We start from the raw sequence: 72,089 nt of genomic DNA, 5'->3' as shown, positions 1-72,089 counted from the left end.
TTTATTTAAGAGCAAAGAAAAAAGGGCTCGTATTCGAACCAAAATTTTGCATTGAGAACGGGTTTTTGTTTTGATCTATTTTCTTTTTCATTTAGGCGCCGTTGTAGTTAGATGGTGTGCTTACCCTTTCCCCGAGCACCTGGTGTCTGCCTGGATTTTAGATGTTGCATTAAATTCGCTATTGTTCGTGTTATGACTATCGAATATCTATTTTTCTGTAGATAATAGAGTCTACTGTTCCCTGGCGTTATCAATTGATATTAATATAAAATATGTCAAAGCTCTGTATCTGTTAGTGTTGTAGTACCTTTACCGATAAAAGTAATTCGGTTTTAGAGTTAATGTGTATAGCTTTAAACTAATATTTATCGCTGCTACCAATAACCACGCTTCACGGAACACACTTACATCAAATGAATCTTTTAAATCCAATATGAAAAATTAATATAAATGATACTAAAATTTAAACCGTATTTTAGATAATACCTATATGGATGGTACTTTCTGAAGGCTATAACTTCAATTTGAAGTTGATCAGTTTGGCTAAAAAGATCTAACGTGTAGAAATGCATTATTGAAACCATTAAACACCCGAACGACGAAATATATAAGATTTACCAAGCGTGGTATCACTATGGATGGGGAACTCTACAGCATTAATAAAATCACAGCGTATGTATTATCTATGAACAGAATGATAACATTAGGCATACACCACTGAATTCCTCGGATGTCTTCATATTAAGATATTTTATTCATAAAATAGTGTATATACGAACGTTTTAGAATCATTTCACAGTCTGCAGTTCTGCGAACGACATTTCAACCTTCACTATGATATCTTCAGCATGGCCACTTTATTCTAATCATGTTAAATTTGACTGAACGTCGTGTGATTGAATGGTTTTGAATAAGCGCCTTTCCAATTTGATAACAGTTCTTCGTGTACTATTAATGAATTGTAATGATCTACAACTGATTCCGAAGATCGTTTATCCCCGACGGTGTTGTTCCACTTCGAATTTTAGCGCAGATCATTCACAGTGGCTGCAATATGATCAATTAAACAAAAACAGGTAGAGTAGTTTATACCAAGTGTCACTAAATGCCTAAAAACAAAAGGATAAATGCAACAAAGAAGACATAATTCAATATGTTTTCATTTACTTAAAAACCTTTCCTCAAATACGTCAATACGTCTCAAATCCATCGTTATGCATGCCCTCGACAGTGTACTGGTAAACATGTGATTGTCCTATATTAATTTTGGGAACGAAATACGTATCATTTCCTCACATCTGTGTATTTTATGTTATCAGAGTTTATTACTGCAATGAGATATACTGTTTAGATATAACTGACTTGATCCCATTTGTCATGTGTGAAATTTACAAATGCTTAAATGATTTTTGTTCGGATAGCGACGTCATTCAAACGTACATGCACCACCATCAGCTGGCCTACATCCATTCATCATACCTTTGTTTTATTTAATTTATGTCATAAAATATCACTAAACCATTTCACATAATTGTTGTTTGACATGCATTATAACAACTGGAAAATGTATATGAAACATATTTTAAATTCATTTTACTTTATTTTTAATGTTTTAATTGTTTTTTTTTCTCATATAGATTAAATGGGTTATGTTTGTAAGGTCGTGAAATATATATTTAAAATACGACATCTTTCCTTAACATGCTAAATGCTCGCCTCTAGAAATATCAACAATCGAGACATTTTAAATCGTTGATGATATTATGCCATCTAAAATCATATGTTTGTTTTGATACCTTGCTTTGAACATTTCGTTTTATGCGATTTTGAAAAGGATCTACAATGAAAATGTGGATGGTTTAATTTCAATAAAAATCCGTCCATTGTACTAGTACAAGTGATTGCTGTTGATGTTGAGAGTCGGTAATCATTATGTTGCTTTGCCTGTGTGCTGTGAATACGTAGTCAGTTTTGACACTGCGTACGTGCAACGCCTAACGTATCTAGTACGTACGTGTATGTGATTAATGTGCCTTTATGAAAGCGATTTGTGATCACTGTCATTTGATCCTCTTTTCACTCCACTCATGTATATGTGGATTGGGGCTAATCATGTATATGGGGATTGGGACTAATCATGTATATTATGCTTTGAATGTCTAATCACAGCTAGTAGCGTGTATCATTATATATTTGTACTTACTATTTCAGATGAGGAATCACAAGAACCAAATTCTACTTTCGTAGTGCCTATCGCTGAAATGGGAGCAGTAACGAAGATAATAAATAAATAAATAAATAAATAAATAAATAAATAAATAAATAAATAAATAAATAAATAAATAAATAAATAAATAAATAAATAAATGTTATATGCAAAGACGATAAGTAAATTTATTCGCATGACTTCTGTGGAAGGTATATATATTCAGTGCACGGCTTTACTGCAAGTAATTGTCCGGAATAACAAGTGTCTGGTATTTCCAAGTTGAAAACTAAACCTGTCACACGATAGGCTTTCAATGTATCTTCATCTTAAGCTCAACGGAACATCTTGTGTGAGTTACAGATGCAGAAACGAATGTGGACAGGAACAAATACGTGTTAATTTCAAGATGACTTACCCCTCTAAGTGCTCATTCTGGTATGTGTACAACGCTCTTTGAGTACTCTGTCATCTTGAACTTGATTTCAAAATGACGCACATTTAACAGAAAGTCTTTTTTGTCACTTTACACTCAGTTACATCATAGAGTTCGAACATATTGCAACCAAACCACAACAATGACCTCGCGAATGTAATTGATCATAATTCTCAGGGGACGAAATTGATCAGTCACTCATTTCGCTCGGTGAAATTGATAACTCTACGGACAGTTATTCACATGCTCTCTGGGCTGTGAAATAGACCTTTTTGCTTGCTTCATGTCAGTAATTGTGTCCAGGGTCACGTGGTTATAATCCATCTCACTGAAATCAATATCGTGTCTATTTCACTGTTACTTCGCACGTTTAAATTATTCGCAGTATCTATGACGTGAAATTGACAATTAAGAACATGCAGATGAAAATAAGATGTTTAAGCTTAACAGTACGCAGGGTTATTTGTTTCATACAAGTGCGTATATTAATTAGATTTATTCTAAATGGGAAATTTTAGAAAATGAACAGTTTTAAAATTTGAAAATATGCTAATTTATATGTTTTTAATGCAATCAGAAGTTATAAGCCACATGTATGGACCTTGTTGTTTGTGCAATTTATCAACCGGAACCAATTATATTGGTAATGATTATCGAAATTAATTACCTGATTAAAATATTAATGGTTCTGAAAGAGAAAGAAATAAAGTCAAAACTATGTACCCTGCGGCTTTAGAAAGCTATAAAAACTTTTATTTCAGAAAAATAATGTGCTAGAAAGTGATTCATACTATCCACTGATACAAACCTTTCAGATAGGTGTAGGTCTTTCACAGGCAAAGCGTAATGTGATATTTTAACGTGAAAACGAAGAACAAAAAGTCACGTGTTTGAAAAGTTGAGTCACTGAAATCCTAGGAGGGGTTTTGAGGGGGTCGTCTTTTTCCACGTGTGTTGTTATCACATGACGTTTTAATTCACACCGCTTGGATCATTAAAAAGCAGTAAAAACGGTCAGGTCGTTTACAAAGTATCCTTTATTCTTAAAGAAATACATTTCAGTGAAACCCCTGGGTAGGAAAGTACTGTTAAGGATTAGCATTTATTTCTACGTATAATGAGGTTAATTGTTGCTGTCGTGTCCATTATGTGCAGAGGAAACCCTTTCTTTACAAACGTTATACTTACTATAAAATCGCGTGCGCTAACACACAAGATAAACAATTTGTAGTATAATGATATGTTCAAGTAACTCCAGTCTACTCCGCATCGGTTCTTAATCAACGGTGTTCGGTTAAACGGGGTTCTGTTCTAAATATAAATGAGGTCGCAGGCCCGGAATGCGGGGTGTCTGAGCAAATGGGGTCGAGACCAGAGGTCTGACGCTTTAGATAATATTCCTGACGCTTACAGCACCGATCTCGGGTGTTCTTGGTTACGTAACACCCATTCACAATAAATCATTGTCACACATCATTCTGAGAAATACGTGCCGGGTGCAATAAACAAGGTGGCGTTTAATTCTGTTAGGATACGTTGTATGCAAAGCGGCGACGACTGGGGATTCGCACAGATGTGTGAAATCCAGTTTAATGCTGCGACTTGTTGCCAGGGCTAATCAATACGGATGTTTAATAACACGTGTGAACACACCGCATGGATAATCACACATACTTAATCTTCTTTTCAAAATCAGTACATGTGATACAGAGAAAACGTAACTTAAATGGCGTCTTAAATAAATCAATCATGAAACAATTTGTTTAGATTCAGTGTGATTTTTCAGTGCCAATGTATCAACGCTCAACCCCAAAATCACCGACTTGGACATTACTGATACAGATCTACTTCCCTGGGAATAGAATCACCTTCACCTACACCTACGATACAGGCTCCCAAGGTGATGTTGCTTCTTTGACGGTACTTTATATCGCGATATCATAGGAGTCAAAGAATATTATTCATGGTTCCTTAACGCTTTTGTCTCTTAGGGGCGTGTACTGTCGCTTTGGTACAGATCGAAAGCTATTCCGGACTGGTGTCTCCAGCTCATGTGGGTTGTTGGTTGCCTGTGGGTTAACTGTGGGAAAATCGTGGTCTTTAGAGTATTCTGACTGCTATAAAAAGTATTTTGTTTGGTTCATGTTGACATTGAAAACGACACCATCGTCCTGTCTCTGTAACAAATAAACGCCATTACAACCATTGTCAGTTCTGTCATTATGACAGCCATAAGCTGCACCAGAGACAAGATCATAACCAAAACCATAAACATAACCACTATCTTCATCACTATCTTCATCACTATCTTCATCACAAACCACCAAACCCACAACCAACACTCACACTTACACTCACCTCTAACCCCCTACCCCTACACCCACATGCACACCTACATTCTCACATACTCTACACTCTCATGTACACCTAAACCTTCGTCTACACCTACACCCTCATCTACCCCTACGCCTGATCTACACCTACACCCTCAGCTGCCCTTACACCTTATCTACACCTACACCCTCATCTACACCTACATCCTCATCTACCCCTACATCCTCATTTACCCCAACACCTCATCTACACCTACACTCTCATCTACCCCTACACCCTCCTCTGCACCTATACACTCATCTACCCCAACACCTCATCTACGCCTACACCCTCATCTACGCCTACACCCTCATCTACCCCTACTCCTCATCTACCCCTACTCCTCATCTACCCCTACACCCTCATGTACACCTACATCTACACAAGTATCTATATCTACACCATACTGTACACATACATCCACACTTCACCTTCACCTACACCCTCATATACACCCTAACCTACACCTACAACACCAACAACACCTCCATACGAAAGCCCCATCCCATCCATCACAACTAGACTGATTAGAAGAACAAGTCGAACAGCAAACAAAATCAGCGCAACAGTCACTATCATCGGTATAACCGCAACATGCATTAAAAAGCGTAAAGACACGGAACACAAGGTAACAAACCACATTCACAACGCCCTACCACAATGGCAATAATGATCACTATAACATATACCTCAAACAAAACAGCATATTTGTCACAATCATCGGTACCACCGATGCAGACATGACATAGTGCCAAAACTTCAAAAACACAACCACACAAACAGCACTCCGAGAGCTATCATCACCAGCACTACCACCATCTCAGGCATAACTACCGTAACATTCTAACAAACAACTCGTGAAGATCAAGGGTAGAATTTGTTTCTAACGGGACTCTAACGGTATCGGGTGGCCAGGCTAGGTGACTTGCTTGACACATGTCATCATATCTCGTTACCGTAGAAGCATGCTCATGTTGTTGATCACTGGTCCAGACTCAGTTTTTACGGGCCTTCCCCAGACAGCGAGGATATTACTAAAATAACAAACCAACAGCAAACTACAACAAACAAAACAACACCGCAATTATTGTCACCATCATCACTTTCACCATCACAAGCACAACAGCTATAAAAACTACAACAATCACAAACAGCACAGCGAATGAAAACAGCTACCACCCATCTTAGTCTGACTTAACGTAATACCATCATACCAACCAGCAAAGCAAGTGAAAACCAGTTCCCAACCACAACAGTGCAAACATAGGACCACCCAGCACAACGAGTGAAAACGAGATGCCACCCACTAAAGAGTGACTAAATCTTATGCAACCCAGCAAGGCAAGTGAAAACCAGTTCAAATCCACTATAGACAGACTAAACTATAAAGCATCCAGCACAGTAAGAGGAAACCAGGCGCCACCCACGACAGTGTTAACCTAAAACCACCCAGCACAAGGGGTGAAGACCAGTTACCACACACCACCCACCCACCCATTTCCACAAACTAAACTTAACACCACCTGTACAGAGAGTGAAAACAACTTGCCACCAACCATATACAGACTGACCCTAATGCCTCCCAGCACAAGTGAAAACCAGTTCCCACCCACGACAGCGTAAACCCGATACCATCCAGTCCAGCAAGTGAAAACCAGTTGTTATCCAAACCAGACAGACCAAACCTAATACCGCCCAGCTGAGCGAGTAAAAGCCAGACACCACTCAGCAAAGAGAGACTGAATCTTACACCACCCAGCGCAGCAAGTGAAATCCAGCTACCCCCTATGATTGACAGACTGAGCCTAATACCATCCAGCACAACAAGTAAAACATTGGCAAAAGAAGTCTAAACAAACTACTACCCGTTACCCAATTGGCATCGAGCATGGTAAGCGTGGACCTGTTACCACCTTGCATAACAAGTAATGACCTATTGCCACCGAGCATTGCAAGCAGAAACCTATTGCCACAGAGCATGACAAGGGTACACCCATTGCCATGACAGTTGTAAGCCTGTTGCCAACAAGAATGGCAAGTGTAAGCGTACTGACCATCACAAGGGTAGACGTATTGCCACTGGGAATCACAAGGGTAGACCTATTGTCACCGAGCATCACAAGCATACACCTAATGCCATTGCCATGACAGTTGTAAGCCTATTGCCAGCAGGCATGGCAAACGTAAACATATTGCCAGTGAGTATGACCAGTGTAGACAAATTGCCTCCAAAAATGTTAAGCGTAGACCTATTTTCACTGAGCATCAGAAGGGTAGACGTTTGAGATCAATCGCCACCGAGCATCACGTGCAAAACCTATTGCCACCGAGCATCACAAGCGCAAACTTATTGTCACCTAGCATCACAAGAGCAAACCTATTGCCACCGAGCATCACAAACGTACACCTATTGCCACCGAACATCACATTGGTAGACCTATTGCCACCGAGCATCACATGGGTAGATCTATTGCCACCGAACATTACAACTGTAGACCTATTGCCACCGAGCATCACAAGGGTAGACCTATCGCCATCGAGCATCAGACGCGTAAACCCATTGCCACCAAACATCACAAGTGTAAACCTATTGCCACCGAGCATCACAAGCGTACACCTATTGCCACCGAGCATCACAGGTATAGACCTATTGCCTATTTACCTATTAACCAGTGTAGGTATATTGTCATAGACAGATGCTTAGCAAGTGTAAACCCCATCCCACCATAAATGTAAATCATTGTCGTCAAGCACAACATGTGTAAACTTATTGCCACAACACAAGATACGCATGAGATGAGTGGATGGATGCGTGTATGCGTGCGTGCGTGCGTGAGTGAGTGCGTGCGTGCGTGCGTGTGTATATGTCTAATGCGGTTAGCGGCTTTTCAAAATCAAATTTACTAAATGTTAGTGATTTACCCACCTTTTAGTGATTTACCGACTATTTAGATTGTATTTTCGGTTTCAGATATACATCTATATATAAAGAGATGGCATCGACATTCAAAACCTCAATCAAAACCTCCACTCTCATTCCATTTAGCCGTATTCGGGTAGCCTCGATATATTTTAATTTAGTATCCACCTTAAAACACGTTTGATATGAGATCGACGCTGCTCCTCTTGGTAGCACATCATACGCTGTTACAAGGTTACCACGTTTGTGGTCTCATCAAAGAACTGAATACACGTTCATGGTAGAAATGTGGAGTAAATATCAGTGACAAACTAACATCAGATGTTTATGAATTTTCCCTCTACTTTCCCCTATTTAGCATTGGATTGCCTTTGTGTTTGAGACTGCTGCCATCGAGAGAGATGGAACTAGCACCGCATGGTGAGCACTTGGTAGATTCATAATTTGATGCCATTCAGAAAACATAATTGCAATATGGTCATAATTCCTGAGTCAGCGTTCAAGAAGCGCATTTAATAAAGTGAGTGGAGGGTCAATCCTTCAGAAAAAAGCGTGCGTGTTAAACAAAGTCGTTGGTTGTGTCTTCACGGCAAGACTATTGCGGCATAGACAAGGTTTCATGTCTCAAGAAACACATGTGATAAACTGAGTCAGTGTTCAGGGCAAGAATTAGGAAAATGAATAATCGGTTACAGCCTCAAGAAACGTGTGTGGTAAACAAACATATTGTTCACGTTTTCAGGGCAAACATTAGGTAAAAAAGAATAATTGGTTACTCCTTCAAGAAACATGCGAGGTAAACAAATACAGTTTCCACGTTTTCAGGGCAAGCATGGTGAAATTAACCTTGTTTACGTCCTCAAGGAAAATAGGTGCGATAAACCGAGTTAGTATTCACGTTTAGAGGGCAAGAATTTGGGCAAAATGAATGATATGTTACATCATCAAGAAATGTGTGAAATAAACAAATTCAGTGCTCACACATTCAGGGCGTGAATTACGTGACAAGGACATTGTTTCCCTTTCAAGAACGTATATGATCACATCCTCGAGAAGAACAACCATTTGCACATGCCAGTACATCAAACTTTATCTCAGCTCAAGGGTAAATTAATGCTTCATTCTTATGCTTTTTGATCGTCTATTAAAGGTTAATAGTTTCATCATAATGCGTCAACTGTATTTTAGTTCGCCTTCCTATGTCTTCAAAACCAGATGCTTCGAAAAACACCCTTTACTGAAAAGAAACACTGCTTTGCTTTAAAGGGGGAAATACATTATGAACAGACTTGACCTTTTCATATTCTTGCATGAACCAAAAAACAGTTAGTAATTGTTGCAAAAATCGAAGAAAAAATGTCATGCAGTATCACGCGTAAGGTTCGCTGTGGCATCATGTTCACATCGAATTAGAAGGAATAAGCTCACGCTCATTTTTAAGGTTGCATATCTTTCTTTTTGTATTCGCAACATTAATAGCTGTCAGTAACTTCTAATTACACATTAAGTGATCGTTTAACCGTAAGAATGAATACTAATGCCCATCCAAGTAAGTACACAAGGCGCAATTAAACAACGGACAAAGCCTAAAGCTATCATAACGATCTCCAGTCATACAAGAGGGAAAGATCTAAATCGAGACATAGGGGATCGAATTAACGAGCTTCGACTGCACATGTATTGTATTTCGAGTTACAAACATACCTTCACCTGCTTGCTTATTTGTTTAGATACAATACAAGTGACTTTAGAATTTCATTACATAAACACTGTTAGTATTTTATGTAAGGCCATGTGTTCACATACTACAATATAGAACGAAGTGTCACAATTTGTAATTAACGTTAGTTCTCATGTCAAACTTTATGTGATTACAAACATGATAGCGAATGTCAAGCAAAATTATAGTGTAACTATTATGAAATGTTGTTCTTCATCCAAACCATTTACCAGTCGTTGTGCTTCTCAGATATATCGCCAACTGCATTCCAGTGAATGCACGTGCGAATAGCATTATTATCCTTTTAAACGTTCTATACTTATGGTATACTTTTTCATTTTAAATATTAAGGTCATGCATGCATGTCTCATAGAGGAAACAGGTAAAATGACATCAACCTAAATTAGAATTTATACTTGCTACAAGTCATGTTTCCTTCTTGAGAGCATATGAAAGACACACGACCAATCTAAATCCATATCTCTGGATAAATTCTTCAGTCATTTATCTTTTTCTCTTAATATCGCCAAAACTCTCAACAATTTCATACATATGCATACATAAAACGATATTTTCGGACACCAAATCGTAAAGACTCCAAAAGTGTAAATTCAGCAAATATTAGCCAATAAGCAGCCGAGTTGTTAATCGTCTTGGTCAGGTCGCCACTAAATGATGACAAGTGGACAATGCCATTAATCAGAGTGGCGCCAGACAAAACATTGATGTCCACCAACTGCCTTGGCCGGGCCTTCACCACAATCGTCTACTCTCGCACTTCGGGGTAGAGGCAGGTCTTTCCATGGGCAGGACGTGTGTTCAACGTCAAACGTCGCTTCAGGCAACAGGTGACGGCCGACGTAATATTTTCTTGACAACATTGTCGGTATGAACGAGGTTTGTCCGAGTGAGATCGGCTTGTACAGCGTGTGAGGCGACTTGGACTTGTCTCGTGGTATGATATAAAATAGTGATGTCCATTTCCGCCCCTTTGGACATAACTCAGGCACGCAACAACCTTGTAGTCTCCCAGTAGCTGTTTTCTTGTATATTTCAACATTTGGTTCTTATAAGAAAGAAACCACGTCGATTGCACCGTGTGCAAAGGACAAAATAGAATTTAATTGTGGTGCAATATTGCCTTTTTTAACCCTTTTCTTACTGCAACAAGGCGGATTCAGCAAGGACAGATGAAAATGTATTTACGTACATTTGTTCTAAACGTAGTATTTATCTCCACGGGGACATGTTTCTAATAAATGTTTTGCCCCCGTAAAAATCTGAACATATTTCGCATCTATAATCGATTAGCCATTCAAGAACTATCGGACCAAAGAAATTATTATGTTTGACTGTGTCGACTGCTGAAACCGAAAGGAGTTAATCGATGTTGATTTCATACGGGTATCACTGCTGTGGTTTTGGACCTTGTGATTGCAGTGTTCTAGTGACCGTTTTTCGGACAGGTAACGAATTTTCTAAATATAAAAATATTGTTTTGGTTTTAATTATTTATTTTTTTATTAAAATCCATTTTCAAGTGTATTCTTTCTTTCCCTTGGCAATTCACGTCTTATGATTAAACATTTCCAATCTCGTAACAGCTGTTTCAGTTAATTACTTATTCGTGAACATGCGAATGGAAAGAGTTTTGTGAAACTGTAACAGGAAATATGCATTATATACGTTAGTATCAGAATGTACCTGAAGAGGCTTGTCTTTCCATCGGGCACTCGATATTTCCAAAACTCGTAAATCGCACTCCGTATTGACTCTGAATGTACAAAGGGTGTGCTTTGTGTGCAGACTGTGACAGAAACAGTACTGAAATACTGAAACAGTACTGAAAAAAAATAGACTGAAACTGTGACTGAACTATGAATGTCATATTTCAAATAAGTTTCGACTTCTTCAAATGACGATGGAGTTTGTCTGTGGCCATGTATGAGAGGTTTGTGAGATAATTGTTTTGCAAAAATGACCCCTTAAAGCGATATCAGCACATTCAGGTTTACTGGTATTAAAAATAACAGGATGTTGCAAAATTAGTCATAAAAGTGCAAATTATGTGTCGTAGTTTAATTAATGGTCTGAGGTACCGCAAACCAATTTGCATATGATTGCATTCAATATTAATAGCGCTGAAAGGTACATGCAGTTGTGTACGTGCCTTTACATGTGCATGTCTATTAAATATCAAGCTTACATATTAATACATAACTTGCATATTTGTCTCTACTTAATCTGTATCGATAACAGGTCGAAGGCGTCTCATAAAGAATTGCAAATACGATAAAGGGAACATTTCTTGTCTATATTCTTTAAAAACCCCAATGTTCCTCCTTAAGCTTTAACAATGATTTGCTGAAAATTTTTCCAATACGATTTCATCTTGTTTAATTCTATTTCAATATATTTTTAATTAACGTCCACAATTCCACTGACTGGGTGAGTGGGTGAGTGAGATAGTGAGTTTAGTTTTACGCCTCACTCAATATTCAAGCTATATGGCGGCGGTCTGTAAATAATGGAGTCTGGACCAGACAATCCACTGACTGGGACATGAAAATAACTCAAAGATACAGATGATATTCATGTACAAAGTCACCTTTCACTGTTGTGAACTCATTCTTACTAATTTCGATATGGTTTTAAAACGAAACGTACTACTGATCATTTTGTGAAAGGACAGTATGTATTCTAGCTAATAATAGATACATAAATAAAGAACACGTGTGCATATATTTGATCAGACATTTAATATCAAACAAAAATCTATATCAACATTATTCTCGTTACAATCAGGCTGCAATATAGATCTTTACAATCTTACAGAATAGTTTATATCAATATCTCATAAATGAAAAAAAACACAGTACAGTCATAACAATTATAAGTGACGCTTGAATAACCAGAAAATATGACGATAAAAACTACCATTTTCTAAAAACCTCATAGTTTCGTTAAAACGTTCCTCTTTTACTTCTTCATAATCTATTTTAGCAAATTAATTAGCATTAATGTCACTTAATGCCTATCGGGCATAATACAGATCCAGTGTTTAGTTCTTTGATTTCGTTAAACACAATGTCATTGTGATTTTCGTATAATTACACTATTTATAATTATCACGTGAACACATTTTGCACATTTAACTGTAGTGACACAAAGATACCACGTTTCTGAAAACAGAGCAGATATGTTTTGACAATCGCATGATAAAGGATTAAGTCTGATAATGTATAGACAGGCAGGTGGTATGTTGCCTTTACCGATAAGTCCGTTTTGAACAAAGAGATTTTAATTCAGAACATGCACCGGTGATGATTTTGGGGGCGATAGTAACGACCCGGCTTAATGGATGTATTAAGCCACTGACGTGACAGGAAACCTATACATATATATTACTCATTATACATTAAAAAATTACGAAGCCACATAGGAATAACAAGTTGTATTTTGATTTTCGTAATATGTATAAACTACTTCGGAAAATTACGTTTTGATATATAGCTCTTGCAGAATATTTAACTCACCGTCAGCTGTTCTTTCTGATCGTCTTAATATGATTTGATATGAATGTATCTTTTTCATTTTTTGTTTTACATTAATTTAGAACCTTGCATATGTATGTAGTTTGTGACGTCGACAACATACGATGTACATATGTTTAGTATTTTAATTTATGCAAATTATAAATTGCTAATGGAAAAGATTACATTTCAAAGAAATCACATTTAATATCTACCTGTGAATTATTTGGTTTCATTTCAGAGTAGAATCTAACCTGCATTTTTTTCTCATTCGATCACAATAAGCCTATCAAGCTCTATCATAGGTACCACAATCGTGAATAACACAAGCATATGTTAACACAATATTCAACAATCTACCAGTGATCCTTTCTCGTTGAGACAAGAAACATCTACTCGTATTCCTCGTTATTAAACCTTAATCAGTTTTCTCGCATATACAGGGTATGTTTCCTAACCGCCGGTTAGATCTCATTCAAAGAGTGAAAAATAACGAGAGATCGATAAACGATGAGGATAAGTTATGAATCACTGGGTAACTATAGACTATTCTCGTCATCTCATGTAAGTTTTCGGGCTTGCGTGAAGTTTTCCTTCACACATAAATACCCTATGACCAAAGTCAAGGTCACAAGACCGTGAAGTCTCATGGATTCTCGTTATAGGTGAGCACTCTTGCGAGAGTTCGTGAACATCAATAATCACAATATGACAAAAATACGAAACAAAAATCAGAATAAGCTAACATATGTAAAGAACAAAAATAAAACGTGGTGAAACGTGAGTCCCTGAACACGACCTAATATTCAAGATGGCGTCGACACAAAATGGCGGATTTTCTACAAAGGTGGATGAGACATGAAACAATGAAGCGGCTTTGGCTCTTGAGAAAACACTTTCTTGCCTTACAGATAAGGGTCTTGCCATTTCAAATACAAGTTCATTGTGATGATTGTTTTGCGCAATACACACACATCACGTCCAAAATGACAAGCTTTTCCGCCAAAACTGAAGGCAGCAGACGACAGTTACTACTCGTCTGATGTTGCATTCACTGCGATATTGTAGCAGACGACAATGTTCACGATCACGGTTGTTTTTTTAAGTCGGTGTCGGTCTTCATATCTGTTCTTGCTCCGACCTGATACTTCGCAACGTGGCAACTAGTTCTTTCGTCTTCGGAGCTACGTCTTTCCGTAGGTGCGAACAGCACATGATGTGTCGTCGTAACCGGTTAAACGGAAATGTTATCGATAGTAATGACGATGTCGTAATTTACTCAGGCTATAACGGCGAAGTAGTTGGTGCTGTTGTGGATCATATCATTTTCGTTAAGAAGAGCGTGTTTGAACAGACGACACGTAAACTTGCTTCGTCGTGGACACAACATAACCGCCGAGTGGTTTTGGTTGAGTGGTGTGCTTAGTTCTTGGTTGTCAATTGTTCACGTCAGTTTTAAACATAATGAACAGACGACATTGTTCACAAACATTGTGTCATCCATTAAGGTTTTACCCACAATTCATTAGCGGAGGTAGTGGAGGTATCGCCACTTCCGGCGGCCTCCGATAGTTCAACAAAAACATCGAAGGAGATAAATTATTTCAACTTTCTGAATTTTCGGGCGAATGTGATTGATTCGAATTCTGAGCACATGATGACGATGAGCTTGTAGATTTCGTTGGAACTGGATCCTCTGGTTTTGTCTTATCGTGAACCCTACTTTGTTCATTCAGTTCTTTAATTGCCTGTAACTCTTTCTTTTCTTTCATTCGCCGATTCTGAAACCATATTTTTATCTGCCTTTCTGTTAAACACAACATATGCGACAGCTCTATACGGCGTCTTCGAGTGAGATATCTGTTGAATTTAAATTCTTTCTCAAGCTCTAGGGTTTGGAACCTCGTGTATGTTTGTCGCCCTCGGCGTCTTTGGTTCGAGTTGGGACCTGAAACAATAAATGAAATGTAAATTATACGAGGATCGGACATGTCGAACGAAATATAACCAATCTATTATCATAGATGCAAACATCTGGGACCTTCGAAATAATCCAAAGTTACGTGAACGTAAAGAATATTACATGCATGTTCTATAACTGTTTTGGAAAAACAACACGAATGTCAGTGATATTTGATGCTTTAGCAAAGTGTTTTATCTGTGCAGTGTTCAATTTTGTTTATGTATATATCTAATGATTTCATCAGTTCACATTTTCTACTGATGACTAATTCATATAAAACATAAAAGTATATCATATATTTTTCTGTATCATATTTTATTTAACAGAAAGTAAATCAGTTTCATTTTATTCAACGTTTTAAATAATTCCTGTTTTAAATGTGACTATTGTGCTGATTCATTCCTCAGTCTGACAGCAATCTTCGTTCGTTATTTTCAAAAACCTAATTTATTAATCGCAAATATGTTATCTGTTACCCTATCACATTGCAACATGATATAGATTAGAGTGTTCTTTCATATAACATTTTGAACGAAACAATATACAGATTTATCATCAAATTTGTCTCGATAAACAATACATGGATGAACGTATTCCCCTTCTTTTAACGTATCAACAAATAATTTACCTAAAAAAGTAAATCAATTTTATAAATAAGTAATCCCATATAGTATATCTTCACATTGAGGTGAATTTATGACGCTTTTGAAAATTAATTGACATGATAAAGCGAAGACCGTTGAGTCGCTTATCAAACAAGCCCTGGATTTAAATAATATATCATTTTACAAACACTTTCGGGTGATACTTAATTTTGCTACTATAACTCCGTGTATAATTTCGTTTCGAACGATAAGCTATCGAAAAAAACAATGATCATACAAAATTCAAAATGCCACATTCAACTTGCCAGATATTTATATAAATATTTAATATCTTGAATTTCATACGTATCAGGTTCTATATGATTTCCCTTACCATCGATAAGAATACATGAAGGCTTTATATCAGTTCTAAATTCCAAAAGCCATTGCTTGAATTAATTAGGCGCATGCTTTGTGATTATCTGATGAATGCACATCCATACTTAAATATAAATACGGCTACATGTATATATAATTTAATGAAATTTAGCACCTTTCAAGAACGGTTTGATTCTCGAAATATAAGGAGGTTTCTTTTTGAAAAGCTAGGCTGCGTTCTTATCTTTCGTTTGATAAATGAATCAGACTTGTTGCTATCATCTGTTCGATTTGTTATTCAAAAAACCCCGATATGTATAAATCCCGAATGCATTTATTGTAAAAGGTTCCCACTTATACGTGTGGAACTCTGGATGCCAAACGTTTTTATTTCTCTGTAACTGATCTCCATAAATAAAACTAAATAGGGGTATATTGTTCTTTCTTAGCATGTTAATAGCAAAATGAATGGCCACTGATGTGAAATAAAAATCGTCTTTTCGTTGCAGGTAGGAGACAAAAAATCTATTCCCTTTTCATTGCATATGGCATTGACAGTCTGGCCAGGAGGTTATTTCGCTCCGAATGAATTAAATGAAAAAAAACCCACCATGGTCGTCAATCCGCCCATTACAGTTAAAGTTAAACCTGGTAGTATGCGTTGTTGTTCTCTCACAAAACAGAAATAAATCCGAGAAAATAAACCGGCTTATATGTGCCGTATTCCTATCATGTTCAATTACCGTATACAAATAAAAACTCTCGTGATACAAATCAAAATCTGTCGTGAAACTTGATACGTCGATTCTGGAAACCTATTACTCATCCAAATTGAAAGAGGAATTTTTAAATATAATGTTCCGAGTAATATCGGTGATAATTGTCTCTCTAAGCATTGTAAGTATACAGTATTTAAATATGTTTACTATTCAATCCATGTTCTCTTTGTTAAATCCAACATAGATTCAGCTGTGATTGGATGTCGAGAACATGTCCCGCGGATAATAAGCACGTGCACGCGGTTTGAGTTACTGTGATGACACGTGACAAACAGCAATGATTTCTCGTGCGTCATATTTTCAGCATGTGCGACACTAGACAAATCTGACATCGTGTGCTTGTCCAGTGCAAAAGAAAAGTCAAGTAAATGAATCAATTAATTAAAATCATAAGCCCACAAAATAACAAAAATACATATATGGTCTTGTCGAAGGCAACCATGTGCTTTTCATATGAATATTGTCATTAATAAATCTAAAAACGCGTCTTCCGATTAAAGTTTTGTATGTCTGTATAGTTAGAACTATCTTTATGTTAATACTTAACTCACAATGTGTACTTGTTTTTAATTTTATACACTATTCATTGCTTAAATGTATTTGTTTTAGATGACGTGACGTCCACCCGAACTAGTGAAAACGGAGTTACTGAGACGGCGAGATCGTTCTAAAAATTGTATCGTTACTTCATCGATATGTTCACATTTTGGTCAAAATGTGCACACGGATAACGAACTATTTGTTAAGGCAATAGTATGATGAACCTATAGATTGTGATCCTAACATTACCAATTCTTTATATCAAACCACATGTTACATCCTTTAGAATGTCTTTGTTGTATATAAAGTATGAAGAACTCTTTCAGAAAAGTTGTAATTGTTGCGCGTGTTATTTATGATGAGGATTTTAAATTAACGTTTCAGAGAAAGCTAAATTCCGCCAAAGGAACTTATTAGAATCCCTTAAGTGGAAAGTAATAAATTCTTCTTTGGGTGCTTTTCACATCAGAGACTTTTCATCAATAGAGGATAGTTTCCGCGATTTTAACCCTGATAGAGAAGGGGGAAATAATTTGTGGCTGTTGCATCAAGACTTCCTTCGAAAGATCTGGATTAATGGACGATTCAAATTTATTCCACGAACTCCCAAGTCGAGAAGGAAAGGAAGGTTTATAGTTTTTTGTGTCTCAATCTTCCCAGTATTTGCATTATAAAAGAGAAAGTGATAGCACCGCCGTTCCATTCCCAAACCTGACCAGATTCTAAATCTCTCACAAGCGTAAATCTTATCCGCTAAGCCAAGTTTTCCTATTGGAATCGTCAACAACGGCAATTCAATCAGTCAGAAATACTTGGAAAATCCCCGCTGTATTTTTGTAACTCATTAAGTCTCTAGTCAGGATTTATTCCATTTTAACAACTACGTTTTTCAATTGTTTCATTTCATCCGGGCGTTTTTAAGGATCAGTGCATGGTTTCACATAACACGATAAACAACAAATTCACCCCACCAACCATTGTGAACAGGTTGTCCGATCTGGGTGACTAATTTAATTTTTTGGATCGAATATTCATGCCTTGACGCTACCTTCGCTCACTAATTGATTTAAAATGACAAACGGGAGGCCAGACCTGTAAAAGTGTCAGGTAGTTCAAATATAGTTGCCTAAACTCAATGGGATTCATCACTTGTTTGGAACCAGGGGAGTGAGTATAGACGACGGGGAGATGGGTAGCGTTGGCTAATGGCACCTGAGTATTGTGTTTGTGCCCAAAACGGAAGGACATTCCCGTACTATATGCAACCATGTCTCCAGGATGGACTTTGTTTTGAACAGACTGTGCTTGTCAAAAGACCCAACCAACGGTATCGGTAGTCGCTGACTTGGTTGACCATTGTCATCATATCCCAACTGCAAAGGTCGCTCCTCAGGATATCAATCACTGGATTGCTTGGTTCAGAATCGATTATATACCTACCGCAGTAATCTAGTTGGAATATTCCAGCGTAAAAGAACAAAGAGATATCACCTCACGTAACAGGTGGGACATCCCTCCGATGCAGCATGATTTTGAATGCCAATAAAAGAGGCAGATGTATTAATGTATTCATAGGTGTACTTATGCATTCATAGATTTACGATTGATTACAATCAGGGAAACTTATGCGAATCATTGGAGCCTAATCTGTGCATATTAAATCAAACAATACTGCCAATGGAACTCACAGGCAATAAAAGATTCATCCAGGAACCTGATTTGAACAAAACAGCACAAATGTCAGAAAAACATTAACCCACTCAGGTTAAAAACCAGATACTCGAATGAAATACCCCAATGAAATACATCAGCGAACTATCATTTTTGTCAGTGATTCACCAACGATTGTACTCTTCTTTCAGGAATTTATTTTAGTTGTTAGAATTAGTCTTTAGGAACGAAGACTCACTGACTTGGGACAACGTGTCCCAAATAAGTAGTTCGATGCTCATTATGTCAATCACTGCACGATTCGTTCTAGACTCGACCATTTACATAACCGCCGAGTATTGTATTGTTGATGTATGCGGCGTTAAAAAAGAAACGATACTGAATGTGACAAAGTGTACACGTTTTTACAGCATGACGTCATGCTTACGTAATACGGACGTCGCTAAGGTCTTGCTATAATAGGATACAAATCTTCGTGTGAAATATTTGTATGTGATATTTTAATGAACTACAGACTCCTGATCATCCACATAGTACAGTATTAATGTTGATATCTCTGGCCTTGACAATTAATAGATATGATCTGATCAGATTTCAAAACCAACCCTATATTTGCTACTACACTACACTATTCATAATTCTAAAATCAATTCATTTAAGTTTGGCTAGGTGTAGCTTCAAAAGCGACGTCACGTGATTGTGAGTATTTATCTAACACAAATATCATAACCCTTTCTCTACCGTTCCAAGATAACTAATTTACAAGAATATCTGTGTTTCAGGTAGATGATGGGTTGGTTATTCCATCACTAAACCAACACCCTACTACACATTTAGTGTAAACACGTACCCCTTTACCCGTTCTCGTTTTGTGAAGGATCTAGCACATTTCGTCGCTGTGGGGAGCCATGGATAATTTGGCGAATTCTATTTCAGTTCTAACATATGAAAGACATGTTGTTCCGTCACATCGCCATTTTTATTCGCCAAAATTCGATGGATTTAACCCCTGCTATGTTATTAGTAAAGTCAACAGTTTCAATATTGAATCTAAAGGATGTGAAACAACCTTGACCGCAAATATATCCCTCATGTAATTGTATTCGTAGACGATGTGTGAAATAGCCTTTAACATACGCTATAGTGTTGACCTCGAACACCTCGATAAATCACCTTTCGCCAAACGAAAGCACCAAAACCAAACCCTGGGCTCCCCATTCTTTGTACTACCCAGTTTGATAAAACTAAAATCTACGTTTATGAGACAAGGATGTGAAAATTGTTTCTAAATATTCACATGAATACAACACGTGTGGTCTAAGCGCAGAAGCCATTTTTCTTTAAGCGCTGTGGGGTGTAAGACTCAATGACTGCTCCCTGTAAATATGGCGGCCGTCTTTGGGGTCGAACATGAGGTATTTAGTCTCAAATAACACGGAATGAAGGGTTAGGAGCACGGATACAAGGAGATGGATGTGCTTACTTCCAGCCTTCAGACGTCTTTCTCACTTTCGTACGTTAGGCTCTTATCACTGAGTGAAGAATCTGCTAAATGGACGATCAATTTTCAAATCGCAGGAACTGTTTTGCCTTATCATCGCTCTCGGGGCTCAAAATGCGGAACAGTTACACGGAATTGGCCTGTGGTAGCCTAAAAAAGACCCTCCCATGTCAGAATCTATTTTGCTGCTGTAAATCCCAACCGAGACATTTCAATGTCAAGACCTGTAGCTCCGCCGAGCTAAAGATACAATCACCCGCTATATATTTCCCGATCACCTGCAAGTGTCGGATCGAGGGTGGCTTCCATTTTTCATGCTAACCAGTTACGGGATATAAAATATGTCTTTCCATAGTAAACGTCTCGTTATTTTCAGCATCAACACCCACCGCGATATTCGCAACGGGCTCTCCACCTCGCGGCTTTGCGCATGTAAACAGATCGGTTAAAGAGACTTGGACATGTTCCATTGTTATGTTGTTACGTTGCGTGTTTGGTTCAAAACACGATAAATTTCTGCAACGCTCTATGTAACTGTTAATATAAGCACTCACATTTAAGCAACACGAAATTGGGTGGGCAGATTTTTGCGATGATGGCATGTAAAAGACGTTACTATGAAATAAAAAGTTTATTATATCTGGAATTGCAATATCTTCTGGCAAAATATTGTTTTTGCATACACCTCTTTGCTAATTACAGCATTGGCATCACTGACTCGTACATGTGGAAAAAGAGTAAAGTGGAATGGTAATTATCACATTCCGTTCAAGTAGAATGTCGAGGTCCTCGTCGGAGTCTCAAGGAACCAAGTTAGCTTTTATGCATATAATATGTATAATACCAGCGGGCATGTGCTGCTGTGGACTTGTGGAAGAAAACGCAAAATCCTTTCCATTGAGAGAGCCCTTGAATTATCATGCCTTACAACGTGTCGCCCAAACCACGTGTTTTATATCACGCTAATTTCGACGTGAACTGACTTACGATGGTACTAGCATCTGTTGCTGAATTTCCAGGAGTCCGGAAAGGTCTCACCCTGGGAATGTATTCTGAGAAATGTGAAACAAATTTGTTTACAAAACATAGTCAAAGATGGCGGATCAAGATCTTTGATAAAACACACCCATTCGTTGAATAATTGAGGGAGCCCGCTTGATGTAAATACCTCATAACTCTTGAGACGCCCCCTCCAAGACACATGTCGCGCTCTGGGAAACCAGGCGGCGTGAAAATGGCTAACATGCTCCAAATATACATCCAATGTCGAATTTTGATAGCTGCCCCTTTTTACCCTTTATACAGGCAACGAGTCTGTCATGTATGAATGAATAATGGGCGGCAGATATATATTCTTATAGCACACATCCGTTTCGCAATTCTCGCAGCAAAGATAGAAGGTATTCCATATGGTTTGAATTTGCCAGGTACCGCTTTATGGCACATGGTGCTACAAGAACCAATACGAAACAATTTAAAGTATATATAAACCGTCAACGCCAGACTTGGTTATCTTCCAAAACAGATTCAGAGGCAAGCTAATGGAGAAGATTCTGTGGATGGATCATTGAAAATCAGTAATGACACCAGGTGTTCACCAAAAGGGAGTGAAACTTTATCGTCTCCCTCACGTATCAGCCCCCTCCCCCACCCCCAACACACACACACACACACACACACACACACACACACACACACACACACACACACACACACACACACACACACACACACAGGTATTGTCGCCTGTGTTCTTTATTTATCAAACTTTAAAATTCACGTAGCTAGCTGGTTCCATTATTCAATACGTCCGTTCGATACCCGATGGCCCATATCACTTGGCGGTCTCATCGAGTGCATACCCTTTAAGATCCGGGTTAGAAATGTTCTCCAGCAACCCCTGCTTGTCGAAAGACGTGATAACGGGATCGGGTGGTCAGGCTCGCTGACTTGATTGATTGACCTTGATTGATTGATTGTCATCGTATCCACGTTGTGTAGATCGATGTTTCTGCTGTTGATCACTGATTACGTGGTTTAAACTCGATCATTTACAAATCACCGACATATAGCTGGAGTATTGCTTGGACGCGACGTTAAACAACAAACAAGCAAACAAAATCTTCTGCAGTGGCGACATACCTTAAGTGTGCTTTAGGTTTGTGATGCGATTTGGTAATTTGGTGATTTGTAAACAGCTATATTTCATCTCTTTGGTTATTTTACGTCCATCTGCGTGAAATACTGTTTCAACAATGTATACAGAGTCACTGTTCATACACTTGTTCAAGTCGCAGGAAATGGCCCAGATGTTCCAGGACGAAAATGACCTTGAAACCGAATCCTCAGAGAAGTCTTAAAAAGCCGCTAATGGTAATAAATTAACCCAGCGGTCAGTACTGGCCGGTGTCCGGTGTCCCAGCTCTTCTAATTATGGTCAGAAGATGGTCATAGTAGCATAGCCCGGTCAGTGAGATATAACAGATAATCCTTTTCGACAGACGCTGTGGAAGCACTAACCACTGTCAGCGTTTCCACATATGTAAATATATTGGCGCAAATTGTGTAAGTCTCTATTACTTAATATTCGTTTCATAATTGTAAATATTCAGTATTATTTTCATAACGGTTGTAAAAAATAAATATTCCATACATATTAACACAAGAAACCCGGAAGTTAACTGACAGTTAATTAATATATACATAATTTGGGCATGTGCGCGAACAGTAGGGATTGTTCCAAAACGCACATCTAATATATTTGTTCATTGCATACAGTAAAATTAGTATTGACGAGGCCTTCAGTTAACAGCCAATCCGCTTTATATATTCTGGGATCTTGTATGTGATACATACGGTACGTATTTCTCCATTACGTGTCCCAACGAGGCCATTTCCGCCATTTTACAGAAATATAAAAATTCCCCAGAGCCATGTTCTGATGATCACGAGTATCTGTGCATCATTAGATTATATAAAACTGATTAGATATGTCTGGAGATATGAATTTACAAATTTTGTTGCAGATCGCATGCTATTGAGTCTGCCATTTATTCAAAACATACAGCTTACAAATTCCCATCGCTGTGCCTACAACAAACAAATTCCCTTTATACCGTTTCAAACTAATTACAGCAATACCACGGTTTTCCTCGTTGTTTTGTTATGGGGGGAAAACGGGCACGAAAATGCCTTTCGTGTTTTTGAAACATTAAAGTAGTAAATTATTCACCGATCTGAGTAATAATACAATCATTAACGACTCCCAAACCACATCCCCTCTGTTAATTTGCAGTGTCTACGGGATTCAAACACGAACTATCGATTATCGTTTCGATCTTCTACAGCACGGCTGCCCCCTGTAGCTTCCGATCTTTCATATTTCAAAAAAAAAATCTTTCTTACAACATTAATCCTACAGGGGAATGAAATTTCTCCCAAAATAATCCTTTTAATATACAATATTCAAGTTGATTCGGTACTCTTCACAGGAAGTGGAGCTCAGTGTTCGGTGTCAAGAGCATAGAAGTTAGAGTATTAAAAGGCCAGTGGCACTGATGCAGAAATCCATAATACTGACATCACGGCTGATTTCTAAAGAATTTTAATCGACTTTTTATTATCGATTTTTTAATAATTATTCTGTAATCTATATGTAGTGCTTTTCGCGGTTAACATCGAAATGTTTACTAGAGTTCATAGCGCCACGGGTACAAAAGTCGGTTTAAATAGCTCCTGTGGGTGTGTGCAAGTATAGTAATAGTATGGTCAATTCAATACATGTCAGTATGATTATTGGGGCTGGAATCGTTCAGATTATAGAAGAGAGTGGCAGTATTACTGGTGTAGTAGGACTGTGGAGTATCCCCTACCTATAATTATGATAGAAACAACATATTTAAATTAAAATGAGCCATGTGAGAGGTTTCAGGGCATGAGACATGCTTTGTTTAGGGCTTCTGCTTCAGCAACCGGCTGGGTGGTAGAGAAAATAGCATCGCTTAGTATAATTAATTCAGGAAGTGTTACTGTTATTAGTATACGAAGTGCTATGGTTGTCGCAGCATGTACCAATATTATCACGATAGCCAGTGTCAGTGTCTTCATTGTGACAAGTGACACCATGTATATTATAGTAAGTCGTAATATGATTACTATAAGAACAGCATCTGTTCCTGTGATTATTTTTTGTAAATGGCAGTACGATAGACTAACAGCTAGTCTCTGAAATGAACATATTGTACTGAAAAATAAACATTCATAGTGAAAAAAATAATATGATGAAATCGAGCTCTGAAGCTATGGAAATCTAGACTTGTCACATTTTTTAGACTTGCGTGGGCTTTCTTGGATATATATACTTCAGGGTCTGTACGACAGCCTAGCAGTACGATTATTGAAACACATGTCAGTTTGATTGTTGTAGCTAGAGGCAGTGTGTATTTAGAAGTATGATTAATGCAGCAAATGAAAGTATAACTATTATAAGTATGTTTTTTGTAGAAGAGTCAGTTTGATCATTGCAGTCGGTTTGATCATTGCAGTCAGTTTGATCATTGCAGTCAGTTTGATCATTGCTGTGTGCGGAAGTATGAAGCCATCCTTATTATATCGGGTTTAAGTATTATTACTGTATCAAGTACGAGTATGATTATTGTAGTGTATGACAGTGTCGTCGTCAGAAGCTCGTCTCAGTGTGATTATTGAAGCAATAATCTGTATCATTATATCAAGTGACAGTGTGACAACTGTAACAAGTACCAGTATGATTTTGTGGCAAATCCCAGTATGATTATTGTCACGTGAGATTATTAGATTAACTGTCACTGCGCATCATTATTCAGTGTGCATTTCATTTTATGTTTGCCATTCATGTTTTAGCGATGGTAGTATATACGTTAAGACGTACCAGTATCGATACAGCATCAACTATCGACGTACGTGATTATTGCTCCAAAGTTCAGTGTAATAATTGTGTTAACTGTAAGTCTGATCATACCATCAAATCTGAAAAGCTAGAACTGTATTAGTCTGTCGTATAGACAATGAAGTATATATATATATATATATATATATATATATATATATATATATATATATATATATATATATATATATATATATATATATATATATATATATATATATATATATATATATCCAAGAAACCCCACACAAGTCTAGAAAATGTGGCAAGTCTAGATTTCCATAGCTTCAGAAAATGAGGAAAGTCTCAGGGCTCCATTTCATTATATCCTTTTGTTTCACTAAGAACGTTTTTCAGTAAAATATGTTCATTTCAGAGACTAGCTGTTAGTCTAGAACTGTATGGTTACCTGTCGTTATTGCAACACTTATCATCATATTGTATTGTTAATTCATCTACGTTGCACTTGTTATCTACGGACATGCGAGTTGTCGGTTATTTTCGTTTATTTGTAGCCGTCCCGATCTTGAAATTGTCATGTTGCTGGGGCAGTATTTATAAAAGCATAAACATGCTTGCTTACCAACACAGGTTTCGGAAATAAATATGTTTAAATCATACCACCAAATCTGAGTATACATGTAGCAACTATCATTATAATTACTGCACTATGCCAGGATGGATGTTCTAGCAACTGTCAGTGAGATCATTGTTGTTCTATTGCTATAGCCAGAGTGAAATTGTTTTAAAGCCTGATATCAATATAGAAGGATGTATCTAACTAATGAGTAGGGTTATTTGATAATATTTGATTATATTTGATCAGTGTCTGTTTGATTCCTGCAGCATTAATTACAATTAAAAACGAACATAATCTATAAAAAACGCGGTATGTTCTGATTGATAGCATCGACATTCAGACCAATCTAATTTCCATCTATACCCCAGACGCTCAAATGTAATCAACACTTATTAGTAACCAAAGGTGCCAGTTAGTATTATTGTGGGGTCGTATATATAGAATTATGAAGAAATATTGTCTAACTAAAATGAATTTAAATGATGCTGTGCTGATAATCTAATCTAAAGTCACTCCAGTATATAACACTACCTTGTCTCATCCCGTCGTAATTGTATTGGAAGAAATTGCTTTCCTCTAAATGCATCGTTTCAGGTAAAATGAAATTTCAATTCAGTTTCAAGTCTCCTTTTGAGATACTTTAACTCAATTGGCAGCACGCGGAACAGGGACCATCCTCGCAAGAGCCAAGATGAATTGCTTTCATGTTGATAAGAAAATGACACACTAATAAATACATTCTACAAATAAAACAAGAATATACACCAGAAGTGTTGTCTCAGGTATATTTGTTCACCAACAAGACCAATAGTTGCACAAGTTTACCAATTACATCAAATCATTAAACGTAACTCACATAATCCCCCATAGGTGATATCATTGGGAATTAAAAAGAGAAAACACTTTCAAATAACACCTCTCCGCACTTCCTAATTATTTCCATTCACGACTTTCCAGGAAATAACACAATAAAACCTAAAGCAAACTACAGAAGCCTTGTACACACCTTCTCTTCACACAGCTACTAACCAGGCAGTAGCGTTAGGGAGAAACAGAGAGCAAGCAGATACAACCACCCTATATGACCATTCTAACTCGTTTCATTTCTTCCTGACTATAAAACCGGATAGTAAAACGCAAGTTTCGTCATAAAACGACCGATATGCGGCAATACAACGGTCGTATGGAAAGCATCGCTTGTAGCAAGAAGTGCACATTTGCCTCAATCCCCGTCGGGTTGTGGGCTTCCGTACAAATACACGCTAGTATTAGCGTAGCTCCGATGCCATGTGCTTGGGGTATAAAAGGTCTATATACATGCAACGAATATCATATCAAAGTCTCGTATACATGCCGCAAATATGGCATAAATACCGCATAAAACGTTGGATGATTTTTCAAGGTAGCCGGTATTAGCGCGGACTTGCTGGTGAAATATATATAGCGTTTGACGCGGGAAGAGGAGACTACCCAAGTCGGTGGTTATTGATCTGGGTCTCAAGCTACAAATACATCTTTCTTTGCATTTCTCATATCTATGGCGGGATTTTACACCTGGTCTTGTCGAGTTGTTACTGTTTCATACTTTACTTTGTCTATCACATGTATGTTTTGAGATAATCAGATACATGGTTTAGATTTCTGTAAATACGTCTTCATAACATTTCATGATTTCAATACAACAAATAACATCATTACATAAAACATCAGAAAACAACGCATACATGTTCTTTATCAAAACTGGTGCATATGATATTGAAGTATCCATTGTATGTTTTCGTGTATATAGATTGCATTTAATAGGTGACGTTCTGTAATATGCCCTTACGCATGACAACAGATGTGATTATTACAAGAATTACGTTTGAAAGCTCAGTCTCAGTATAATGTAACACCGTGTGTCATATTTATGTCTGCATTTAGTGCATAATTTATCTTGAAGAGTGTCGAATCTGTAAAGGTTTTGGATTTCCCTTTTTTCACCGACGATTATTAAACGTATCAGTTGTGTGTCTCAGGTAATAAAGCTCCAGGGGAAATTATAGTAACACATGCATATGGAAAGTCATCTCCGGAGAATGATCAGCCCAAACTTTTTCATCTCGAACGAAATGTTAAAGAGTGTCACTGAGAAAAAAGCAAATTTATATAGTCTAGTCTTGTGGTGGCTTTATCTCTCAAATGCACTGCAGAAATCATATTCGATCCTCATGGAAAGGTTACATAAACGAATCACGTCTACAGATATATCGAATAAACATACAAGCCTATATCCGACTCTATTAGGTGTCAATTTCAGCGAAGTTGATTAAAACTGTTAAGCTGCATATAGAATTACCGAACGTTGATCAGGCCAGGGCGGGATACAGAGAAGTTATTTTCAAAAGTGTCGAAGACGACCTTTAATTAAAATCTGCTTCCGTTGTATATAAATCACGAACGTTTTGTCCCCTTGCTTATTGTAATTCGTTGGGTGTAACTTATCGCGTGGATTCAATCATCCCCCACGCCAGAAGGTAGGGTCCGGGTTGAAATGGAATTAAACAGAATATCTCAACACTGGGCCCCATAGTCATTACAATACCCCTCCTTTATTTCAATCTATAGGCCACTCTTCTTCCAAAAGTCGTAAAACGCCAATCCAAAGCTTGCTAAATTAAAAGAATGCTCAAATTTCAACAAATGTCTCGTACGTCAAGAAAAAGCAATTCTGAGAGCGGACAAAGGCATTAGATTCAGCGTCATAAACAATAGAAGAGTCCGCATAATCTTATTAGCGTGTCCCCGTTCCTGTCTTTGCCTCACCGGTCATTTCTTAAACGTAAATAATGATGACGTCATAAATACCAGCCATTGTGTGACTTAAGCCAACGGTACAACGCTGTTCTGAACATGTCAGTTTACAAAGTTAACCTTTTGAGTCGAGGATCACACATAAGCAGAATCCATGATAAGTCTGTAAGGTATAGTATTACCATTAAGAAATGGTAGTATACCACTTTGAAATAGATTGAAGGTCACGGTACCAGAGGCAATTGGTTGGAAAGGTATACATGCATATGGTAACCTTCAGACGCTTGATGGGCATTTAGAAGTTGGATGTAACACAACAACGTAACATCATACTGTAATAACAATGTACAAAATCAAATAACGGAAACTTACAGAGGCTGCTTATAAAGTCTTATACATACATCGTATACTATAACCTTTATTAAATCAGTTCAGGTTGATGGAAAGTATTACCAAGTTTATATCAGCGTGAACAGACTGTCGCAGAGCATAAATGAACTACTCGCTGAAAACGATGAAGGTTTGCGCAAGCCATGATGCACGACCCAGCGGTGTTGTATTTCTTGCAGAGGGATCAACACTACGTGTTTATCTCATGGACTATGGCGTAAAGGCTATGTCTTGATCACAGGCGCGTTGCCCAGGGAACCTTAAAATGAAATACAAATGCATGCGGCGAATTTTTGTTACCATCAGTGAACCGGCATCCTTCGCTCTCTGATTCCCGCCATTTTCAGCGCTCACACACACGGATGCTCACAATCCATAGCGACTTCTGCAATAGGATAGTCTCTAATTGTCCATTGATTGATTGTTATACTTCTCTCTGTGCCATGCTTCCCTTCACGTTTCATATTAACTGCCGTGCCCTTTGTTGTTACCGTAATGTATTAAATAATGTCAAAACATGACTTGTGAGACCCGTGGGACAATAAGGTCCGAGACTGAACAATCTTCTGTTGTTTCCTAACTTGGCTGAATAATGTCATCTATGACCTCAGGGTTCAAGTGGTCCCTGATGTCCGATGGTATTTATTCGCTTCCTTGCTCGACATGCAATGATGGGAATATTGTTTGCGTGTCCAAGTGGTACCAAAGACGCGCCTCCGTCATGATCTCCATGTGGTGGAAGGCGCGCTTCAAATAATGTCTTCATAACTGTTGTGTAAGTGGTCCCAAAGTCTTTCCCTGAATGACCTTTTTATTTTGAAGTGGTCCCAATTGGTTTTGTCTGCACAAGAAGTGGTCCGAACGATTGTGTCTGTATGAAGATTTCACTCGATGTGGTCAAAGAATGGTGTATATTGCCCTCTGTCCATTTGGTCCGACAGCTTAGGTGCCTGCATTAACTTTGAGTCCAGGTGGCCCCAAAGGGTAGTCTGCGGACCTTCTTTGTCGAAGTACGTGTAGCCCCAAACGATCAGGACTCTAAGTCGCCGGAGTGACGCTCATATATTAATGAGTGATCAGCTATGGAGACATTGACTCTTCGTCTTCTCAGCTTCAACAACACTTATTCCTCATATTTTCAGCTACAGCAACAGTTACTCCTCATTTTTTCAGCTCAGGTACCATTAACTCGACCATAGATACAAGTTTATGTTCATCGCCATTTTGCCTGTCACAGGAATCTCAAATCTGCTTGGGCAAATAATAATTTTACGGTATTCTTTACGTTTACCATAGCTGCATGATGAAAGAGGGGACATAAGCTGTGGTGTATATACGCGATAGCAACTGATAAACGTATTGTTGGGTAAGGACCATCATACATTCATCCTCTGATTCCAGTTGTAAACGGTTCTTACAACATACTTGTGAGGTCGTAAGACTGTACTGCCCAGCAATATAAACATGAGCTGCTACATTAAGTAATAAGCACTGTCAAGCCAATTCCACTTATCTAGAACGACTGAAGATACATCGTAAGAGTCATAAAGGTCATTCAAAGCAAGTTTTCATTTACGTTGAGTTTTGTATTGTAGCTCTTAAGGGTTCCACAACAAACTCGGAAACACCCGGGCCCACTTGCACAAAGCTATCTTAGCGAAACGACTATCTTAAGAATGGGAGTAACAATCACTGTAGCGGTAAGGTAGCTTCGTGCAAGTGGGCCCTGGTCTCCGAACTACAGAAATGATTACGTAAAACAGAACAAGTCATCTGGAGAAGGACTCAGTTCTTAAGAGAACCTCAAGTCTCTGAAACTGTTACATGTTAGAAGAGTAGCAGTAGATATTACTACAGCTCGCATGGGGAGAAGTAAACGAGTTGAAAGGATGGGGAGTAACCGTTGCTACAGCTGAAAAGGAGGCATGGGTAATCTTTGGTGCAGTCTCAAAGGGTGGGAGAAAGGGAGAAGTAATCACCGTTACGGCTGCAAAGGTGGGGGAGTAACCGCTGGTACTGCATAGAAAGGGAGGAGTAATCACTGGTACAGAGAAGGGGAGAAGTAGTATTCGTTGGCACAGCTGAAGAGGAGGAGTAATAGTTGCTTGAGCTGGGAACGTGAGAAGATGAGAAGAGGAGGAGTAATCACGGCGACAGCTGAGAAGAGGACTCATCGTTGCAACAGATGGGAACAGGCCAAGTGTCCGTTGCTTTAGAACTGGTCGGGTACACACTGCTCTGATCATAACATGGAAAGAATCATAGGCTGCTAGGTCTGATCATGACAAGGGGATTGGTTTGGGCTGCTGGATCTGATGATGACACAACGGACGGAGTGTAGGCTATTGAATCTGATGATGACACAACGAGTAGATTGTAGGCTGGTGGATCTGATGATGACACAACGGGCAGAGTGTAGGCTAGTGGATCTGATGATGACACAACGGGCAGGCAGAGTGTAGGCTAGTGGATCTGATGATGACACAATGGGCGGATTGTAGGCTAGTGAATCTGAACAAAGTGTGTGAGTGTGTGTATGTGTGTGTGTGTGTATGTGTGTGTGTATGTGTGTGTGATAAAATGTTTTTTCATTTTTCGCTTGTTTACAACCAACCATAAGCATGCTCTAGCGTGACAGTCCTCACCATTCTAGATATACAGAACTCAAGCAGTGTTCAAGTTCTATAACATTCAGTTGCATGAGTGTCTTCAACTTAACATTGTCTTCTGTAAAGACTTTTTCAAGCTTTTGCTGTGAATAGAAATAGAACGGTGCAATACAGCATGTGCGATGTATCATTCAGCCGCTGTTGCTAAATTATTCAGTATTATATATGTGTTCTTTGCATTTTATATGGCAACTTATATTCAATTATTTGTGTTACATGCAAAAGCAGCTTAACGAATATCCAGTGACACGTTAGGATGGAGCTGATTGCGCATGCTCGACTTTTCCATAGGTACAGAAGACCTGTTCAAATTATATATGGTTTCTCTGTGATTTAATGCAATGTGATGTTTAACGCATACGTTTAGCATATTGTGTCTAGCAATGAATTTTCGGAAATGGTTTGGAATACATCTGTCCCAGTTAATGGTTTCAATGTGCAAATAGTTCTTGCGCATAGATCTATCAATCTATCTATCCATCTACTAGACATGTCATGTCATGTAAACACTGAGCAATGAAAGTGACAGTCAGCAATAAAATAAATTGACCGAAATTGTCTGTCGACGGTACAGTCACACAACAATAGTTTCCAAGAAGGAATTACGAAATTAATCAATGTTATTAAGTGATGTGATTTGTAGATTAGGCCTTCATTTATCACGGATCAACTCATGACAAATTTATTTCTCCAAATTGAATTTATTAGTGAGGCGGGGCATTAAGATTAGGAAATGACCATGTCAGGTCACTCTGTCAAAGGTCAATACGCGACAGGGGGTTCGGATGCAATTACCAGTACAAAAGAAGAATCCAATTATATCAATGCAAATTGTATTGATTTCAAAGCAACGCGATTTGAACAGTGTTGTCAACTGCGATTGCAAAGTGTTTACTCAATGTATAGATCGCAATGGAATGAATTAACTTCAAAGGGGTGATTGAGAAAATAATATCAACTTAAGTAAAATTTATTGAAATAAAAACATGTTTCACATTGGATCTACTGATCTGTGACATTCATCAATATACGACTGTTTTCTGAACCTCTAAAAAGACTATGTCCAGATCTGTAGACTGTTGGAAAAAGCGAATGTTTCTCAATGGAACATGTTGTGTTGGACACGTATGTGTGCGAATAGAAATAAAAAGTTTTAATAGAAAAATGATTACTCATGCAGTTGACTATAACACAGAAGCCATGACAACATATGCTATATGTAAACTTTGTATGTGAATACTTATCATTATATGTGTTTAAATGTGTTCATATGTATCACATAAGATGATCTTATTGCACAGTTAATCATATATGCGAGATTAGTATTAGACTTGAGCAAGAAATTAACAACATTATTCTTGGATAAATAATAGATTATGTAATTCACGTTTATAGCATAAGCGTGTTTATTAACTTAAAGCCAGCATCAAGTATTTGGAAACATAGTAGGACATATGGAAAATGAAGGAACAAAATTTACATGTTAATGTTATTACATGGGTATAACATAACAATGTATATGAAAATGTGAGAACAAATAACATAGTATATGAACAAGAAATGACCATTCTGTCCACATATTTCTTTAGATCCGCAGGACTGACCAGCTTAAACATCAGCTATTTATAACCCAAATGATATGTGTGATGAAGATAAATAGTCACACTGGCGACAAAGAACACATAAGACTTCATCAAGTGAGTAAGGGGTGAGAAGCAGCTCCACAGAGCGTGAACAAATAATAAGAGGCTGTCAACAAAAACATTCCCCGTGTTCACATTTTCCAAACGGATGTCCACTGTCATCATCTTTCATTTAGTATGATTCGTGAGGATAGGCGTCTCGTAGGTATATTTCCGTTAATAAACCTGACGTCTACTTTTAGTTAAGAGTCTTTCGCTTCATAAAAAATCTCCAGACTGGGCCTGTATTTGGTTCTGGTAATGAACCATATTTTTTTGCTGACTATCGAAGAATGACGTTGAACCGAGGTGACGAAGGATGTGGTATATCGAGTGTCATAAACGCAAACAAACACTAAATTGGAAATCAAATTGTTTTAGTGACATCAACTTCTCACAGAATGGATTGTGGAACTTTTCACAGAATGGATTGTCGCAATAAAAAAGTTGATATTAGTCTGTGTTTATTAAATTTAGAAATATACTTGTCTGTAAATGTAATTTTGTACAATCCTGCTTTCTTTAAAAAATAAAGCACCTAGTTTTACGAATTGGTTATCGTTTTTGGTTCAACCCTGGCGTGTCGAATCTGATACAACGACGCTTACATTTTTATGAGCTACGAAACAGTAATGGCTTTTATTGGTGAGCACGAGTGGATCGCTAACACTATTGATACTATTGTCGACACAAAAGATTCAATAAATGCGATATTAAGCATACATTCAATGCAACATTAGAATGCGATTAAATTGCACTCAGTAAATATTAAATAGCATTTTTATTTCAATAAAGTGCAGTTGTAAGTGCACAGTGATGGGCATATAGTGTGAAGGATCTGCAAATAGTCAATTTGCTTGAATCAATTTTTCGCAATTGCTAACAAGCTCTGCACATTCAAATTAGTTTTGGATTGATAAAATAAAGGAATACTTTTTTCTAATTTATAGTAGGAATCGCGTAAAGACGTTAATCTTTTCATTCAAACCTTGCATTTCAATATCCCACAAATAAATATTTTGTGAACATACTGCTACTTCTTTTTGTATTGATATTAAAATATATCACATCTCACTGTACTGTTCATATGGACATAGGGAAATGTTGACATCAGAGAAAAATTGTGTCAATATCACCCTTATTTCTCCCAATATGCGTAGACATTTCTAAATAAACCACAAACGCAAGTTGAATCACAACAATCGAACTTTGATCAAGCGTGTCCTGGACATATAAGAAATCCTGTTATCTCAAACGCAAACCATACACAAATCCCATGAGTCTGAGTGTGTGCGATAAGTTAATTCCTCCTACTTTCACTTCTTTTCATGTTTATCCCTTCACAGCAGTAAACTCTTTTCAGACAAAACATTGTTTCAAATCGCGTGTATCGTAGCTTTGAGGTTTCATTTAACTTCATTAAATTCAAGTTATTCTTCTAACATTAACTGCTTCCTGATTGGATAAGGATTGTAAATAATGGTCAAACACGCCATGTTGTCTTATCTAACCTGATCGTTTCAGAGAGTATGGAACAATTACCTATCTCCGAAACCCTTGGACCTAGACAATTAGATAGAGGCTTCAAGAACAATTACATTGATATACTTAATGCGATAAAAGTCACGGTTAAGTACTATCTTGGGAGACAATGCCGCTATATAGGCCATTACCATTCCCGGTGGTGCTATGGACATAGCCTCTTATTAAGAGTACACAATTAGCCTTAATGTCTTATACGAGTTTACTATAAAGACCGCCTTCTTTACGAGAAGGTTCATTGTGGATATTTAACAATAGGTCCTTTAGTGTAAGGGTCAAAAAGAAAGGAATATGATGATAGTTCATCCCTGAATATATTTATATCGTTAAATACCCTCTATCTTATTGTCAGATTTCATTTTGAGTAATGAGAATTATGTAACCATTTTGCATCAAATTTGATTGAATTAGAAAATATTCGAAGGATTTTCAAATGAATACAGAGTTATTTCAATAAAACTCCCATCTTTGAAACTTCTACGAGAACAAAATTCAAATTTTGAAATAAATTGTGATATACGGGTCTCATTTATATGGATTAGCCTGAGTCAGAGTACGAATTAAGTTAATACCTTAGCCGCGGTGTATAAATACAGTCATATCTGTAAAATATTGTCATATCATCGGTGACACACACTGTAATCAAAGCTCCTGGCATAGACGCTCATCTTTAAAACTTGAATCCTCCCATATTTTTATTTACAAGAAGCAAATGCATATTGCTGCTTTTATGATTTACATGTCAGATGAAAATACGCTATAGGCAAAAAATCGATACTTTGGCTGCGTTTTTAGTATTACGCTAGACACTCCTTTACTGATCATAACTGAATTATTGGTCAAGCACAAATATTTCCTTCATTCATTAACATATTCAAATCGTCCCGAAAGTTTGTCGGAAGAAAACCTTGCATTTGTCATAGACGTGGAAGAAACCGACCTTTAAACGTAAAGCCCATTCGTTTGTAGATCTCAAATTACTTTTACGAATAAATTTATTAGTTTATTAATTACACGCATTTGGGATATACATGTTGATATTCTATTTCTAAATATATAATATTATCTTGGTGGCATGATTTAAAATTTATAAACAAGAACGAAACCTAAATTGAAGTTTATAACAAAGTATAAAATTGTGTTCTGGTCGTTTCCAAACATATACATAATGTATCATTTTCGCTGACTGATATTTCTAAAGTCGAAACAGTTTGCTGTAATAAGTAGGTTTAAAGAGTCAACGCATGGGAATACCTGTTAAAAACAGCTTCCATAATGCCAAATTGCCACAAAAAAACTATGAATAGTTCGCTGCAAGACAGTGATGACACGATGTGTCTGCAAAAAGAGAGTGTCTTCCTCCAGTGTGTTTATTGCTCGAAACTGTATCCTTCTGTGAAGCAACACCATGTGAAAATTTTGCCTTTGTGATTCTGCTAATTATTATTCACATCTTACAAACTTTTATATAATGCTCTTATCACATGTTTCGAACAAGTGTTTCCCACTGTCACCCATTTGAATTTTCTACACCACACATGTGTATTCCTGTGGACTATTTTCCCTCTATTAACCATCCCTACTTACTTGCTCAATTCTCAATATTAAAACGCCTTACGTCACAAGTTATATCTGCCGTCTATGAACGTTTATTTTGTTTTCAGAATGCGACATTTAGACCTCCCTCCATGGTCTACCAGTCTTCTGTTTTTATCATAAAACGCGGACATTAACATTCTACTTTTACCAGCCTATTCTTCTATTTTCATTGTCAAACATATGCAGTAATATTCTTCTGAAACAGATCAATCCTTCTGTTTACACTAAGAAACATGTGAAATAACATTCTTTTGTGAATAAACTTACCCTTCTATTTTCACAATAAACATGTGTAGTAACATTCTCCTGTGACTAATCTATCCTTCTATTTTACCATCAAGCATATGTAATAACATTCTTCCGTGACTAGCCTATCCTTCTACTTTCATTACCAAACATGTGTACTAACATTCTCCCATGACTATCTTATCCTTCTCTTTTCACTATCAAACATATGTGATAACATTTTTGGTGACTTATCTATCCTTACATTTTCACCATGAAATCTAGGTGATAACATTCTCCTCTGACTACCATATGCTTCTACTTTCATTGCCAAACATGTGTAATAACATTCTCCTCTGACTACCATATGCTTCTACTTTCATTGCCAAACATGTGTAATAACATTCTCCTCTGACTACCATATGCTTCTACTTTCATTGCCAAACATGTGTAATAACATTCTCCTGTGTCCGTCTTTCCTTCTGTTTTCATTATCAGATATACTTGATAACATTTTCCCTATGCGCACATAGTGTGTTTTCATTATTTAACATATATAAATAATGTTTCCTTGAAGCTAAGCGATCCTCCATTTTATTATTAAACATATGAAATAACATTGTAGGTGGCTACCTGTCATCGTAGCTTCATTATGAATCATATGTATCAAACATGCCTGGTGAAAACCTATTCCTCTATGTTCATTAAAAGGCTATGGAAAAACAACTCTTTGGTTTACTTATTTTTCTGTTAAAATTATCACATTAGGCAGAACCTACGCTTAAAATAATTGTCAGTGTTCATGATCAAATACCTCTTAATTTTTTTGTGTTTTCACATTTTGTTAATATATTACATCTTGTCTACAGATATTCCTTCTTGTGGGTACAACTTCATTAGAGGGTCTTTGCATATGTTGTTTTATTTTGCAACATGAAACATGACTTTCCGTTTCAAAGTCCCATTTCATGGTGGCTAAACACGAAACAAGGTTGTAGTGGTATTTCAAATATTGGTTGTAGTGGTATTTCACAGTTCGATTTTGCGCTTCACGTTTGCAATATTTAGGTAAAAACCGTTTAGGTGAAGTTTGTTGTTTTGTTGTCAGATCCAATTTTCTTGTGTGTACTTGTAATCCCATTGAAGGTTTCACTGCTCACTGAGGTATAGTCAATAGCACACAGTCAGTTGGAGTTTTCCTCACTAGTGTTTCATTCTAGTGTTTCATTATAATCCGGCTTTTCTGAAGAACTGTCACCTGATATTTATATAATCTTCACTGATATGAAATACGTTTTTACCACAATTCCACTTTTTCTTCATCAGAGAATTTTGCCAAGCAGGGTGTTAATCAAACATTTCCAAAACCTAAACATAATGCAGCAATGTGTCGATAATGATGTACCTTCATCGTTTGTCAAGTATATAGGTGAAAAAATATTCCGCAAATATCATGATAATGGTCAATATTAAATTATAGATAAATAGATAAATTTTAGTAGCAAAGTTGAAAATGAACATCAACACATAATGATTACTTGTTTTAATTGAGTCATGTTGACTGGTAGACATCATCGTCATCATGTCCCTCCGCTGTGTCAGAAACACGAAACAGACAGTTAGAATGTCACGTATATAATTATTCACTGTCTACCAAGTAACGCGAGCAAATACTCCGACACAATGAAAGCTTCGGATGAGGAAGAGCATCTTTCATCAGTACCCAAACACGCGACCATCGTTTATTTACGGACGGCTTTGGACGTTCACAGACGTGAACAGCGAGCAATTAGTATAATTTCATTAATTACTGCCTGTCGTTTATTTAATTACGGACGAGGAGCAGCCCTTCATGATACTGCGCCGTTTGTCAGCAAAACGACCTACCTCATAGGACGCCATATTGGTTTGTGAACATTGCCAGGTTTCTGACCAATCAGACTGCAGACCTAATTAGCCTGACATGTCTCACTTAGCACGTCATCACGTTCTTACGTCACCACTTATAGCCGTCGCTCGTGAAGTCATTTGTTACATTTGGAACCTAAATATCTGTCTACAATTTGGAACACACGTCCCCACGTGAATAAGCACTGATTTTCATGCAGTAACAGGTACATTTTGTCATAGCTTTCTCATGGTTTAATGAAATGTCAAAACGTATAGGTTAAGCACATTTTAAGTTTTCATATAATAAATATATGTGCATATATATAATAAAGGTAAGCTAAAATTGGCACAGTGCTAAAACAAAATGAAAACGAATTCTCTCAGAACTGCATCTTCTAATGTTTAGTTTATTTTCTTAAATACGCCGCGCTCGTGATCACGTGACACGCATTAACGTGCATGTGATACACTTGGTGTGGAAAACGTTGTTTGTGTATCTGCAGCTTAAAACCGAAATTGGATCTATGAAAATCGATGACTCATTTATGAAAACGTGGGATGAAATTAAACAAGAAGTAACGAATAGTCATGTTTTAAGCAGAACCTTTAAACATAGACTTCGTCTGTAATGTGTAAGGGTTAAAAAGCAAATGGTAGTAAATGGCAAATGGAATGTTTCATAAGGCAATATCTACGTATTAAAATATTCAAAGGGACATTAACATATATATTTACAAGTTGTGTATTTTATTCACGCAATAAAGCCATAATCTAAAATTCACAAACCTAACATGTAGATGGTGAGTGAAAGTTGAGATGTTACCTACGGGCTTGCTCTGAGAGCAATACAGCACGTATTATCCACAATGCTGTAAAAAAATCAGTATTGGTACTTTTCTGTGAAATGGAGAGAGTTTAGGGTACAATGCACTCACTGACATCTTTTGTCACAGGAATATCAAGTAACAATAGATACCCATAAACATTAATAAAGAATTCAATAAGATGTATTTAATTAAACTTAAAGATTCCAACTGTGAAAGTCTATCCTCATTTTGACGATGATATTACAAGATGGTGAATGCTAAGAAAGTAGGTATGCATCGTTAATGATGCATTGACATCTTTCTTTAAAGGCTATTGTCAGTGGATGTTATTTATTAATTTGAGTATTGTCAACGAAAGGCTCATGTTATCTATAAGTATGAGATCGAGTCCCCAATACTCTCTCACGCTTTTAATCAAAATCCGATATTTGTGGGTACAGAGCTTTACTTATGAATTATGATTTGTTTTATGCGCTGAAGATTATGTGACTACAATGAAAATTTCTCATCGATTAACATGTCTTTTAGTATCTTGTAGGAGTGTTTTACGCAGTTCCTGATATTTAGAAATGCCTATCTTTAATCAGAAGATCAACGGGTAAGGAAACGTTAATCAATAACGTAAAGGGTGCGGCCGGTTTGGATCTCACTGTTTATCTTAGGATTAGAAATGGAACGTCTCCCCCTGTGTCTCAGAATAGCAGCAGGTATCTGTAATTAACTTTATAAACTATATCGAAAAAGATCCGTGCGATTTTCAAACTGTTGCCTTTAATTATAGTAACATCAGACCACACATATTACAGACTTGAGTGGGCTATTTGGAGGTATTTCTCTCTGTCTGTCTCTCTATATGTCTCTCACTTTCTCATTATCTCTCTCCTTCTCTCTCTCTCTTACTCTTTCCCCATCTCTTTTCTCTCTATCATTTTCCCTCTCTCATTCTCTTTCTCTCTCTGTTTCTCTCTATCTCTCACTCTCTCCTCTATCTTTTCACTTCTTTTCTCTCACTCTCATGTCTTTCTCTCTCTCTGTGTGTGTCTCTCTCTCTCTTGCTATGCCTCTCTCTCGTACGCAGATAAAGGCCTAAGTAACAAGATGAATTTGAATTAAAAATGAATCCTACAGAAGCCGTCCACGTTCGGCAATATTATCTCTAGTTCCCCGGTCTTATCGTCTCGATATGAAGAATGTTTGCTTTACGAGTCGATTAAAATGACTTAATAATTCAAACTGCGATCGTGTCTAGTGTTTCAAGGGTTTTATTGTTACATTCAAATTTATCGGCATATTTTAGTGTCTGAGAATTTCATCTTTTTTACAATTTCATTTTGGAAAGCTTCAAGAATAATATAAAGTCGTTCTTGACATGTTTCAGGCAATGAATTTGTAAATACGCGCATGGCGAGAACCAAGGAATGACATCATTTGTTTGTTACCATGGTTACATAAGGCTGTTGTGTTGCACCGAGTTTTACACCGCACTTGCTATTATTCTAGTTGCACGATGGCGTTAAAACGACGAATAAAGAATAAAGAATCAAATCGACAATCCAGTGATTGACAAGATGAGGCTCATTCTAAAAACCTAGGATATTTTGCCATCGGCCAAGTTAGCCATCTGATCTTTGCCACCTAAGATAAACAGGAGTTGCTGAAGATCCGGATCTTCATAGCGTCAAGGGGCAAAACGTGATGTTGCCAGCGTGGTGGTAGACGCTGCATAGCTAGCATGTCATGTGGTAGAGGTAGTATTGCATTATGGACCATGTGATGGTTTGGTTCAAGCTGAGGTCGTGAGAGTGTATATCTACTTTTGAGAAAGGAATAGAAGTAGTGTTTGAGAAGGTAGTCGTGATTGTTTGAGAAGGTAGCCGTGATTGTTTGAGAAGGTAGCCGTGATTGTTGTAGTGATAGCGACACGTGTTGTAATAATGCTGGTAATAGTAGTCTATTTGATAGAGATAGTAACTGTAGTAGTCTATTTGATAGAGGTAGTAACTGTAGTAGTTTATTTGATAGAGATAGTAACTGTAGTACTTTATTTGATAGAGATAGTAACTGTAGTAGTCTATTTGATAGAGATAGTAACTGTAGTAGTCTATTTGATAGAGGTAGTAACTGTAGTAGTTTATTTGATAGAGATAGTAACTGTAGTAGTTTATTTGATAGAGATAGTAACTGTAGTAGTTTATTGGATAGAGATAGTAACTGTAGTAGTTTATTTGATAGAGATAGTAACTGTAGTAGTTTATTTGATAGAGATAGTAACTGTAGTAGTTTATTTGGTAGAGATGGTAGAAAGATTTGTTGTACAGATAGAGATAGTAACAATAATAGTTATAGTGGTAGAAAAAGTAACAATAGTGCTCTCATTAAAAGCGATGGTAGCAACAGTAATTGTATTATATTTGTGCTGGTAGATCAACTAAACTAGTCATTGAATTGATAAAGATATACAACAATATTTGGCGTTGTAGGAGATAGTAGAATCGTACAATGTTGCGGTGATTGAGATAATGGAGTAAAAGTTGTTGTATTTGGTGTTGTTCCAAGAGCAGTTGTTTGATGGAGATTGTAACTGTAGGAGATACTGTCGTGGATGATGGCAGTGTTAACTGTTCTTGTGACAGGCCGAGCATCAGTAGCAGATGCAGTAGTCACAGAGATTTTATGATAGTTACTGTAGATAGAAAACTGGAAGTTGCAGAAGAATATGTTGTAGTGATGGAGATTGTAGTTGTAGGTGTTGTAGCAAGCTACGTCTAAGCATCAGCATTAGTGGCACCGGGGATGATTGTAATAGTAGCAGCAGTAGTAACAGTAGTAGTAGCAGTTATAGTTCTAGTTGTGGTAGTACTAGTAGAAGTAGTAGCAGCGGCAGTAGTAGTAATAGTAGTAGTAGCAGTTGAAGTAGTAGCAGTAGTTCTAGTAGTAGTAGTAGTAAAAGTAGTGGTAGTAGTAGCTGCAGTAGTTGTAGTAGTAGTAGCAGCAGCAGTAGTAGTAATAGTAGTAGTAGTAGCAGTTGAAGTAGTAGTAGTAGTTCTAATAGCAGTAGTTCTAGTAGTAGTAGTAGTAGCTCTAGTAGTAGCTCTAGTAGTAGTAGTAGTAGCTCTAGTAGTAGAAGTAGCAGTAGCAGTAGCAGTAGCAGTAGCAGCAGTAGTAGTAGTAGTAGTAGTAGTAGTAGTAGTAGCAGCAGAAGCCGCAGTAGTAGTGGTAATAGTAGTAGTAGTAGTAGCATCATCATCATCACCAGCAGCAGTAGTAGTAGTAGTATGCATGTATATGTACCTATGAGTGTTCGAGTGGATGTGTGCGAGAGTGCGGCGTGCGTACCTGTGCGTGTTTTACAAACTCGCTACCATTTATGTTTTGTGTTACATACCAACTAAAAAGACCAGCGCACCACGTCGTCATTTCCGCTTACGTCAACAGAGCACCCTTTCTTGCATTGGATTGCCATGGCAACGACTTGTCAAAATAATGGATGTTTACTGAGTAAAGTAACAAGTTTCTGAATCGTGCAGCCCACTGTCTCAAATGGTCTCAATATTTATGAGAAGCCTCCACTTTTGTAGGATCCGTTGACCTTCTGTCTCCTTCGCCATGTTCCAAACTATCTCCTCGGTCTGACATTATGCTGTATGACATTCGTAATGACATACGTAATGTCATACTGTTAAATACCAGTCGTTTATCCGCCTTTGCCTCCTACACACGAGATATAAGTGTTTTTGCCTCGGTATGGCGTGTAGACTATTGTTACTCAACAATAACTGTGCAACATATAAGCCTCGGTACACGGCGAACAGTGTAGGATTAGGGTTGTTAGTATCACGTCCATATCACAATGTTGTTCAAATGGCGTGTCAACGAGGTATTCTATTTCATGTAATTGTCACGTCAATATCACATGTCATTGGTCGTTGATTTTTTCTCTCATTTAACCACGGAATCAGAAAGGTGAGCACTCGTATTAGACTTAAGCGCATCTGATTTCAAATTTATCAATGCCCAATGTGAACTTTAGGATGTAATTGCCACAGAGTACAGTTGCATAAAGAGTACAGTGTAATAAAGTACAGTGACAAGTAGATATGACATGCGCAATATCGTTAGCGGCGATGAGTACAGAAGAGGGCTATTTCACTTTTATTAAAAAACATTAAAATAAAAATAGAAAAAAATGACAAGAACAAACGCTTCCAGAACAATGCTCATGTAATTTTGACAAATGGTTATTTAATGTATCGCATGATTTCAACACTCGCATTGTTAGATAAAATGTCAATAAAATATGGAAAATCTATAAAACTAACTATCCATGTGATGTCATGTAATTATTTTTAGTTGAACAAATATCATTTAACAGTGACAGAGGCTCTGTGACCTAGAATCCGATTGAGGTCGCTGATTTTTCTAGAATAATTCTGTTTCTAAGGTAACCGGTTCATCGACAGCGAGATTATTAGAGAACATTAGGTCGCAAATTAGATGCTGTGGTAAATCTTTACAAAACCTCGTGTCTAACATGAGAGATAAAACCGTCATTGAAATGGTTTTGTAGCACGTGCAAAACATACGATCCCGCATGGCGAATAAAATTGGATGTTAAAATATTCCCCGACAATTAATGGACAAGAGCGAGTTTGAATTTCTTTAGCATTTACATTCTGACATAATTATTCGTATTCATGTCGGAAATATTGAAATTAAGCCCCCTGATTCAATGGATATGACACATGTGATATTTACATGGTAAATTTCATCTGATAGTGATCAGGATGCCAAGCGGTAAAGTAGAGCGGAGATTTATATTTCGGGAACAGTGCAATGAAAACGGTTAATCGTTGTGTGGTCAGTATAACCCGGAAAAGACACGTGTTTTTTTTCATTCAGTTTATAAATCCTAAAAATAAAGTAGGGTGGAGGAAAGGTGTTCGTTTTCATTACACTTAATGCTCGTATCTTCATTTAAGTACAATTGTCCTTACAGCATGCCTAATGGCTGGAGATGACTGGGCGCCATAATGTAAACCCGTGACCTGGAAATGACCAGGCGCCATATTGTAAGCCTAAGGTCTCAGATGACCAGGCTCCATATTGTAACCCAGTGGTCTGAGATGATCAGGCACCATATTATAAGTCTAAGGCTTGGAGATGACCAGACGCCATACTGTGAGCATATTGCCTGTAGCTGATCCAGGCGCCATATTGTAAGCCTAAGGCCGAGAGATAACCAAGTCCTATATTGTAAGTCTACGACCTGGAAATATCCAGGCGCCATATTGTAAGCCTGCCTGGAGATGACCAGACGCCATATTGCAAACCTAAGGTCTAAGATGAGCAGACGCCATATTGTAAGTCTAAGGCCTATGATGACAAGGGTTCATATTGTAAGCCTAAAGTCTAAGATAACCAGGCTCCATAGTATCAGCATGAGACCCGAGATGACCAGACGCCATATTGTGAACCTAAGGCCTGAGATGACCAGACGCCATATTGTCAGCCTAAGATGACCAGGCTCCATAATGTATGGCTAAGATCTGAGATGGCATTGTAAGGCTAAAGTCTTAGGTGACCATACACCGTACTGTATGCTTTAGGCCTCGAGCGGACCAGGTATTCTACCCTAAAGGCTCGCCTTTGCCTTTCTTGAAATACTGTGAATTCATTTACGTGACAACGGATCTGCACTAAAGTAACTCTTTCCGCGTTACTATATTACGAAAATGGTTTCGTCATCTTAATCTACTACAGCACATCTCGACATATCTTGTACTACAGGAGGCACGATTTCCATGTCATTTTCATATTTTCCAGTGCAGCAGGTTTTACTGCGTCTCCGTCGTCCGTCTCCGTCAGCGGGCCTGACTTCATTTTCACCTTCCACTGAAGCAGGCCTTTTTTCGTCACCATCTTCTACCACAGCAGATCGGACCATATCAGCATGTTCCAGTGCAGCAGGTCTGGTCTCGTTGCCTTCTCCCACGAAAGAAGGTCTGATCTTATAACTTTCTTCAACTGAATGAGACCTGACCTAGCATTATTCATTCACTGCAACAGTTCTGCTCACTGCCTTGTTCTGTGCAACTGGTCTCAACCTCATCCCTAGCATATACTACATGGAACCATCACCATCATCCCAAACAGAATATCAGACAGCATAACTCTCTTCCAAACACTCTATCTGGCCTCATTACTATTTTTAGAACAGTGAATCTGACCGCATTACTATTCTGAGAACAGTGACTATGACCTCATCACTATCTTTGACACCAGAATTATGACCTCATCACATTTCTTAATTACAGTGGAATTGACTTCATCACCCATCTTTCTTCGCAAAGAATCTAACCTCATAACAATCATTCATAATCTGATTCCGACACTATCTTTTAAACTGACCTGATCACCTTGCTGAATTACAGCTGATCTGACGTCAACACTGTCTCCCCGATGCACTGAATCTGACCTCATCACCATCATGCAGAATGATGAATCTTACCTCATGATCGTTATACAGCAATATGACATCATCATCTTGATTACAGTAAACATGAAGCCAAAACTATCTTCCATAACATTCAGTCTGACCTCATGACCTCCCACATCCAATGACAAAGTGTGACCTCATCACCGTCGTTTAGAATATCAAATGATTTGTAGAAATATGACCTCCTCCCTATATTCCTTTATGGTGAATCAGACCTCATCACCACTGCCCACCTCATCGCCACCTTCTAAAACAGTTGTGACCTCATCACCACCTTCTAAAACAGTTGTGACCTCATCACCACATTCTAAAACAGTTCTGAGTTCATTATCGTCTTCTAACCCAGTATCAAACCTCCTCGTCGTCTTCAAATCGCATGATTAACACTCCATGATCATCTTCCATGAGAGTAAATGAATCTCATCACCTTGTACAATTACAATAAATCTAGTTTCATCACCATGAATCACGATGAATCTGACCCCATCAGCAATTGATACGACAGAAAATCAGACCTCAACGCCACATTCCTACCATCACCCCATAATTGTACTTTACCCCAACCATATTTTTGTCACTGAATCTCCTTTGCCCAGCTCCATGGCCCTGGCCTCATAGGATGTCAGCACTTGGTGTCACAACTGTGTTGTGTGGAAGGATTCTCTGTTGTTGAAATCGCTGACATAAACATCACTACAGAGTAAAATGATGATCTCACTTATTTATGTATTTCCCTTAAAAATGTGAGAAAACGGGATATCATAGAGAGCTACATGAAGTATTTCTATCAAACTCTGGTCTTTAGAGTAAATGTGGCCAATGGACTACCACATGTCATGCAGGTCGTTTCTAGTAACTAGATGTGACCTAATACCACACAAACTATGCAGCCGGTAGCAATTAGTAGAAGATACTTGCTGATAAACTATTATTTGGGGTGATCAACTCAGAGTTGCCTCCCTTGAATGAGCCCGGTTCTTATGGTCTGGGCCTGGAATCACAAATTGGATCTTTGTTCAACTCTTTTCATTTGTTTCTCCCAAACGAATCGTCCGATACATAGAGTGCTTCTCCCATATCATCATGACATGTTGTGTAATTTATGGAATATACTGAACAGAAAAAGAAACGCAATTTTCGAAAAAAATAAATCTTATGAAAGTAAGCGTTTACATTTATGCCTTCTTCTCAACAATTCACCCAAAAAACTAGATTTGCGTTTCTTTTATTGTTCAGTATACAGTATGTTCAAAGAAACGCTACACCTACGTAACAACAGACTCGCACACTCGTCGCTCGGTAGAGAATTATTATTATAAGGAAACGTCACTTGGGGCAACTGACGCTTGATGAGAATCATATGCTTACGAAGACAAATCGGTTTGTTTCATGGCGTGAATCTGATGCTATTTACGATTCGATACACTTCGTTATTGCATTCTGAGATATCGATATTCATCTTCATGTCGCTTTATTTATATTTCAAATATGTTTCATATATCTATTGATTATTTCATATCTGTGGAATGTAATCAGAATGTACTCTTGTGATTGATGTCCCGACGCAAAAATCGAAGATTTCTATGAATCTTGGTATAAATAGTTAACTGTTGATAGTGTATTTCGTTTACATAAAGATGACAATAATACATCTGAGTATTTTCTGCAAATCATACGAAAGTGTACGAGATAATGTTCTGTCACTTCATATTCTGTAGCTATAAACATATTCGTGTTTAAGGGTTACGAATAAAATAAGCTACGGGCGAAAATGCATATATTGCAATATATGTATACATCACACGTCCCCTTTCACCATATCACAGAGCTTCGATCTTCTGTAAGGGGATATTTAACAGGCATTTGGACATTATATCATTCTTTAGAAAGTCTGCAACCCTTCACACATGCAGTGAATCAGAAACCTGTAAATTGATTACCATCTGTATATAGTGAAAACTATATACCGTAGTAACAAGCAAATGTGATAGCCCTTGTCCAATGAAATGCAAACCCAGTACAGCATAAATATATAGTGAAAACAATACACTGTAGTAAGCCAAAATGATAGCCCTTGTCCAATGAAATGCAAACCCAGCACGTGGCTAGTACCAACCATACATTGTGAAATCTATATACTAAATAGCGTAGTAACAAGCAAATGTGATAGCCCTTGTCCAATGAAATGCAAACCCAGTACAGCATAAATATATAGTGAAAACAATACACTGTAGTAAGCCAAAATGATAGCCCTTGTCCAATGAAATGCAAACCCAGCACGTGGCTAGTACCAACCATACATTGTGAAATCTATATACTAAATAGCGTAGTAACAAGCAAATGTGATAGCCCTTGTCCAATGAAATGCAAACCCAGTACAGCATAAATATATAGTGAAAACCATACACTGTAGTAAGCCAAAATGACAACCCATGTCCAGTGAAATGCATACCCAGTACCCGACCACTACCATTTGTACAAAATGAAAACAGTACACTCTAGTAGGCCAATATGACAACCCATGTCCAGTGAAATGCATACCCAGTACCCGACCACTACCATTTGTACAAAATGAAAACAGTACACTCTAGTAGGCCAATATGACAACCCATGTCCAGTGGAATGCATACCCAGTACCTGACCAGTACCATCTGTACAAAATGAAAACAGTAGAATCTAGTAGGCCAATATGAGAACTCTTGTCAAGTGAAATGCATACCCAGTACCTGACCAGTACCATCTTTACAAAATGAATACAGTACACTCTAATAGGCCCATATGACAACCCATGTCCAGTGAAATGCAAACCCAGTCCCATATTGAAAACCAGGTACCGTAATAGAACCAGTATGACAGCCCTTGTCCAGTAACATACAAACCCAATGCCTGACGACCAGTACCAAAGGTATTAAAATGCTGCCAAGACTGCTTTGGGTGACTAACAGTCACTGTCTTTATTACTACTTTGACAGGTTCATTTTGAAAGGGAAAGCCAGTGCTTTGCCCCACAGTCATGCACCTTACAGACACATAAAAATTGTCATTAAAGTTCCAATAATGTCGACCTACAATCATTTTAAACTTCAAATCTCAATTAATACCTGAAACATTATGTTGCGATGTATTATGTTTTCGGTCCCTCGGGGACACACTGGATTGCATGCAATGTGACCAAGGTCATTACGGTTCTTGTGTACATTCCTTAATGCCCTGTGGATGCAACAATGACACGTTCCATATGAAATTCGCAAGATGTCTAATTAGAATATGATCCATTGAAGATAATGGGCGTCCGGCTTTTTCAAAGTTATATTTTTTAATTTCATTAATTATTTGCTTAGGGCCGTTTCTTTCATAGAAATTGTAAACTGGTCAAAGAACTTTATTGCTCTTAACAAAGCAGAACTTCCAGCAGTTATTTAAATGCCATTTCCAACACTGTCGAAGAGCTGCACACTTCATATAACCTTATATGGAAGCTTATCGGAATCTTTCAATTTCCCACAAACCATGCAGTGATATTCTTTTGAATAATTTACATAAAACGGCGATGCTTCCAAAGATACGAGGTAATGGAAAGAGTAACAAGGTGAATGTGCATAAGAGCGGGTATTATTTGAAATCAGTGCTGACACTGTGAAACGTACACCTATCGTTTATCAGTATGTTGCTTCTTGCATATAACTGATTGAAATTAACATATATCCTAAATGCTAATTATAAGCATAATGGTAACAGTCATTGATTGGAATAGTGCTTGAAGGTGTTATTTACAGGAGCATTATGGACTGGAAATGGACATATTTCATTTCAATTGCTCGTTTATCGTTTCATGTGTTGACATACAGCAAATTGTCTTGAATACAGTACAAATCCTGTGTAGTCAAACTGTCGCTCTTTTTGTTCCACGTTGTAATACCTGTCCTTAAAACTATGTATTTGCATGGAAATTTACGAAGGAAGGAGGGAACAAGTGCATTGCACGGATTTCTTCATCAGCAGCTAAATTGTTGGTTTATGACACACATATAGCGATATGCAATGTGCCGGGAGATATTTGATTCTGGCTGAAAATGTATTACTCGTGTCTTCATCTGCAGTACCAGGAGAAATTAAACAATCATGATTTTAGTGTTCCTTTCATCAAACCGATCGCGATGCCATTTAGAAAAAAAATATTCACCACACATTTATCTTAAACTAGTGTCAGAGGCGTTATAATATCATAGCACTGAATACTTGATAACAAAGGTCATGTGGCCAGTTACGTGCCTTGGAACACTAAGAGCTGAAGACTATCAATTCCAAATGTATTCACATGACCTTAAATATGCATATCTCTTACATAATCAACAAACTTTAACGATGACGAGGTCTTCATAAATGCCATATATGATTCATTTGAGAGGGTGAAAATCGCTTGTAGAAGGTATTTTTCAATTCATATGAGTCACTTATTTTGATAAGAAGCAAGTGACGAAAGAGAACTCGCTTATTGTGAGCAACGTATGGTTAGTTTAACTCAAATGTCCGATTGTGGTGCTTTAAGATACACGTCGCCGGCGCTAGCAGCATTTTCCATGTAAATGACACTTAACCAGCACGAGAACACGACAACACCATTGTTCCTATGTTCTGCTGCTAGTAATGGTCCCAGGGAATATTAGCTTAAAATGCTTATAGCCTTTTATTTTTTTTTCATTTTACATAGATGCCTACACTATTACTTTTTCGCGTGTTTGAGCAACTATCCATTCAGAACGACCAATAAATATCACACCTTTGTCCATGGGTTCAAACGTTGTGTGTATATCTAATCTACCTTTGTGAAGAGAGTCACCTCTCGTGATGAGGTCTGTAAACAGGGGGAACCCTTGTTCTCATACTTTTCCCTATTATCTCAAAGGCGTTTTTTTCCCAGCATGATATTATGCTAGAAATGGTATTTCTCTAAGCAGCTTTATCAGTCTATCTTTTAAACCACGTTTGTTTCATCCAATGTTTGCAAAGAGGAACGAATACCATTGCTTGTTGTTAACAGAACATTTCACATAGTTGCGGTAAAATACACAGCCCCGCTTCGTCACTTCAAACGAATTTCCAACAATATAGATGCATAATGTTCCCTAAATACCACGATCTAACAGCTCCTTTTGTTATTTACCACTTAGTAATTTTTCAGTCATTAGTAGTAGAAGGGACCTTCCAATGATCGACGCCATTTGTTCAACTTATTATCATAACCAACAATAAACTCTATTATGCCCTTAGCTGCTTTAATACGATGTAGGTGTGTACATATTATGTGACAGTTTACCATCACCATCCTTGCTTCGATGCAAGTACATATATATAATCATTTCATCTCTAGCCAGTGTCATAATAGCGTCCATTCACTAGTATGTTTCGGTATTAACACTCTTAGAGAATGGCTTTTTGTCATTTACATCCAGATTTAACATTTTTATAACTGTTTGTCTTCCGGAATGATACAAATTCACATTATGGTGTTCCTTTCGTCGATATTCTGCGGAATTCGTTTGAAATGGAATTAACACGGGGTATTTTGTCATGTGCAGTTTCTTAATTTGAAAAAGAAAAAGTTTAGAAAATGTAATTTGCGTTTTACTAATAAATGAAAAGATTATTTGGTTTCACGTTACAATTAGGAATCACTGTTTTTGAAACAACCTACATGACCACCTCAGACCCAGAACGCTCGTCACCTCCTTCTAATTCATGAAATATAAATGTTAATTAATCTCTTAAATATTGGGATTCCTAATTAGGAATAAACATCCATTGAATGCAAAAGAACAAGCACAAGATCAAAAGAAGAAATGTTGAATGTTTTGATGTTTCGAAATAGCTCATGCTTTCAACCAATAATAAATTTGTTTAAAGCAAATTACCACAGTCACTTAAACTGTAACCATTAAAATTCGAATCTAACACTGACACGTGGGTGTAAGCGAAATATAACAGTTTAACAATGTAATCGCATGTTGAAAGTGCGAATTTAAACATATGATTACAAATTCGGATATATAAGCAATCTTATATTCAACGAAATGAAGAAAAATGAGAAAAGGTTAACAGTTTAAAAACACTGTGTTATACATTTCATTGTAGCAGTCAGGCAATATAAAGTATTTCTCTTTGCAATTCGGTTCTGAGTTCCAAATGATACCATATTATGTTTCGAACAACGAATATGATAATTACTTCAGAATGAACACCAACACCATTCCCATTTCAGTGATTACTTGAAGGAGAAATAGGGAAGCTGTTAGAGGAATATAATATCCCAAGCTCCCATTTCGCACACTGTCAAAAAGATTGTTGAATGTCTTGTATATGGTATCATCTTTCCTATGTAACATGCCCAAGAAATATAACCCTTGTGAACTGAAAATGAAAGTCAGTAAACTGCACATTATTGTTCCTATTACGTGGTTTCCTCTGAAGCCATCTGAGAACATCGGAATGGTGTCATGTGGAAAATATATCAATTCTCGATAGTAGTAGTTGTGCAATGCCTAAAAAAATGACACTATATGATACAGAAGGCAGCGTGTTATCACAGCTTTGAAACTGCCTTTGAGCACGCCACCTAAAGCGCTAAACTTGAAGCGAGGACAAACACATAAACTACCTGCATATCAGGAACAACAAACCCTGCAACAACCAACATATTTTTAATTCATACACTACCACGTCAGTTGCAATGGTGAGCTCAAATGAAAATTCTCTCACAAGAAAGAATGGATACCATGAAATTGGAACTTTGGTCATAAAATCAAATGAGGGTATAGCTCTGATTTCTCGGTGCAGATTCTTCAACACCATGAAAGTGTAATAAAATACTTAAGTCTTTTCTAAGAAGTTCTTTATTGCTGAAGCGCCGGCAAGTGTGTAGAAGTAAATAAAGGTCCTATAAAAACAACGCTATAGTGACTAGATCATATGTATGTATTTTATTAAAGATTTTGTGAGGTGATTTTCAAAAGAAACTATCATTTTGGCTACAGTTTCATAAGCAGTGTTTGGTATGAATCATTGTAAGAATATATATGTATTGTATTTAAATCATTTTCACATTCAAAAGAAAATATCATTTTGGCTACAGTTTCAAACATTGTCTTGTGTATGAATAATAGTAAGACTATACATATATTGTATGTAAATCATCTCAATATTCTCATTTGAACAGGAATGTTTGATTTCGTCATGTGATAACGAGTAGTAATTATTAGATATATCAGTTATAATGCACACTGATAGAATTATGTTTGAGGTTGAACTAGATCATTGAAATAACACTGAATTGATAATTTGAACGTGTGTTTTATGAGCTTGTATGATTTGGTGGTTAAAGCATGTATAATAGGACATTAGGATTCATGCAGAAAGCTTAACTAATAATCCATCCCTGTCCGTACAGTGCCGACACTAATTTATTCATGAATACAATACAAGGAAACTTGTCCCAAGAGAAATAGTGTCTCTGTCCGTGGTCTCAGAATACTCTTTTGATTAAGGATTCGTCTACAGCAATAAAAAACTCATTGCTTGTGTTTCTACATGGGTACTATATATAATTACCTTCACTCGCCCAATAATCGGAAATTGATAGGAATCCCCCGTGGTAAAAGCGTTTATAAACATACAGCCTCCCCTTCAGGCTTCCACTATTTAGTCAAGGCCACGCGAACAATGACTGACCACAAAGGCAAAATGATAGCCAACAGATTATGACAAATTGTCCCCCAGTAAATGCTAATCGCCATCAGTAAGCGATCCACGGACACGCTCTGGACATTCAGTGGACTCTCAGTGTCGTCTGCTACAAATGTCGTCTGCTTCAGTCGTGTGTCGTCTGCTCCGTCATGTGACAAGCCCAGCGCGTGCGGTGTTCATGATATGATATATATACTTCATTTGCTCTTTGAAATAGGAACAAGTCTCTCGTGCAGGCCTGCATTTGTAACATTTGCCAAATGCCTGGCTAGAGAATCTACGGTATGCTTTGCAAAAGCCGATTACCGCTTTTCAAGGATACAGCCGTATTAGCTAGGATATTTTCAGTATCCGCTAAAACTCAGCTCAAGTAAATAATTGCCCTCTTGACAATGTCTGAGAGTGTATCCTAATTCTACGTCCTAATTCACAATATATCGCATGAATCGAAAGAAGATCTTGGGTGCCAAACATCACCAAGATATAAATAATCTACTAACTAGCAATAACAACGCAAGATTGAAAAAAAAAGATTGAAATAGCCACACATAGTTAGCCGAATAGAATGTTATTGCAAAATCGAATATCGTGGAATGAATCATTTCTCTCGCTACTTTCTTCTCATGTACACTTAAAAGGAAATTTGAAAACAGTTACTTCGATAAAATGAAAACTAAACGCTGTTATGTTCAAATAAACGACAGAAGTGTCGAATGGTTGTTGAGAGAATACAACAGAAATGGGACATTTCCTTCAAATATCGTTCACTACACACAAGCAATCTTTAGTAATAAAAGGGTGTTTAAAGGGCAGGGCTTTACAAGTGAATGCATCTTAAGAAAAGTTATACGAGTGAGGGTAAGAGATAAATTTCTACCCTAAAATAGCGGTTGTCGCTTTTATATTGCCGTTTTATGAAGGCGCGATCCTATGGCTGGGCCACGGTGAAAATAAATGTAAATAATCGAAAATTAGCATGCAGATGTTTCGAATAAAATCTATAAGGCTCTGCTACATAAAATGGCTGTTGATGATCTATAAAACAATGAAATGGTCGCATTTTCCCCCGATTCGACTGCCAGTGTTTGAGAGGTAGTTTGTATGCGATGATGAGGCGAATATTTTACACACTGTAGAGAAGAATCGTCGAGCATAAAGGCAGGTTATTGTCAATGTTTATGCGGTAATGAAGTTTTATGAAGTCTAGGCTAGAGGAGAGGTGCGTCTCGCCTTGCAGATTTTGAACAGAGGTTACGGGAGAGGGGAGGGGCCCTTCTACTTAAGAAGGGTCTCTCTGACCCCCTCTAAGTGTAAAAGAACCCTAGGGTGGCTGTAAACTCACACCGGGTCAGTTGCGGGGACGTTAATTGGCTTGCTGTTATTTTATGTTCACACTTTACGGCAGTATCTATCGCTGTGAGTAGTAAAATCTACTAACCTACGATTGACATCCAGGGATAAAATGACGGCGTCTCCCCATCGGCGGTTCCATTCCCGGACTTTGAGCAAGGACTCAAGCTGTCAGCCCTCGGAGCTGGATTACAATTTCCCTGGGTATCACACGGGTCTCCGAATCTCATACCTGGCACGTTCATATTTGGGTAGAACGACGCTCGGTTTGTTTGAAGGCCCATTCTCAGTTCGTGATTTCGCTGTTGGAGTGCTTCCATTCGACATGCCTCGGAAGCATATGATCCCATATAATATCGTGGAGCCCTGTAATTTCCAGTAGGACATATCTCCGGGATATTTAGAAAGTGGTCCATATACCCCGTATTTTCACCAGCGTGGATTTCATCCCCTCTCGGCGCGCACTGACGAATAGGCAGGTAAGAACTCATCCCTTGTCTGTCGTAGCCAGGTCTTGATGTGAAGCCACTATTAAAGCTAGCTGAAACCATCAAGCAAAGTAAAATTATTTTAGTTCTAGAAAATCATTGAGATAGCTCCCAGACCCGGCAACTCACACAACAGATAAACCAGACAATTTGCATACCATCCAATCAGCGGTCGTAAATCTGACCTCCTGTGACCTTTGCACTGGTAGCTCCTTACAGCGACTCCTTCCGCTTAGAAAAAGCAGTTCGTGAGTTGCAGAGGGATATCAGAGTAGGGCGGGCTCTTGGTATCACTTTAATCAGATAATATAAACAAAACCGTCCCATCATAAGATTTTCTCTTAACGTGACTCGGGTGATAAATATTTAGGTAAGTAGAAATGAACTCTCTCGCTCAAAGACCAGGGCACATGTATGATAAATTTCAACATCAAAAGAAATCCCGATCTCTGAACAAATCGCTTTGCTATTTTTCAAATTTTTATGTCGGTAACTAAAGACCGATAGCCTCCATGGCGATAGCTGTTTTTTGTGTTGTGTTTGATCGCCCGTCGTCTGTAAGACTAAAGACTGCTTTCAGCGTCATTGTGTAGTATCGTCCTCTACCGACGTTCAGAGGTTCGGAGTCCTCAGTACTGAATTAAGGCGAGGCTAATAAATCATTTCTCATTATTTTCCACATAATAGGAGAAATCGAGGCAGTGTCCCAGCTTTTGTTGATGTTACCAAATATGACGAAATGGCACAAAAGAATATTCGAGTCGCTGTTACGTCATAAACAAGCGGACCGTCAATTACTATGTTAATACAAGAAAAATCAATGAACACAAGTTATCGACCAAAGCTAAGAAAAGGTAGCGAATGTCATTAGGCGAGGGATTGTAGTTAACAAAAAAATGTGCGTTAAATTCTGAAAATGAATACAAGGAGCTAACAACATAGAATCAAAGATTGTTTGTAATCTGTTTAATTCAGCCTCGTCAGAGTTCGAACTATTATTACAGGTCAGGAAGATATGTTTGTCACAAATAATTAAATGGGTTAAAAAAGAATGCAGCAACAAAATGCTACATGTATTTGTACAATGTATTCAGACCTACAATCACAGCTACAACAGTGGTATGTCATGTTTGTATGGCTCTGCATACGAACACAAAATGCATAAATATTCATGTCGCATTTAGAAGACACGTGCATTTCATTTTATTTGACAGTGGGCAGAAAACAAATTACCAGTTTGTTTGGGAAATGTAAAATATGATTTATTTCACGAATAACACAAATGCCTAAGTCCAATCCAGAATCCCGCCACTAGTATCTAGTACCTCCCAAGAGATTTCCCCGTAATGCCTTACAGCTGAAAGATTTTTCTCTTTGGGTTCCATATCAAATTGGAGATCTTGTCTTTATTGAAAGGATTGAGGCGTTATTTGCAAAGTATTCCCCGAAACGACCTAGTATGAGGCCTGATTTGACATTTCTTCTCTAAAGTGATGAATTCGGACCATAAATAATCACAACGCTTGAACATTAAATTTATTTTCTTCCACGGTGAAACTTTGAATTGTCAGTTTCAAAATCCAGTCCGAGAGAGACTTAGAATCGTCAGGTTATCAGAATAAAATATTATAAAATGTTATTCAGTATTGTGTGAAATAAATTATGTGTTGAAATGTAAAGCAGGACAGGTTTATCAGTCAAATCTAGAATTATCAACATCATTTAAACTGAATCAGCTACACATGAAAATATAAAGTATTCACCAACTAAAGTATCAAAAACAAAATAAATACTGCATACAGTTTGACGTTATTTACATCCTTCCTATAAACACAAATAAAGTTTGCATATTCTTTCACAAACAGCACAATAATGTGCTAATTAAGTTGAAAACTAAACCGTATCATGAATAAGATCTTTAGGTGGTTACATCAAATTTTCAACTATACTCACTTCTAACAATTCGTCGAAAAACTATGGGCCGACGTCTATATAAACAAACCAAATTCTACAGAATGAATTTTATCATCTACTCGCTGTCTGTCAAGACCATAAAAATGTTTTATGTTACAGTACACTTTATAGATTGTTTTACTATAGGCACACTAGTAAATCTCTCAGTAAAGCGAAGGTAAATACAAGCAAACGATAAAACAATACGTGGTTGATGATAAATAGAATCGTCTTTTCAGATTTAATATGAGAGATATAGATGAAGCGGTGAGAGGTTAGACTCAATCTACACTACACAAACCTGCTATCGGTTCACGACTGTTTATGCCGAGGAGTTCCATAAACTCTAATTTTATTACTTAAGCGGGTGCTAGAACTACCCTCGACATGTCTTCTTCATGTCCCTGACGGTTGCAAATATCACATACAAAATGCATTTTACTACATAGCTGATTATCCGTGCTGTTTTGTGTAAATTCGACGAGGGTAGTAAAAGCCTCTTTCACAAGCAATCGTGAAGAATATCACAAATATAAAATAGAAGTAAAGATTTTACTGCCACAATAAAGCACAAGCGTCCTACCTTGATACATTTGCCCTGTTCGTCCTCTCTCGGTACTGCGTTATGGCCTGTCCGTCGTTTAACGGCCAATTTTAGTAGCCTCTTGGAGTTTAAGATCGCCGGTGATAATCCGAATGAATTTGAATAAAAATAACGCTATTTGCATTCATCTGTTTTAAGCTTCCAGTGACCGTACTAATTTTATTTAGCACGGACAATGGACACTGCTAGACTAAAGAACGACGGATGGTGGTCACGTCTTTAAGGATCTTTTTGATCCTTACAAAATTCTTCCATTAACCACGTGACGTAGTTCTCATAGATTAAATTAATTCTTTCCCATAGAACATTTGGTTTTCGTAAATCTGTCCGCGAGGTTCGGACACAATTCGGCCTAAGTCTAGAGGTGCTCGATGCGGACAATTTGTAATTGGTCAATGAGGTCCCGAGCTTCCCCCAGCTGGACCTACCGGTCACTTAGTCGCTAAAGTAAACAGACAAATGCTGTCATTACTGTGAAATACACGCATATTATCGTTGTACCTTTCATTTTCTGCATAACGCCCCCTGACTTACGATAGGGGCCGGTGCGTATTTCGCTGTGTCAATTTCAACTCGGGTGATGGACTGTCATGTTAATATCAGCATGGTAGGGGTTGATTCGCTTTAATTGCCTACAGAGCGGGAAATGGGATTTTCTCTCAAAAATGTCCCTCTGTCCGTCTGGGTTTAAAAATAAACAATGGCTACCCTTTGGTCTACATTTAGACTTCAAAGGCATAAAATTGCAATATATAGGGGGTTGGGTGACGTGATGTTGTTATTGATAACAGATCCTCACGAAATAGTTCACTGGAACACACACACCGGTTACTATGTAGTATTTATAACATATCTCTAAACTGGATTTGTACTTTGTGTTAAGGTAAGTGTTGATACTGTGGAAATTCATCTGATTGTATAACCCTTATAGTAAAGAGGTTTGGAATGAAAACTTGGAATTACTATTAATCAAAATTAGTACTATTCTAAAATTTAGTGAAGTCATATGCACATTAACTTTGCTGGTATGATATCAGTTGAATTTTTAAAGTATTGTGTTATTGTTCGATCGCGGTTCAGCATTTCATTGATTTCATACTGCTTACATTCGGAAATTATTAGTTTTTAGAACCAGTCATATTAATTACATTTGATTGTCTCTAACACACGTAAAGATAATTTGTCTTTAGTGTATTCTTTACAACTGCGTCCTCTTCAACGTTAACGAAAGGGTGTTGAAAATATGTTTCTGGATAAATTAATGAATAATTTAAACCTATTTTGGAACGGTTAATTTCTTTAGATATTATCTCTGAGAAACTGAAACATAATGCTTATTTACAACTATAAGTAAGTTTGAAAATTATTTGTAAAATAATTGTATTATATGTTTACTTAATATTTCAGCATAAAATATGCACCAATGTAATTTCCATTTTATTCTGATTTATTTGTGTTTTGAAGGACATTGTACCTGATAAAGTCAGATTATGGTTAAGGTGTTATCGATTTCTTTTTCAAAATTTTCAAGCCGGTTTAGAATTTAATGCGATTCAATGGCGATAATATTAAGAATTTAAATACCATGTAACAAGGGTTGAAGGGTAGTGTATTAAACTTTCGGGCGTGTCCGGATATTTTCGAGTGTCACAAGTAAATTGTATGCAATGTGACCCCTGTTTACGGATCTATAGAGATGCTGAATTGATATGCGTCATATTATTCATTTGCCACGAACACATCAATACCAAACAAACTAAATTTAAACGACGGGTGAACTTTTTGAAATAAATTCACGATTAACAATTGAAGTAATTAGCCTCAAATGTTATCCCGGGTGCACTACTTAGCAACAATGAATATTTACTTCCTTTTTATTTCTATTGAGACCATGAAAAAAGCTTTATTCACAACCGTGTGCGTAATTTCGTCAACGGGAAGATATAAATCTGTACAATTTCTAACAATCCCGGCGCGTCTCAAAGGGGAGTTTTATTGTTTAAGGCGGGGAAAGGATGTATTTGTCGGGCCAACTTCTAAACCTATACTATCCCAGTATTCTAGTCATACTAAAATTTGCATGCAAATATGGTCGTTTTACGATTCTCCATGCTTGGGCTTGAGCGCGATCACCCTTCAATATCTTTTATAGACACTAAGCATGAGCATCCTTACTGCTGAGCTCGCGAGGGATAAATACGGCTGATCCTGTGGATTAAAGCATTTGGTAGATGGGCCACTAATCCACAGTTTGCAGTAAGTTATAATGCGCTAATCTCTCTCATCAACAGGGGAAATATTTGTTTACAAAACGTAGGAAGCGATAGCCTTCGATTGAGGCGGCAGCAGCGGCGAGACGAGTTAGGCAGATAGCGAGGCTTGTCGGCGAAAAGTGGTCGACAGTTCGGCAGAATCTGTTAGGCTACCCTAGCCGAGTTGTAACACCGCATTCTGCCGATCGCCGCCGTGATATGAAGGAAAATATTGATTTTTCGATGGATGTACAGCTTAAAGATGGTTACGTTTTATTAACAATCTATATTTATGATCGTAAAAGCCTCGCATGGGGCTCAGACTTAAGGTAGGATTGTACAGCGTTGCGAGCTGTACATAGATTGGTCCTTAGATGCCGTTACAACAAGACGTCGCAAATATTTCAATTACTCTCACCAAACTGAGTGGTTCTGTATTGTGATTCGATAATCTTCGAGTAGATTTAATTTATGATATGAACTTTCACTTTTATAATTACTGTTTATGTTGATTGTTTGCTTCAAGTCACATGTTTAATAGACAGTTAGCTTGTCGTATTTGGGTTTGAAATGCAATTTAGGGCTACACCGTATTAAATTTAGATAATCTATTTTGCATTTATGACTACCACAGTCCGACGGATTACCTGTTCACACTCAGGTCTTTTAAACAAAACTGCTTTACTATATTCTTGTGCAAAAACGAATGCGATAGTAGATTTTATGAAACAAATTTGGATTGCTCACTATTACCTGTATTCAAACCTTATACTGGTTTTGTTGCAATACAGATTTGAGGTTCAGCCTTTTAAACGTGTATATATTTCTATATAATTTGCATAATTTATTTTTGTAATCATGTTAAAATTTTATCCCATTTCAAGTAGTTGTAAAGGAAGGTTTAAAAGTTACTCCCGTAAAATCGAAAGTTTTGATGTCTGGCACACAATAATAATGTTTTAAACGCCTGCTTGCATATAAATCTGTTCTGTATTTTCTTCTCGATTTATTTGTTTAGATTTAATTTTGTATGTTAGAATTAAGATGAAATGTTCACAGGTTATAAAATGCCACAACGCATATCAAATTTGTGCACTGTGGTGTTGAAAATCGGTACATCGTTAATAAAAAGTGTTAAATATCTTAGATAAGCTACGCATAAGATAAACCATGAAAATACAACAAAAATGCACAGCCATGATGATGATTATATTATAGCATAGACAAGACCGTAAGATCGGACGATGTTGTTATAGTAGAAGAGCAGTAGAAATTTACAAATGTTGAAAGTAAATACTTACTCACAGCTTAGATAACTCGGCTATTGCAATGTTTACTATTCGTATATATATAAGTATTATAAATATAAACACAAAAGGGCACCTGATTTCAATTGTTGTAAACATATCTGTTCACACTTGAGCAGCGAAGCATTTTATAGTTCGTTAATGTTCATGTGCTTATGTCGATGTATATTTGAACTCGTTTCAGCGGGGTATATAGAGCGAAGCATGGTGTATTTAATATGGACCTTTGCGTTTACAATCGCACAAGTAAACCATTCTAGTATTACGTACTTTAAAGTGATTCTATCGATCAGAATATTTAAGTGAATGTCTCGGTTGTTCACTACAGTTTCAAATGGGAATATTCTTTTCAAGTCAAATTGATCACCGTGAAATATCGTTCATGTTTGTTTGTACGTGAACGTCTGTAGTGGCCGTCAGTTACTAATGTGTTTGGATATGATATGAATTTTCAAGGTGCTGGAAAAACTGATAAGTTTTTGCATTTCACATGAGATCAATATTTTTGTAACAGCGCAGTAATCTTTGTACATCCTGTGTTGGGAGCATCACGCTGTCTCTGGTTACTGAATATTCGTATATTAAAATATTACTATTTCAGTATGTTCAACCTAATTTGATTACACCAACACGCATGCCTTGTAATATGTGTGTGTGTGTGCTAAATTATTATTCTGATTCTGTTTGTTTCTATAATCACTTAATTTGTGCTCAATTTGTGTTATGATCATGTACAAAATACACACGTTTTGCCTCCCAAATGCTTCACAATCCATCCCTGGTAAATCTGTTCCATCTGAATAAAAACACACTCTCGACAAAAAGGCTCCTAAAAACTGAGGCAAAATATTTCTTTATTTTGTTACAACTTCAAAGGGATAGCTGCACAAAAACCCTTGTCGTCCCTCGCACTCAAGCGAAGAACTGAGAGCCCTCACTCTCCGAAGCCATAAACCCCATGCCCCACACGACGGAAAGGTTTGGAAGACGGTAGTAGTCGGGATTTTTCTGAGACCAGGCAGCCCAGCTCATCCCGACTAACAGCGTAACATTATGCCCATTTAGAGAAAGAATCGCATCCCTTAGATAGGAGGGACAGGTTCGAACGCTTCAAGAAAACTACACCTCTCTTTTTGGCCCATTCGTATTAAGGTAAACCAATAGCGAACGCTGATAAAGTCAATCAGGCTTTTATGTTAACTAAGTAAAACCGAACTTTGTGGGGGACTCTGAAAGCATCTGTGTGGGTGATGCGTTTTGCAGATACCAGGCTGTTAAATGTATACTAGCACATGTCTATGTGTAAACGGGAGAGAACACTATGTGGCATGCCATTCCTTGTCTTTATCAAGGGGCAGAATTCATTGATTTTAGGCAAAGCACTGCGAAGCTGTGAGGGCGATTTCTCAGCCTGATGAGGCGTACGTGGATAAAAGAAATCCGTGTTGTCTTTAAGATAGGGAATAAGGTATAGACTATTTTTTTCTTGTCTCTTCTTGATTCACTTGTCGTCTCTTATGTGTGGACTAGCTGTGCGCGTGTGTTAATTATTTAATCTTGATTTTCTCTACTTCGCCAAATACGTGATTGTGTTTAAGAGAAACGAACACCATGTATATGGGCTGATCGAAAATGAATTAAAAAATTCCATTACTATAGCAACGGTGAAAAAAGCATATAAATCCTCATCAGACTAAAAGTACGAATAATGTTGTCTTTTGTCTCCTCGTTAGTGGAGATACCATAAATATACTTGTACTGGATGGAAGTGTACACAAGATACATCGAGTCCATATTTTACTTTAGAATGAGCTTTAAATAACCTTAAAAACAGTACAAGGTGTCTTTAAATTACCTACAAATAGAAATATGTGCATTTAAATCAACGGATGACGGCACAACAGTTTATGCATAGTGGGTAGTAAATACCTGAGACTCTATAAAAAATGTTGGTACAAATACGTCTGATCGCATTTCGTGGTCGATGATATGACGTCATTCTTAGCGCTTCCTGGCGTCACGAAGTCTGAGGCGAACACCAGACGAAGTCCTCGGGAAAAGTAGTAAAATAATATGCATGTTGCAAATGACAGACGCAAAATATCATGCCGATAAATCATGAGCACAATCACTTGGGAAAATGAATATCTTTATAATATGTTTCAACACATCGAATCTAATAATAATAATAATAATCTATTTCATTAAATGTCAGTCATTAAGACAGGAGACATGTTAAAAATAATTAATTGTACTTCATATGACATGTGCGTTAATACCTGCTCAATTAACATGTTTTGTGTAGTTCACTCTTCAAATGATACAATATTCAAAGTCAAACAAACTTATTTATAACATAGCGGATATGTTTGGTATGAACATCGTGGAATTCTTGCTAACGTCATTAATATCAACGATAATTATTCCTTTACGGCTTAACTTTACTCCTGTCAATTGCATACATGCTATACACCAACTATTTGCAAATGTTTATTTGAACAGCCTTCAACGACTGTACTTAAACGTAATCAGTCTCAACTTGCTTTGGAACATCGGTATCCACAAGAGGTTTGATCTACATGTATACAATCCTAACTTACTTAGGTTAGGATGTAGCAGTGATAAACAGTATCTGATTTCAATAGACTGCCCTATGATCTTTGGGTAATTCTAGGTCTTCACGGTCAACTTTGAACCCCCTTTCCTTAACCCCTGTCCTATATCCGTGGATTACCTCAGTAAAATAATCTATACACCACACTCTGGATACCACACCCTCGTTTTACACATTACCTGTATTAGCAACGGTCCTAATACGTGTCCTATTTTTCAGTTATATCTCGAATATGTGGTATTTTATGAGAAGATAATCAGGATATATATCTAACCATGTGTGGTCATGTAGAACATATGTAACGCTTCCGAAAGATTGTGACAATTGCCGTCTGTTTTAGATGTTTTTTTTATATAGATTCTGTTTCGTTACGTTTATTGTTTTAAAGGTTCTAGTCGAAGTTAAATGTCTGGAATTTCAACAATTTAAATTAAAACCAGGATTAATCATCAGATCCAGTTTCAATTTTAACAAATCGGTGATCGAGCCATGGTCCAGAAGTCTCAAGGTAAACCGTGAAATTTATTGACATGTTATTGACTGTCAGATGTAACGGATGAGCCTTACATTACTTGAAAGACAATTTCGTGATAGCAAAATATAACATGGTAAATGCTCATACTACTTGCACTAACACGCTGAAATACTACCAAACATAACGTTTCCATAATCATTCAGAAATATGTTTATTGCTTAAGTTGCATTCTCAACTCCTTGGGGAGTATACAGAAAGCATTTGATCTCATTATATAATCGTAATCATGTATATACATAGCTGACAAAGGCAAAATCATACGATTCACGCGCTATAATAAAACGGAACTGCTTACGGAAGTCTATAGCATGAAATATATAAGGTAGTTATGCGGTGAGTGAGAAATATAAACCATATACCTCATGAAAGGCCAAGTTGGTAAAATAATATATCGTTATTACGACAGACAGGTGGTAATATATCATAAATAGCTGGTAAAACGGAATTTATATTTTGGACGACAAAGCACCGTGAGAAATCTGTATCGGTTAACACATTTGGAAACATACATGCGAGGTAATCAATACGATCGCCTTTCATTGCTTTGAGCCTGTGATTGACAGACATGGATATTTACACACAAAAAAAACCGTCGTGTATACTATTGAGAATATTTATCACGTCCAAGTAATAAAATGGTTATAAACGGCGAATGAGTGGAATCAGTGCAGCCTTGGATGTTCAGTCGTGATGTTGCCATCACTATATGGTGGCATAAAAGAGTTATGTTTGAGGCATCATAAAATTTGAGTTTTTATTCATTTTGTTTTGAATTTTTAATATATTGTTTTACAAAGGTAGCTAAACATATACATTACACATTCCTCATATTTTCACTTTTCAGTATGTAAAGGAAAGTAGCCGTTGAATAAATTTCGTTTGCCTTTGCAGACTTCAATGCTAATATTGATCACATATTATCTTCAAAGCTATGTGTTACAGAAATATATAGATACCAATGCAGCTGTCAAATGGACCAAGAGATGTTGAGTCTACGATGTTGTAACGCTGACGAACTTCGTTGACTTCATACTGTATCTATTGCGTCTAAGACAAAAATGGCTTTTTGTTGCTTCTAGGCGATTCACACTGTCTCTGTTTAATAATGACTTTAAAACATGCTATTTGAGGGTGGCGTACTTAATAAATGTTGGCCATTCGAAATAAATCACCCACTCATATTTTCTGGCTGGCTGTGACAAAAACGTCCTGAAACCAAATTTGTACGATTCTTTCTGTAAATGCATAAATCGCCATTATAACGTTTCATCTCCTCAAGCATAAATTATACCTTACAGAAAAGCAGGTTAAAATGCTTCGATTTCTATGCGTTCTTTCCTCTGCATCAGTACAAACAGCAACATAGGGCCACGTAAAGCTATCATTTCTGAAGTGAGAGCAACTTCACTTAAAACGCAATGGATAATGTATGAAGTTCTCTTAAATTATATATAATTTATGAAAAAAATCACCTTTGAGTTAGTTATGCTCACGCGGTTTAAGGAGTAATTACATTTTGTTACTTTCCCAAACCTCTAGGAATTGAACTTTTATGAAAAATCAAAACGAAAAAAACCATTCTTATGTGGAAACTGAAGAATATTTTTCAAGCATCATAAGTACGTTTAAGTTCTATACATGACGTGAGAAGAAAGGAGAACGGGGTCATCGTGACCCTTACTGTAGTGATCAATGTTTGTTTCTTGTAAGATGTCCGTTTCCATGGAAACCAAGAACTGAGGATGAACTATCTATGATAGAATATACGTTGATGCCATTCTGAGTATCATCGTATGTTCAACGAATGTCCATTTGCTTCTACCAGTTGAGGACACATGAGAAAGAACTATTCTGGGTACAAAACAAGCAATTAGTGAAATGATGTTTGATTTATCCAGATTATGTAAATCTCTGGCTTTTCGTGTTGATTATAATCCTTTGAATTTTAGACGCTGTAATAACGATGCTTATTTCATTTTGGTAATATTTGCTTTTATGAATGAGAGTTTTTTTAATAATTCCTTTCTGTTCTTCAGCTTTTGTAGATACATTTTGGTAACACTTCCATGCTGTTTAATAGGTAAGAAAGATGCTATTTGCGTATTCAGAACGGATATGAATTTCACGAGCTAGTTTGCTTCAAATTTAGACAATAAGTGCAACACGCCCAGACTTACAAATCTGCAACACAAGGAGACAATGTTATTTCGATATCTGGTAATTTTCTAAAAAAATGTTATTTACAGAAGGGAGGTTGAAATAACGAGCGCCAATACAAAGTCGTTACAGCTTTTACAGAAGACAGTTGATACAGACCTTGGTTCAAACAAAATATTCGGGGGTTCACATTGAACTGTGAAACAGTAAAAATAACAGTTATTTCGAACGATGTGTTGTAAACAAACGAGGGATTTAAGCTTTTTACGCAAATGAGGGATAGGAAAATAAGATAGGATATCTGTGGTTCATGATCCGATTAACATAAAACATGAGCTTTCTATCAACTTAATATTCATGACGTTCTTTACCATTCGCCCTATAGTCACGCACGATGAAAATTATTTTCATAAAGTCAAGACATTCTAGGATGTTTACGAGTGTGAATTCAAGTTTAAGGATCAGAAATTACAAGCTGCAACGAAATAAGGATATGCAATAAAACGGTTAATCAACATATTGTTCAAAATGAATTTGATATAAAAGACACAATTGCCGAACGTCAAGGAGCCGGTCTGTACCATATGATCACAAGGTGCTTACTGGGTCATCGTTTTCATTAGAAACTGTTTATACAGCGAATAAAAATAAACCTATTTAACAAAATTATATAGTAGCATTAATTACACGTGAATTTGTTCATTTTATCTCAGTAATATCATGATAAAAGTTGCGAAATTGTTTTCGAGACGCATTAGATCTAAACACAGTTATAATTGAATTTATCTTTATATAAAGCATCCTAAAATCAAAGAAGCCTCACTTAAACAAAAAAACGCCCCGGAAAACTCAACTTTGTCTCAGTTTCCCACCAACAGTAACCAAAGTGGTAAGGAAAACCACTCACAGAGCCTTTGGTCAAATCAGAGAACTTAGGTACACACCCACCGTTTGGGTTAATTTCTTGATTTCAAATGTGTGCGTCCGGAGGCTTAAATTACTTGTTTACAAACCTACACAAACATTCAGCTATCTGTAAAGAATGTTAGAGACGGCAAAACACCTTGTTTATTATCATCGCACTATCAAGCAGACTGACGATCGGATTCGCATGGTGATAGCCTTGGTTCAGTTTCGGATTACTCGCTACATTGGGCAGCGCACACAGTATCTCAAAGGGCAGCGGCTTGTTTTAAGTATCACTCAATGCGGCTTTCTAGCCATGTAACGTGTACGCTTTGGTAGTTTGTCGAGTATTTACACATCCCCTGAAAAATTACTTGAATATTAATTCGGGAAAAATAAGCATCATTGTGCAGTAACCGTTTCTAGAATCACGTTTTTGAAATATGTTTCCTCAAAGAAGCTAATTTGTTGATCTCTTTGCCAAACCCCACAGCTAAACATATAAGCGTCCTCTTGTTTGTAACTACTTTGATATTTTATCAGTATCAGATCAATATTGACACATATATATGAATTGGAACACGTATATGATATACTGGGAGAATGGAACATGAACAATTTCGGCAAAACTCGTTAAAGTGGACACACTTTATCGGCATTTATAACTTTAGTCATGTTTTATGCCGTCTTTGATAGATTCTGAAAACTCGTGCGAAAGAAAAGAATCTCAAATAAAATACACTTTGGGAATAATAATGCTATACCAATAAGAACTCTCTATTTAGATGACGATTTAAATCAGATGAGTGTCTAAAGTAAAGTCCTAAAGTATTCTACAGAAACGGGACGAGCGCAGTTCACGGAAAGCAGGAAAGTTCTGGACAGCAAAGGGATTTTCTTGCAAACCAGAATAGAAAATTTCACAGCAAGCAATTTTCGGACCCATCGCAGCGAGGGTACATTACCAAGCTCAAAGGAGGCTAGACTCTTTTACGTTCTTCCAGCCTATCATGTTCGACGAAGCGTGATGATGTTATATTCAGAACCAATATTATCACTTTATGACCGAAACAAAATAAAATGTTCTTTTCATCGACATCTAACGTGTATGTTTTTATTTGTATTTATTTGAAAAAGAAAGGTATATGATTAATCAAAAACGATTTTAATAAATATAGTGTTGATTTTACATTCGTTTTAGTTTACTTTGTGGATATTTACTAATCAGTAAACTTTATTATTTATTATTTGTCTTAAATTTAGTGCAATAATGGCGGTACTTTTTCCGTTAATTAAACTTTTCTAACTGATTTCTCATTTCTTGTTTATTCTACAATATTATATTAGATCGTTAATTTCAATATAGGTTTTCCTGACACATTATCCAATAATTAATATCTGAGATTTGGTTGTGTATTTGTTTATAATTATGATGTATAACATTGTCAGTTATAGATACTCGTTATAAATATATTCCATTACTTTTTATTTCAGTATTGCGATGGTGACGATGATGTTGTGAGTACTTGGGAACTATTGAGACACTACTTGGGAACTTAAATATCTATGTTTGATAAAATTAATGAAGTCTACTGTCAGTATACACTTACAAAATGTATAGACACTGCTTTAACCGGACCATTTTCGACAAACTCCTACTGTTGAAAACAAAGCATTCTAGGTTTCTAGAAATGTTTTATATTCTTCTAGAAACGAATAAGGGAACAATCGAAAGTATAAGTGTTCTTTTATTTATTTCCTGATTTTCACTCACAGTGCAATACATACCTTGTGAAGAAACATGGAAAAGAATACAGGAACAGGTATACTTTCATGTGTTCCCTTATACGTTTCGATAACTATTAAACTGACGTGTCAGTCTGGTAGATTCAAGCGAAAGCTGGGTGTCTCTGTTTACCGTGGTTCAAAGAACAGGGTTTTATAAACCGACTTAATGTTTTTACCATAAGGTTTCAAATGTGCTGTCAGCTCCATATTGCGCTTAATTGTGAATATCTTTAATAGTAAACCAATTTTATCTTTCCTCTATATACGATATAAGTCGTTGAAATTTTAAGAATGTTATCATTATTCCGTATCAATTCATGGTAAACAGTTCTTATAGAAAACCGTCTGTTTGAAAACATATTATCTGCAGATTTTATCTGTTAATAACAATGGCCCGTCGGTTTTCTCAGTAACTGAAAAAATTAATATCTCTCTTGATAGGCCAAATATCTGTAGATGTTGAAATATTATGTGAAACAATGTTAATGGGGTATTGACAGAGTAATAAGCCCAAACGAAACTAGGTACGTATGCATGTAGATATTAAAATACCGTTATATCATTCTCCGCACCATAAACTACTTTATTTTATGATGAATAACGGAGATAACAGGATCTGGACCGTGTTTTATAAATTAAAACGAATATAACAATTAGCTGATAATTGCAAGAATTTTTACTATGATCCATTTATAAATGTCGCGGAAAACTTAATATTTCCCTTGAATTCTTGTTATAAAATATGCACGAATAATGTTCAAAAACTCAGGAAATCTCATCCGTTTAATGGTTATGGCAAATAGTACTGACAAAAATAACGACAAGTTCCAGAGGAAACTCCGTTCAGCGCGACCGGTCCTATTCTGTATAATGAAAATTCGGAGCAATTGAGAGTTCATCAAAAATGTCTGATTTTCCCCACTCGTAATTGTACAGTGCCAAATGTTAGGGACCCGTTCTTCGAGTTGATGTTACTCGAGGGGGGTTAAATCAGAAAGGTGGATCATGAATTTAGCCTAAATGTCACGTGATGACAAGCGAGCTAAAGTTTGTTAGAAAAATCCCCAAGCATTAAACAAATCCCAATCGTTCGAGTTAAGATTAGGGTTAACAAATCGTGATGTGTTGACAGTATGCATCCGTCTTGATATGCCTAAAGTGGCTTGTACCGTCGTGGGGATAAGAGTTGATATAATAGACACGCGGCCACCTTAAATCTAGGGAGTACCATTCCGATCTTCGATATGCCACTTAAATTTTCACGGTGTCTGTCAATTTGATCTTACAATGGATAACGGGTGTGACAGAGGCAGATATTGAAAGCAATGAAAAGTTCCAATGAATTATTTCAATTTTCTATGAATTTGACCAAATTAGCATTTAGCCTCTTTTTATTGTTTTCCCAAATTTGGAAGATTTCGTGCCATTCCTGATTCTGTGTGTAACATGGTTGATATGTAACAAGGTTTGTTTGTGTGTGTAACGAAAGTAATATCTAAATATTAGTTTCAAAGAAGCGTATGTTTAGATGATTTTCTATACGTCTCGTCCGAATACGCTACGCCTTACACCATGTACGAGATTTCCTAACAAAGCGTGTTTGATAAAAACATTTAAATCTGAAACAGACATTTAAGGTCAGTATTGAAAAACAAATCTGCCCTTATTAGCTCTGTCTCTTCTGTGATTTAATTTGTTTCCTGTGCTTTGGATGAACCGTTATGCACGGAACAATTGTTGAAAGCGAACTCTTTTCAGCGCAAACTTGTGCAAAGGCGCGTAAATTTCATTGCTAAATCTATCCCCGGACACCCATTGACGGAAAACATTAATCACATATTCAGAACCGATTGTGCTTTTCACAGTTCATTTCGATTTATGACAACATTAAATTGCAATAACAGCCATAAAAAATAAGGCCAGTATAAACATTACTAATATGGCTATTTTTCACCCATATGACCAAGTATGGTCTTAACCTTTCAAATAGCATTAGTACATATTATGGCAATGCACAACTACAGACTAAACACTGTTAGGGACTAGACTCTATGATGTAATGGCTAAAGAATGAATCTTGCAACAGGTTTCGTCGCGTAATGAAACTGCGGAGGAACTATGAAGTATAAATGATTAATGGACACTGTGGGAATAAAGAGCATGGACATCTT

The 72,089-nt window shown here is 37.1% G+C and overlaps 1 protein-coding gene across 1 annotated transcript; it reads right to left on the bottom strand.

The window, feature by feature from the left end:
- Window positions 1-12,395: 12,395 nt before the first annotated feature.
- LOC137299061 (homeobox protein Hox-A7-like) lies at window positions 12,396-58,405 on the bottom strand. The gene is made up of 3 exons (XM_067831546.1): window positions 58,339-58,405; window positions 55,403-55,855; window positions 12,396-15,136 (listed from the first exon to the last, which is right to left on the bottom strand). Exons 1-3 carry the CDS (start codon window positions 58,346-58,348, stop codon window positions 14,793-14,795), a joined length of 807 nt encoding a protein of 268 aa, XP_067687647.1. The 5' UTR covers window positions 58,349-58,405; the 3' UTR covers window positions 12,396-14,792.
- Between the last annotated feature and the right edge of the window lie 13,684 nt (window positions 58,406-72,089).

Source organism: Haliotis asinina, chromosome 10 (assembly GCF_037392515.1).
Source record: "Haliotis asinina isolate JCU_RB_2024 chromosome 10, JCU_Hal_asi_v2, whole genome shotgun sequence".
Classification (NCBI taxonomy): Eukaryota; Metazoa; Mollusca; class Gastropoda; order Lepetellida; family Haliotidae; genus Haliotis; species Haliotis asinina.
The sequence above is the reverse complement of the archived record's forward strand: the minus strand, read 5'-3'. Positions and strand labels throughout refer to the sequence as shown.

Coding starts and splice junctions, on each gene's coding strand:
- LOC137299061 (XM_067831546.1), bottom strand. Junction 15,137..55,402: donor TCCCTGGATGTCAATCGTAG/GTTAGTAGATTT, acceptor TTATTGTTTCAG/GTCCCAACTCGAACCAAAGA.